This window comes from Hyla sarda, chromosome 2, assembly GCF_029499605.1.
Source record: "Hyla sarda isolate aHylSar1 chromosome 2, aHylSar1.hap1, whole genome shotgun sequence".
Taxonomy (NCBI): Eukaryota; Metazoa; Chordata; class Amphibia; order Anura; family Hylidae; genus Hyla; species Hyla sarda.
The window spans coordinates 269,700,018-269,761,776 of NC_079190.1; the positions used below are offsets into that span (position 1 = coordinate 269,700,018).

The 61,759-nt window shown below is 42.9% G+C and overlaps 1 protein-coding gene across 4 annotated transcripts; it reads left to right on the plus strand.

Annotated features, from left to right (window-relative positions):
• Positions 1-1,500: 1,500 nt before the first annotated feature.
• On the plus strand, positions 1,501-34,798 carry MEAF6 (MYST/Esa1 associated factor 6). Of its 4 annotated transcripts, none has more exons than XM_056557131.1 (9): positions 1,501-1,752; positions 6,023-6,138; positions 9,013-9,100; positions 11,054-11,099; positions 17,199-17,391; positions 29,427-29,456; positions 33,081-33,134; positions 33,462-33,495; positions 34,355-34,798. In XM_056557131.1, exons 1-7 carry the CDS (start codon positions 1,591-1,593, stop codon positions 33,109-33,111), a joined length of 666 nt encoding a protein of 221 aa, XP_056413106.1. In that variant the 5' UTR covers positions 1,501-1,590; the 3' UTR covers positions 33,112-33,134; positions 33,462-33,495; positions 34,355-34,798. The 4 variants fall into 4 exon arrangements, with proteins under 4 accessions (XP_056413106.1, XP_056413108.1, XP_056413107.1 ...); XM_056557134.1 differs by lacking the exon at positions 1,501-1,752 and adding an exon at positions 2,083-2,199; XM_056557133.1 differs by lacking the exon at positions 29,427-29,456 and having other exon boundaries at positions 1,502-1,752.
• Positions 34,799-61,759: the final 26,961 nt, after the last annotated feature.

A 61,759-nucleotide genomic window follows, 5' to 3' on the forward strand; every position in this document is an offset into this window, starting at 1 on the left:
GTATAACTACAACTCCCAGCATGCCTGGACAGACAAAGGGCATGCTGAAAGTTGTAGTTGTGTACCTCCAGCTGTTTCATAACTACAACTCCCAGTATGCTCTTCGGCTGTCTTGGCATGCTGGGAGTTGTAGTTATGCAAGAGCTAGAGCCTATGGGCGGGTTTACAGTGGGTTTCTCGCTACAAGTTTGAGTTGTGGAAAATATGTTGTGGTAAGCAGCCCCCACAGTTCTCAAATGCACACAGATCTCGGCAGTCTCGATCCTGCCGCTGTCCACTGCAAAAAATAAAAAATAAACACATTATATCCTACAAAAATAGAAATAAAAAGTGATTAAAAATTCACATATGCGCAAAAATGGTACTGATAAATGCTACACATCATGGTGCAAAAATAAGCCCTGATACAGCCAAGTACTGTATATGGCAAAATAAGAAAGTAATAGGGGTTCAGAAGAGGACAATTTTAAATATATTTTAACAAAATAAGCTTAAAGGAGTACTCCAGAATAGGAAAATTGTACTCCATACTGCCAGCAGTAAAAAAAAATAAAGATGTACATACCTTCCTTCGCTCCTCCGGCACCGGCAGCAGGTGTCGGGGAGGAAAACGTCACACTACCGCTCAGCCTATCGCCGGCCGAGTCGGGACTTCGCTGCGGCCGATGATTGGCTGAGCACAGTATGACTCACCGACCATCAGGAAGAGAATCGCGGCGGAGACCGGTGCGGGTTACCGGAGGAGCGAAGGAAGGTATGTACAGCTTTATTTTTTTTACTGCTGGTAGTATGGAGTCCAATTTTCCTATTCTGGAGTACTCCTTTTTTTTTGTTATGAACAGTACTACTAAAGCATATAGCCATGGGTATAATTTTACTTGTATTGACAAACAGAAAAAATAAAAAAATACATGTCAGTTTTACTGTAAAGTGCACTACTTGAAAATTAAAATCCCCCAAAATTCCAAATGTGCAGTATTCTTTTGATTTTTCTGTCACAAATAAAATCTATGGCACAACCAAAAAAAAAAAAAAAAAAAAAATATTATATATATATATATATATATATATATATTATGGTAAAATAATAAAGGTGTCATTACAAAGTTCAATTCGTTGTGCAAAAATAAAGCAAGCCCTCATATGGGTCTGAAGACTGAAAAAACTAAAATGAAACCTGCCTCAGGGATAAAATGGGCTGTTTTTTTTTAATCAAAACCTGTGTAGATGAAGAAGGGTGCAGTTGCCCATAGCAACCAGATTGCTTCTTTCACTTTACACTAAATGTAGCGTTTTATTTTTCAGCACCAACATGTGAACAAGCGGTGCAGGACAATGACCAGATGTGGCAGGCTGCCTAGTGCAGTGTTTCCCAACCAGGGCGCCTCCAGCTGTTGCAAAACTACAACTCCCAGCATGCCCGGACAGCCGTTGGCTGTCCGGGCATGCTGGGAGTTGTAGTTTTGCAACAGCTGGAGGCACACAGGTTAGGAAACACAGCCCTAGTGTTACTACTAAACTATACACGAGAACTAAAACCTCCCAGCACGTTAGTCCGGCTCCCACACCGTGCATACACCGCTAACGGCCATGAGCGGGCGGGTGGGCCAGGCTTATATATTCGCCGCCCACTCGTCCCGCCTTCCTTCCTCGCAGTCCATCATGGCGATGCATAACAAGGCCACAGCGCCTCAGATCCCAGATACGCGCCGGGAACTAGCTGAGCTTGTGAAGCGAAAACAGGAGCTAGCGGTAAATGCGACCATCTCTATCTCTCTGTATTACAAAGCACCGCTCATTACTATCTCTCCTTCATTTCTCATAATGTCCTGCGTTTTCCCCACCGAGTTACGCAAATAGCGTAACTTCAGATTCCTAATTTCCTATTGCGTATGTTGAGTGACGTATCCGTGTTGCGTGAATTGCTGTATGCATTATTGGATGAGACCATATGGGAGATTCTACGTCGTTCAGGTTTCCGCCCCTTTTGCGTAGTGAAGCGCATGCGTAGTATTTTGTACGTTACGTAATGGTGTTAGGAGCTATGTAGGAGGGCGGGAAATAGAAATGGGCTCTAGTTGCTTTACCCGGTTTCTAGTGTACTGTAGCTGAGCTGTGCCTTGGCTGGCAGGAGCTGGTAACATGGTAGCATTGGGTTACTGGGCAGAACATAAAGCTGAGCCCTTGGCAGCCATAACTGTGCGTGTCTTTTATTGTGGGGTAGTGTGAGAGCTGGTTATACAACTTGGTGTTATCCTTTTAAAAATCTCTCTCTGTCTCTGTGTCTCTCTCGCTCTCTTTTTTTCACTCGCTCTCTTTCTCTGTTGCGCGCTCTCTCTTTCTCTGTTGCGCGCTCTCTCTTTCTCTGTTGCGCGCTCTCTCTTTCTCTGTTGCGCGCTCTCTCTTTCTCTGTTGCGCGCTCTCTCTTTCTCTGTTGCGCGCTCTCGCTCTTTTTCTCTCTCTTTTTTTTTTCTCTACACATTTTTGTCCATTTTGTATATAAAATATATTATGTTTCTTCTGTGCTTTATGTAAAAGAAAAAAAGTGTACTATTATATGGATCAAAATCTACTGTGAGTGCAGCAAAAACTTGTCCCCTATCCACAGATAGGGGATAAGGGTCTGACCGCTGGGACCCCCGCTCGATCTCCGGAACAGGCATTGACCTCACTGTTCGACGGTATGCCCCCTCCCCATGCAGCTCTATGGGAGAGGCACGAATGCTGCATCCATGTCTCCCAGAGAGATACATGGAGGGGGCATGTGGCCGACACTCCTACTGCACGGGAGAGCCGGGGCCCGTGCAGATCAGACACTTATTCCCTATCCTGTGGATAGGGGATAAGTTGTTTTCGCTGAATATTTCCTTTAAATACAATGTACTTATTAATGTGAAAAATAAAAAAAAATCTGATTTGATCTTAACCCCTAGAGGGCGCAAGGTGTACAGGTATGTCCTGCACTTAGAAATGTGCTTGCGAGCTGAGCACGCTTCATACCTGTTGATCAACAAAAAGTTTATCACGGCATCTAAATGCAGGCAATAGTATTGCCGGTTAGCTCAGTGGGCTGTTCGGGACACTACGACTTTGTGGTGGTAGTCCCGAAGAGCTGAGAGGACGGTGGGAGGGCCTTAGCCTGCCGCCAATCGGCCATGGCAGGCTGGAGCAATGCAGCCCTATTTACACTTTTAAATGTTGTTCTATGGAGCTGCATTGGAGAGTATATGCAATCCATCCATTGTATGTAATAGTATGGGCACTAAAAAAGTGTTTAAAAAAAATGTGAATAAGCCGGATGGTGATTTAAGCAGCCCCAATCAAGTTCCAAATATATTCAAGCTTTCCTGCAGGCTCAGAGAGCATCAGTCTCAGTGCAAACTATCCATTGACATTTAAATGAAACGCTATGGCAGGAGACCTAGGAGGACCCCACTTTTGACACAGACATAAAAAAAAGCAAGACTACATTTTGCCAAAGTGAACTTGAGTAAGCCAAAATCCTTCTGGGAAAACATCTTGTGGACAGATGAGACCAAGATAGAGTTTTTTGGTAAAGCACATCATTCTACTGTTTACTAAAAACGGAATGAGGCCTACAAAGAAAAGAACACAGTACCTACAGTGAAATATGGTGGAGGTTCAATGATTTGCGGTTGTTTTGCTGCCTCTGGCACTGGGTGCCTTGAATGTGTGCAAGGCATCATGAAATCTGAGGATTACCAATGGATTTTGGGACAGCCCAGTGTCAGAAAGCAGGACAATGACCCTCAAACATACGTCAAAAAGCACCCAGAAATGGATTACAACAAAGCGCTGGAGAGTTCTGAAGTGGCCAGCAATGAGCCCAGATCTAAATCCCATTGAACACCTGTGGAGAGATCTTAAAATTGCTGTTGGGAAAAGGCGCCCTTCCAATAAGAGAGACCTGGAGCAGTTTGCAAAGGAAGAGTGGTCCAACATTCCGGCTGAGAGGTGTAAGAAGCTTATTGATGGTTATAGGAAGCGACTGATTTCAGTTATTTTCTTCAAAAGGGTGTGCAACCAAATATTAAGTGTAAGGGTGCGAATAATTTTGTCCAGCCCATTTTTGGAGTTTTGTGTGACATTATGTCCCGTTTGCTTTTCTTTTTTTTTTATTTTATTTTTTTCCCTCCCTTTTTTGGTTTAGTTCCAATACTCACAAAGGGAATAAAAATGTCTATAGCAAAACATGTTACTGCAATCCTTTTCTGTGAGAAATACTTCAATTTCAACAAAACATTTCAGGGGTGCCAACTGTTGAAATTGATCATAATGATTCTGATGACTGATCAATATATTAATACTTAGATTCCATTGCAATGCTGCAGAAATATATTTGTTACCTACCCTTAACCTATATATCAGCTTGCTATTTGCTTGTAACTAAGATGAGGACTAGAGGTGAATGAAGTTACAGTAATTCCATTTTGTCACGAACTTCTCGGTTCGGCAGTTGCTGACTTTAACCTGCATAAATTAGTTCAGCTTTCAGATGCTCCGGTGGGCTGGGAAAGGTGGATACAGTCCTAGAAGACTCTTTCCTAGGACTATATCCACCTTTTTCCAGCCCACCGGAGCACGTGAAAGATGAACTAATTTATGCAGGCTAAAGTCAGCAACTGCCGAGCTGAGAAGTTCATGACGAATCGAATTACTGTAACTTCGCTTATCTCTAATGAGGCCAGAAGAAAAGAGGATGTAAGTTGGGAGACAAAATATTTGAAGAAATATAGACTGTGCAAAAGGACAGATATATCCGGAATTTTCTGGTAGAATAGGCGGGAGGCAACATGAGCGTAGCATTGACCTCCAAAGGATAGGGGATAAGATGCCTGATCGTGGGAGTCCCGCAGCTGGGGACACCCGAGATCTTGCACGCGGCACCCCGTTTGTAATCAGTCCCCGGAGCGTGTTCGCTCCGGGTCTGATTACGGTCGACCGCAGGGCCTGCGGCATGTGACGTCACTCCTCCGCCCCTGTGTGACGTCACGCTCCGCCCCTCAATGCAAGCCTACGGGAGGGGGCGTGATAGCTATCACCTAACTAGCTAACTACCGGATCCTTGACAGACCCAATTCCGTGGCAGCTTACCTTTTCACCTTGGGGCAACCCTTGTAAAAATAAGTAAAAAAAAATGGTTTACCTCAGGACCCACCTACCAAAACAATAACTTAAAAGAAGCAATGCATGGTACCAATATATCTCTGTTAGCTATATAGTTTACAGCTCTGTAAGATCCAGTGATTCACAGGTGATATCTTCTCTGATCAGAGTTATTCACTTTACTTTTTCTTCTTAATCTGGCCTGGACCGCCATGATAAATTCTTTTACCAGCCACATCTCATCTCTGCAGAACCTGCTACACAATAATCTTAGGCTCTACACTTTTACAGCACGCTCCTTCCTTCCTTTTTCCCTACATATAGGGCCCCAAACAGTAATAATTCTGTTTGGTGGCCTGCACAGTAAAGTGGGTTGGTGGGTAGGTTGATCTGGGAGGAGTAAGTAGTTTCCATTTGTGTGTTTGTGTTCCCTTTTGAGTATTTTCCCTAGGATGAAGTTTCCTCTATCTTGTGGGTAGTCTGCCTTCTGTAGGTAGAACCAAACTCCCTTCTCGGCTACCCTGCATTCACTGCAGTATCCCCCTACTTCTAGGCCACAGGCCGTTTTTTTTCCTGCAGCCTGAGAGACCGGGAGCGTCTCTTCCTTTGGGGCATTCAAAATGACATAATTGTTAGGCTGTCATAACACGCCAGTATGCTACAGCTCCCTCGTTTGGAACCACTGGGCATTCAGTACAATGGTAGTATGTAGTCATTGTGGCTGAAATGTGTAATCGGGCCATAAGGATCTATCTGAATATTATGTGAAAAACTGCTTAAAACACAATTGCATTGCATAATAGACCCTTACTTCAAATAAATATATTTGTTTGTGAGCACAATGATCAGAGTAACTTTTTTTTGGAGTAAAATTACTATTTCTTTGTTTTTATAGGAAACTCTGGCAAATCTAGAACGACAGATCTATGCTTTCGAAGGAAGTTATCTGGAAGATACACAGATGTATGGAAATATCATCAGAGGTTGGGACCGTTACTTAACAAACCAAAAGTAGGTTGTCTTGTTACAGATAAATTTAAAGCATACCGGTCAGATCCCACAAAAAAATGTACATCTAATTGTTACGCCTGTTTCACTTATTTATGATAAAAATACCTATTTTCATTAGCTCTGTGTTAGAAATCCTCTCGGGTAAGGGGGGGTATCCCTCCCTTGTGGTGGGAGGTGATTGGTGTGTCTGCTCATGCAGCCTTGTCCATGAACCATTTCTTGTCCATGACTCATGGACAAGCATGATGATGATGATGATGCTGCTGTGAGACTGACTAGTGTCCCAGTAGGTATGGGGACCCCTAGTAGTTGGATTTTCCAGAGCTGTTTTCTTTATTAAATATTGAAAAAAATGTAAATAACCATATTACAAAAGGTCTTTTTAATTTTCATCATTAACAACATATAACAGCTTTTTGGATCTGACAGTACCCATTTAATCCCTTAGGTTACTGTTCTACCCAGCATCGGGTTGCTCGCAAGCGATATTGCAGTGCATGCTCTGCTTTATGGCGTTGCTTTGTACATGATCCAGTTAAGCGAACCTGCCATCAGAAAAAACTTGGATGTAAATAAGAAAATGGCTAGTTATCAGGATCAGCTAACAGAGCTGGGGCTTTTGAGCCTCATTTGCATTGAGTATTATGCCTTGCCACGAAGGAAAATTAAGATATTTCCCCCCCCCCCCAGAGGCCTTGATAACAGCAATCGTTTGATTGCTTATATAGATGAATGTAATGCATGTTTGTTACCATGATCTATTAGACTCTATTGGTGCAGGCTGTATTAATAGCAAAGTCATGGCAGCCACAAGGCCTAGTACAGGTATCTGACTGCCCTGATAACCAATTGGGTCACTAGATACAGGAATGAATGCCAAAATCTGTTTAAAGCGAAACCGTCACCTCCGTACAGGTACGGAGATGGTTACCATTGCATAGAGCAGAATGTGAAGTAAAAGCGGTCTGTAAAGGAAAATTCTTGCTTTACTCTGACGCCGGGCCACAGTCAGATGGGCCGTCTGACTCCTGCAGAGGCACGCCCTCTTCCCACCTCCTCTCCTAGCATGGAGCGCTGCATGTCAGTCATGCTGATCCTGCACCATTGACAAGCAGCGCTCCATGCTAGGAGCGGGAGAAAAAGCACCCTCTTTTACTTCATGTTCTGCTCTATGCAATGGCAATTGCACCTCTGTAACTGTACGGAGGTGACAGTTTTGCTTTAAAGGTAGTAGTTGCTTTTGATAGGCCTTTAAACAGTTAAACGACTTCCAAACCCCTGCCATGCTACCTTACTTGACCCATGCTGTAAGTTTAGTCATGGGTCGGAAAGGTGTTAAAGAAACACTCCAGAAATGTATGTATTTTTTCCTATATTGTGTAGCATAGGCTACAGCCCAAAATAAGGGGTATTACTTCTGTTATATCTAGGTCCCACAGAGATAGCAGCAGCAAACAGAGCTAGAAGGGGTGGGGTCTGGGCACTGCTAAGAGGGACCTGATAGGTGACGATGTCATTCTGTAGTTCACAGGAAGTCAGCTGACACATAAAGCCATGTAATTTTCTGGTGGTCTGAATGCTGGTCACATGACCCAGGTACAGTAATGAACACATGGATGCAGCTGTGCTGGAATAAAACAGATGTAGGACTAGTGATGGTGAGTGTGCATGATATTGGCAAAAAAAAAAAAAACCCGGAGTGTTTCTTTAATGTTTGGTTAGGGTATAACGTTCATGACTCCTGGCACTAAGCACATTGAAGAGGACAGGACATTCACAGGATAGTTCATCATTGTTAAAGTTTTGGTGAAACCCTTTCAGTTTATTATTTAAAAATTATGGACATCTTTGGGGAGGCACTATTTAACATTTATTTCGGGATTCAAATATGTTGTAGGCTTTTATTAAAATGTTAACCATTTGGTTTTTGCAGCTTCTCTGTACATGGCGAGCTGCCTGTTCACAGTAAAATCCATCAGAGACGTCATCTGACTGCTTTCACCTCGGCTCAATTAGATTCATATCAGTGTTGATCAACCTTGATGTGCTTACACCAGAGATTAGATGATCACTCAGAAGGTACAGAAGTGGTTGGATATGGGGCCATCAGACAAGGTCTATCAGATTTTACTGTGAACAGGATTCTGCTGCTTGCCATGTTAAGTTACACAAAGCTGAAGAAACCAACAGTTTAAACGTTTCTATAAAAACCTACTAGAAAAATATTGTTGTCACAAAATACCTTTATTTCCTAACAAAAACAAATATATCTTCCTCATTTTGTGCACTTTCATTGACTACAATGGAATACTATTGTAAGAAAATGGGACAATTTTTACCCTTTTGGTTAGTAAAATAAAACAAAATGAATGACATTACATGCTGAGCTCTGAAACCAACTAAGGGTTTTGACGTGGTGTGACAAAACATCTGAAGAGTCATGTACGTATACATACAACCTGGCAAACAAAAAAGGCTAAAAAATAAACATACTGGGTTAGATTTGTCAAAACCTGTGTAAAGGAAGAGTGGTGCAGTTGCCCATAGCAACCATTCAGATTGCTTCTTTTTTCACAGGTCAATTTAAATATAAAAGAAGCGCTCTTATTGTTGCCATGGGCAACTGCACCACTTTTCCTCTGCACATGTTTTGATGAATCTTCTCCTTATAGTTTGGAAAGTAAATCCTTCCCAAATTCAGATATGCAAACAGGAGAGTGATAATTTCATGGCCTAAAAATGCATTGTTTCACAGATATATTGAAATCCTCATATAGCACCAACATATTCTGCATTATTTTAAGGGGATACGGACAAAATCAACATTTACTATCAATAAATCTTAAGATAATGCTTACCTGTTTCTTTTTATAGGAACTCTAACAGTAAAAATGACAGAAGGAATCGAAAATTTAAAGAAGCAGAAAGACTATTTAGCAAATCTTCAGTCACCTCTGCAGCAGTAAGTACAGTATATGTGTCTGTTGTTCCACAGGTTGTCTTAATCTCCAACATTATGCATTAACCCCTTAAGGACGCAGGACGTAAATGTACGTCCTGGTGCGGTGGTACTTAACTCACCAGGACGTACATTTACGTCCTGTGCATAACCGCGGGCATCGGAGCGATGCCCGTGTCATGCGCGGCTGATCCCGGCTGCTGATCGCAGCCAGGGACCCGCCGGCAATGGCCGAAGCCCGCGATCTCGCAGGCGTCCGCCATTAACCCCTCAGGTGCCGGGATCAATACAGATCCCGGCATCTGCGGCAGTGCGCGATTTGAATGAATGATTGGATCGCCCGCAGCGCTGCTGCGGGGATCCGATCATTCATAACGCCGCACGGAGGTCCCCTCTCCTTCCTCCGTCCGGCTCCTGGCGTCTCCTGCTCTGGTCTGAGATCGAGCAGACCAGAGCAGAAGATCACCGAAAACACTGATCTGTTCTATGTCCTATACATAGAACAGATCAGTATTAGCAATCATGGTATTGCTATGAATAGTCCCCTATGGGGACTATTCAAGTGTAAAAAAAAAGTGAAAACTCCCCTCCCCCAATAAAAAAGTAAAATGTCCGTTTTTTCCTATTTTACCCCCAAAAAGCGTAAAAAACATTTTTTATAGACATATTTGGTATCGCCGCGTGCGTAAATGTCCGAACTATTAAAATAAAATGTTAATGATCCCGTACGGTGAACGGCGTGAACGAAAAAAAAAAGTCCCAAATTCCTACTTTTTTAATACATTTTATTAAAAAAAATGTATTAAGTTTTTTATATGCAAATGTGGTATCAAAAAAAAGTACAGATCATGGCGCAAAAAAATAGCCCCCATACCGCCACTTATACGGAAAAATAAAAAAGTTAGAGGTCATCAAAATAAAGGGATTATAAACGTGCTAATTTGGTTAAAAAGTTTGTGATTTTTTTTTTAAGCGCAACAATAATATAAAAGTATGTAATAATGGGTATCATTTTAATCGTATTGACCCTCAGAATAAAGAACACATGTCATTTTTACCATAAATTGTACGGCGTGAAAACAAAACCTTCCAAAATTAGCAAAATTGCGTTTTTCGTTTTAATTTCCCCACAAAAATAGTGTTTTTTGGTTGCGCCATACATTTTATGATATGAGTGATGTCATTACAAAGGACAACTGGTCGCGCAAAAAAACAAGCCCTCATACTAGTCTGTGGATGAAAATATAAGAGTTATGATTTTTAGAAGGCGAGGAGGAAAAAATGAAAACGTAGAAATTCAAATGAAAATTCCTGCAAAAATGAACATATTTGTTGAAATGCGCTTGAAAAAGCAATGTAGAGGGTGCATGTTCTAGCATCGACTGATACAGGTGAAAAAAAAATCTTCATTTTAAAAGAAAAAAAAGACTACCTTTTTAAAATTGTTATAGCAGATAAGAAGGGGCATTTATCAATTCTGCACTCCTTTCTATCCTATTTTAGTAATCCAAAAGTCGCCTTGTTTTTGAACTTCCCGCACCCAATTCATCAAATGTCGCATGCTGCTTGATGAATTTACTTGCTCCTATGCTCATGCTATCATTTAGACTGCTTTTCAGGGCTGTAGGAGTTTAGGCTTTTCACGGATGATGTTACTTGGCGTGAGTTTGTGTAAATCACGGCGCTGTAACTTTTTTAGCGACTTTCAGAGAAAAGTCACATATAATGAATCCATGCCCACTGCATAAAACTAGTCTAAAACACTGCAATTGATAGTTCAAGTTCAGATATGATCTATAGCAAAAGTCGCAGGGGACGTTACAGATTTTTTATTTTTGTTTTTTTAGTTTAGAATGTTTTTTTTTTTTATTTAAAAAAATATATAAAAAAATAAAAATACAAAACAGCTTGATGAATTCCCCTCAAGGTCTTTTACATTTTTCTTCTTCTTTTTAGGCAGTAAGTGCGTTGGCTGGAGTACAAGATCAAATGATTGATAAACGTGAGTTGATCTACATCTCTTACCTCTATCGTAAAGTGTTACTGTCAAGTAAGAACAAAAAATTGTCATGTCAAAAGTTTTGTTCAGATGGGGTCTGACTCAAAGACTAGAACAAGAAGTGCTCAGCTGAGTTTATTTCCTTACAGAAAAAATATTGCAGGAAAATGGGGTAAAATTATTCAAGAGGAAAGAGGCCATACTGTACTTACTGATTACTGATACAAGGGCAGGTTAAACACCTATTCCCACCATGCTGTAGACCAGCCACAATGCTGTATAGGAAGTCACACAGGTGCAAAATACTGATAAACAACCACTCACCTAATATTCATGAGGGGACATCTGCTTAGTCTTATGGTTGCACACAGTGGAATTACGCACAAATTACGTTCAGCAAAACTTTGGAATTTTGTTGGAATTCGAAGCCACGTTGACTTGGAATTCCGCAAAAATAAAGACAGGTCTTTAAACTTTACCGAATGCTAAATTTCTGCGGCGGAATTGTCGCTGTGTGAGTGGGGCAGCAGAATCCCATTGAAGTCAATGGGGAGTAAATTTTTGCAGAATTCTGCCGTGTAAACATAACCAGATAAGGTATACAAAGGGTGCCATTCCATGATGGGTTGTAAGCCAGCATGGTGTTGCCCATACTGTTTGATCAGGTGATCTTCCTAGCATCTTATATGTGCACCCCACAAGGCACTGACAACCCAATATATACTAGAAAAGGTATAAACATAAGGTATATTTTGGCCAAAATATGTAAGCTGGTAAGCAGCTTTAAGGGTCCTCCAGTCTCTTGTGAGTCACTTCACTAACATTACAAAAAAGATTTAAGATTTTTTAACATTCTGGAGCCAGTTGATATATAATTATTTTTTATTTTTTTTTCCTGGATAACCCCTTTAATTCCTTTTAAGGACGCAGGGCGTACCTGTACGCCCTGAGTCTGCTTCCTTTCTATAATGCGGGGCCACTATGACCAGTCATAGCGGGTCGGGCCCAGCCCCTAACAACGGCTGGGACCCTTGGCTAATATCGCGTGGCACTGATCACGGTGCTGCGCGCTATTAACCCTTTAGAGGCGGCGACCCGAACAGCTGGCAGACACAAGGAGGGTCCCTACCTGCCTACTGTGTCGCCAATCGCCGAATAACTGCTCAGTGGTTAAGATCTAGGCATGAGCAGTCAAGCGGCAGAATCATTGATCAATGGTTTCCTATGAGAAACCATTGATCAATGTAAAAGATCAGTGTGTGCAGTGTTATAGGTCCCTATGGGAGCTATAACACAGCAAACCAAAAAAAAGTGAAAAAAGAAAAGTTAATAAAGATGATTTAACCCCTTCTCTAATAAGTTTGAATCGCCCCCCCCCCCCTTTTCCCATTTAAAAAAAAAAGTATCGCCACATGCAGAAATGTCAGAATTATAAAAAAAAATTGTTAATTTACTGAAGAAATGTACTGCGTAGAAACAGAAGCCCCCAAAAGTTACAAAATGTTTTTCTTCAGATTTGTCGCAGATTTCTTCAGATTTTTTTTCTTTCCTTTCGCCGTAGATTTTTGGGTAAAATGACTGATTTAATTACAAAGTAGAATTGGTGCCAAAAATAAGCAATCGTATGGATTTTTTTAGGTGCAAAATTGAATGATGATTTTTTAAAAGTAAGGAGGAAAAAAACTAAAGTGGAAAAACCCTAGAGGTTAAGAGGTTAAATGGACGGGGGAAAAAAACTGTGGGAACTTTGCTGGTTGCTGACTTTGCCTTTTGTCTGTACAAACATGTAAATATCTTTTACACACCACAACTAGGTTGTGTGTGTTTTTTTTTTTTTTTTTTTTTTTTTTTTTTTTTTGTTTAATGGTCAGAGTTTTTCTTAAGTGACTTTAATAAGCTTTTTAATTTACTAAAAACTGCATGTATGAAAAGGCTGTTTTTGATGCAATTTTAAATGCACAAAGAGAACAAATCCTGTGTAAACTTTGCTTTAACCCCTTCAGGACCAAGCCCATTTTGGCCTTAAGGACCAGAGCGTTTTTTGCACATCTGACCACTGTCACTTTAAACATTAATAACTCTGGAATGCTTTTAGTTATCATTCTGATTCTGAGATTGTTTTTTCGTGACATATTCTACTTTAACATGGTGGTAAATTTTTGTGGTAACTTGCATCCTTTCCTTGTGAAAAATCCTAAAATTTGATGAAAAATTTGAAAATTTTGCATTTTTCTAACTTTGAAGCTCTCTGCTTGTAAGGAAAATGTATATTACAAATAAAAATTTTTTTTATTCACATATACAATATGTCTACTTTATGTCTGCATCATAAAAGTGACGAGTTTTTACTTTTGGAAGACACCAGAGGGCTTCAAAGTTCAGCAGCAATTTTCCAATTTTTCACAAAATTTTCAAACTCACTATTTTTCAGGGACCAGTTCAGGTTTGAAGTGGATTTGAAGGGTCTTCTTATTAGAAATACCCCACAAAAGACCCCATTATAAAAACTGCACCCCCAAAGTATTCAAAATGACATTCAGTCATCATTTTAACCCTTTAGGTGTTTCACAGGAATAGAAGCAAAGTGAAGGAGAAAATTCACAATCTTCATTTTTTACACTCGCATGTTCTTGTAGACCCAATTTTTAAATTTTTACAAGGGGTAAAAGGAGAAAATGTATACTTATATTTGTAGCCCAATTTCTCTCGAGTAAGCACATACCTCATATGTCTATGTAAAGTGTTCGGCGGGCGCAGTAGAGGGCTCAGAAGGGAAAGAGCGATAAGGGGATTTTGGAGAGTACGTTTTTCTGAAATGGTTTTTGGGGGCATGTTGCATTTAGGAAGCCCCTATGGTGCCAGAACAGCAAAAAACCCTCACATGGCATACCATTTTGGAAACTAGACCCCTTGAGGTACGTAACAAGGAATAAAGTGAGCCTTAATACCCCACAGGTGTTTCACGACTTTTGCATATGTAAAAAAAAAAAAAAAATTTTTCACTAAAATGTGTGTTTCCCCCCAAATTTCACATTTTTCCAAGGGTCAATAGCAGGAAATACCCCCCAATATTTGTAACCCCATCTCTTCTGAGTATGGAGGTACCCCATAAGTTGACCTGAAGTGCACTATGGGTGAACTACAATGCTCAGAAGAGAAGGAGTCATATTTGGCTTTTTGAGAGCAAATTTTGCTCGGGGGGCATGTCGCATTTAGGAAGCCCCTATGGTGCCAGAACAGCAAAAAATACCCACATGGCATACCATTTTGGAAACTAGACCCCTTGAGGAATGTAATAAGGAATAAAGTGAGCCTTATTACCCCACAGGTGTTTCATGACTTTTGCATATCTAAAAAAAAAAAAAAAAATTTCCACTAAAATGTGTTTCCCCCCTAATTTCACCTTTTTGCAAGGGTTAATAGCAGAAAATACCCCCCAAAATTTGTAACCCCATCTCTTCTGAGTATGGAGGTACCCCATAAGTTGACCTGAAGTGCACTATGGGCGAACTACAATGCTCAGAAGAGAAGGAGTCATATTTGGCTTTTTGAGAGCAAATTTTGCTCGGGGGGCATGTCGCATTTAGGAAGCCCCTAAGGTGCCAGAACAGCAAAAAAAAACACACATGGCATACCATTTTGGAAACTAGACCCCTTGAGGAACGTAACAAGGGGTACAGTGAGCATTTGCCCCCCACTGGTGTCTGACAGATCTTTGGAACAGTGGGCTGTACAAGTTTTCATTTTCATGGACCACTGTTCCAAAGATCCGTCAGACACCTGTGGGGGGTAAATTCTCACTGCACCCCTCATTACATTCCATGAGGGGTGTAGTTTCCGAAATGGGGTCACATGTGGGGTTTTGGTTTTTTTTGCGTTTGTCAAAACCGCTGTAACAATCAGCCACCCCTGTGCAAATCACCTCAAATGTACATGGTGCGCTCTCCCTTCTGGGCCTTGTTGTGCGCCCCCAGAGCACTTTGCGCTCACATATGGGGTATCTCTGTAGTCGGGAGAAATTGCGTTACAAATTTTGGGGGGCTTTTTTCCCTTTTACCTCTTGTGAAAATGTAAAGTATAGGGCAACATCAGCATGTTAGTGTAAAAAATAAAAACATTTTACACTAACATTCTGGTGTAGACCCCAACATTTCCTTTTCATGAAGGGTTAAAGAAAAAGCCCCCCAAACCTTGTAACGCAATTTCTCCCGAGTACAGCGATACCCCATATGTCGCCCTAAACTGTTGCCCTGAAATACGACAGGGCTCCAAAGTGAGAGCGCCATGTGCATTTGAGGCCTAAATTAGGGATTTGCATAGGGGTGGACATAGGGGTATTCTACGCCAGTGATTCCCAAACAGGGTGCCTCCAGCTGTTGCAAAACTCCCAGCATGCCTGGACAGTCAACGGCTGTCCGACAATACTGGGAGTTGTTGTTTTTCAACAGCTGGAGGCTCTGCTTTGGAAACAGTGGTGTACCGGACGTTCTTATTGGGGGAGGGGGGCTGTGTAAGGGTATGTGTATATGTAGTGTTTTTAACTTTTTATTTTATTTTGTGTTAGTGTAGTGTAGTGTAGTGTAGTGTTTTTAGGGTACAGTCACATGGGCGGGGGATTACAGCGAGTTTCCCAGCGCAAAATTTGCTGCATCTCAAGATGCGAGAAACCCACTGTAAAAGCCTCGCCCATGTGAATGTACCCTGTACATTCACGGGGGTGGCGTGGCGGGGGGGAGGGGGGGGGGGAGGCTTGCATCAGCTGTTGCAAAACCACAACTCCCAGCATGCATGGTTTGTTAGTGCATCCTGGGAGTTATAGTTTTGCAACAGCTGGAGGCACACAGGTTAGGAAACACTGAGTTAGAAACAGACAATGTTTCCCAACCAGTGTGTCTCCAGTTGTTGCAAAACTACAACTCCCAGCATGCCCAGACAGCTGAAGGGCATGCTGGGAGTTGTAGTTCGGCAACATCTGAAGGGCCAGATGTTGCTGAACTAAAACTCCCAGCATGCCTGGACAGTCAGTGCATACTGGGAGTTGTAGTTTTGCAACAGCTGGAAGAGCACAGATTGGAGACCATTATACAATGGTCTCCAAACTGGGGCCCTCCAGATGTTGCAAAACTACAACTCCCAGCATGCATGGTCTTTTAGTGCATGCTGGGAGTTATAGTTTTGCAACAGCTGGAGGCACACAGGTTAGGAAACACTGAGTTAGAAACAATGTTTCCCAACCAGTGTGTCTCCAGCTGTTGCAAAACTACAACTCCCAGCATGCCCAGACAGCTGAAGGGCATGCTGGGAGTTGTAGTTCGGCAACATCTGAAGGGCCAGATGTTGCTGAACTAAAACTCCCAGCATGCCTGGACAGTCAGTGCATGCTGGGAGTTGTAGTTTTGCAACAGCTGGAAGAGCACAGATTGGAGACCATTATACAATGGTCTCCAAACTGAGGCCATCCAGATGTTGCAAAACTACAACTCCCAGCATGCCCAGACAGCCAAAGGCTGTCTAGGCATGCTGGGAGTTGTAGTTTTCAGACTCCTAGAAGCAGCAGTGAAGATCTTCACTGCTGCCTCTGAGGACTACATACTTACCCGTCGCTGCTCGTCCACGTGGCCGGTCCCGCGCTGCTCCTCGGTCCCGCCGCTGGATCAGGTAAGTCCGCCGGTCCCCACGTATTCCCCCCGAATGCCGCAGGTCCCCGCGAGCCCCTGCAGCCTTCGTCCCCCGTTCTGCCCGACTTCCAGGGGCGGGCAGTGCGGGGGATCTGAACTTTCACCCCAGATCACTGTGATTGGTCCACAGGGACCAATCACAGTGATCGCTGACCAGGACCATCAATTGATGGTCCTGGGGGTGAAGCAGAAGTTGTCCCCTGCTGGAAACAGCGGGACTTCTGCCAGTTAACCCGTGCGATGCTGCGCATCGCCGGGTTAACTGAATGTCATTTATAAACGCCGGGATGCGCGAACGCACTGCACAACCCGGCGTTTATATATGACATTCTGCGGGAAGGGGTTAAATAAGCATATAGTTGATGGTTTTTCTAATAACCGGAATAAATAAATTAAGTTTTACACTTGCTGTTATGTATTGCAGGAGAACCAGGCAGTGGAACAGAGAGTGACAATTCCCCAGACTTTCAGAATCAAGAAAATGAACCCAGCCAAGATGATGCAGAAGATTTAGATGGCTCCCTGTCTGGTGTCAAGCCTCAAAAAGCAGCTTCATCTACTAACTCTGGCGGACATCACAGCAGTCATAAGAAACGCAAGAATAAAAATAGGCACAGGTTAGCCAAAGAATTGTTACTTTTATGTTAGTGTAAAAGAACTACTACTCTTATCTTTAGTGCAGTTTAACTCCTTGGGGATGGAGGGCCCTCCGTATTTCCAATCACTGCCGCTCGCCGGGCGGTGATCGGACCGGGATGCCTGCTGACATCTATCAGCAGGCATCCCGAGGCAATGCCTAGGGGGGTCCTGAGACCGCCCCCCCCCCCCCCCCCATGTCGGCGACCGCAGCAAATCGCAGGTCAATTCAGACCTGCGATTTGCCGCGATCCGGGGAAATCTGGTCACTGGTGACCCGATCTCCCGGCAAAATAAGCGCGATCGGAGCTGTCAGACAGTTCCGACCAGCCTAAAGCATAGGAGCGAGGTGGCAGTTTTGCCACCCCCTCCTATCCCCTGCCATTGGTCGGTCAGGCTGACCACCAATGGCAGGAGGGGGGTGGGGGGGTTAGAGTTAATTTCCCCCCACTCTGCCCAGCGATCGAAGTCGGTGTAGAGTGGGGGGAACACGGGCGGAGAGGGGGAGCATGGCCCGGCTTACCCGGACCTTCGGCGGCGCCATCAGGAACCAGCGGCTGCAGCAGGAGGAACGGCTGCCGGAAAGTGCGGCGTAGAAGGCTGCAGTGAAGATCGCGATAAGTGATCTTCACTGTGGCCTTCTAAAAGCTGCAAAACTACAACTCCCAGCATGCGCACACAGCTAAAGGCTGTATGGGCATGCTGGGAGTTGTAGTTTTGCAACATCTGGAGGGTCACAGTTTGGAGACCACTGTGTAGTGGTCTCTAAACTGTGGTCCTAAAGATGTTGCAAAACTACAATTTTCATCATGCACTGACTGTCTGGGCATGCTGGGAGTTGTAGTTTTGCAACATCTGAAGTGGCACAGTTTGGAGACCACTATATGGTGGTCTCCAAACTGTAGCCCTCCAGATGCAAAACTACAATTCCCAGCATGCCCAGACAGTCAGGGATGCTGGGCATGTAGTTCTGCAATATCTGGCCCTTCAGATGTTGCAGAACTACAACTCTCAGCATGCCTGGACAGTCTAGGCATGCTTGGAGTTACAGTTTTGCAACATCTGGAGGGCTACAGTTTGGAGGCCACTACTTAGCGGTCTCCAAACTGTTTTTCCCCAGTTGTTGCATAACTACAACTCCTAGCATGCCCTGACTGTCTGGCCGTGCTGGGAATTGTAGTTTTGCAACAACTGTAGGCACACTGGTTGGGAAACACTGAGCTAGAGTCTGTTTCCTAACTCAGTGATTCCAACCCGTGTGCCTCCAGCTGTTGCAAAACTACAACTCCCAGAGTGCACTGACAGACCGTACATTCTGGGAGTTGTAGTCTTGCAACAGCTGGAGGCACATGGGTTGGAATCACTGAGCTAGAGTCTGTTTTCTAACTCAGTGGTTCCCCACCAGTGTGCCTACAGCTGTTGTAAAACTACAACTCCCAGCATGTACGGTCGGTCTGGGAGTTGTCATTTTGCCACAGCTGAAGGTTTGGGGTGCCTCCCCCCCCCCCATGTGAATGTACAGGGTACATTCACACGGGCGGGTTTACAGTGGGTTTCCTTCAAGGAAACTTACTGTAAACCCCTGCCTGTGTGAATGTACCCTAAAAACACTACACTAACAAATAAAAAAAAGTAAAACACTATACATACACCCCCTTACACATCGCCCCCCCCCCCCAAATAAAAATGAAAAATGTCCCATACGGCAGTGTTTCCTAAACGGCGCCTCCAGCTGTTGCAAAACCACAACTCCCAGTGTTGCCATAGCCATAGACTGTCCTGGCAGGCTGGGAGTCTTGCAACAGCTGGAGGCACCCTGTGGGAGACACTGCTGTAGGGTTTTGGTGGAGACAAGCTCCATCCTTGTAACCGGGTCCACCCGTATTGCAAATTCCTAATTTGGGCCTCAAACGCGCGTGGCGCTCTCTCACTCCAGAGCCCTGTCGTATTTCAAGGCAACAGTTTTGGGCCACACATGGGGTATCTCCGTACTCGGGAGAAATTGCGTTACAAATTTTGGGGGGATTTTTCTCCCATTACCCTTTGTAGAAACAGTAAATTTGGGGGGGGGAAAAACTGCACTTTAGTGAAAAATGTTTTTGTTCTCATTTACACATCTGAATTTAACGAAAAGTCATCAAACACCTGTGGGGTGTTAAGGCTCACCGGACCCCTTGTTACGTGCCTTGAGGGGTGTAGTTTCCAAAATATTATGCCATTTTTTTTTTTTTTTTTTTTTTGCTGTTCTGGCACCATATGGGCTTCCTAAATGTGACATGCCCCCCAAAAACAATTTCAGCAAAACTCGCTCTCCAAAATCCCATTGTCGCTCCTTCCCTTCTGAGCCCTCTACTGCGCCCGCCGAACACTTGACATACACATATGAGGTATTTCCATACTCGAGAGAAATTGGGTTACAAATTTTGGGGAGCTTTTTCTCCTATTACCCCTTGTAAAATTTCAAAAATTGGGTCTACAAGAACATGCGAGTGTAAAAAATTAAGATTTAGAATTTTCTCCTTCACTTTGCTGCTATTCCTGTGAAACACCTAAAGGGTTAAAACGCTGACTGAATGTCATTTTAAATACTTTGGGGGGTGCAGTTTTTATAATGGAGTCATTTGTGGGGTATTTCTAATATGAAGACCCTTCAAATCCACTTCAAAACTGAACTGGTCCCTGAAATTCCGATTTTGAAAATTTTGTGAAAAATTGGAAAATTGCTGCTGAACTTTGAAGCCCTCTCGTGTCTTCCAAAAGTAAAAACATGTAAACTTTATGATGCAAACATAAAGTAGACATATTGTATTTGGGAATCAGTATATAATTTAATTGGAATATTCATTTTCCTTACAAGCAAAGAGATTTTGGAATTTTTCACCAAGAAATGATGCAAGTATCGACAAAAATTTACCACTAATATAAAGTAGAATATGTCACGAAAAAACTGTCTCTGAATCAGAATGAAAATTAAAATCATCCCAGAGTTATTAATGCTTAAAATGACAGTGGTCAGAATTGCAAAAAATGCTCCCGTCCTTAGGGTTATAATGGGCTCCGTCCCCAAGGAGTTAAACGGTGGAAAACGTTTTATTTTTTAAAAAAAAAATTTTATCAACCGGTGCCAGAAAGTTAAACAGATTTGGAAATTACTTCTATTTAAAAATCTTAATCCTTCCAGTACTTATCAGCTGCTGTATAATACAGAGGAAGTTCTTTTCTTTTTGAATTTCTTTTTTGTCTGTCCACGTACTCTCTGCTGACGCCTCTGTCCTGAGCAGGAGAAGTTTGCTATGGGGAGTTGTTCCTGCTCTGGATAGTTCCTGACATGAACAGAGGTGTCGGCATAGAGCCGTGGACAGACAGAAAATAAATTCAAAAAGAAATTACTGTCCACTGTATTATACAGCAGCTTATAAGTACTGGAAGGGTTAAGATTTTAAAATAGAAGTAATTTAATAATCTTAACTTTCTGGCACCAGTTGATTTAAAAAATAAAAATTTTCCACCTGAGTACCCCTTTTTAAAAGCAGGTCCTTCACATCCCAAGAAGGGAGAGTCAGCTGTTTTCAGCCCTCAAAACCGTCAGTAGCACTGTATAAAAGACTGTGAGAGCAGTGAAACAGCATCCTATGGATATGTAGCTTGCTCTGGGAACATAACATGAGGGATCTGCATTTCGGACACTTGCAGTAGCAGTTACCAGGACTTTTAGGGTCTATTCACATGTACAGTATCCTGCACAGATTTGATGCACAGGTTTTTATGCTTCAGAGTTCAATGTAAGCGAAATGACTGAGCACAGCTTCAAATCCTGCGCATGAAATCTGTGCCGGATACTGTTCGTGTGAATAGACCTTTTTGTAATGCAATCCAATGTATTTTTCTCTCCTCTCCCATCCACTGGAGAGTGAAGAGCATAAAACTGTTTAAAAGGAGATGTAGCTATTGCTCCCGGACAACATCTGTTGCTTTCCCATGTAGACCTTTAGGATATGCTATAAATGTCTGATACAAGTCCCACCCCTAGGACCTGCACCAATCCCGAGATCAGTTGCATTTTGCGTAACTTTCATTGACTTTGGAGTTATGTAAACTGCATAATGTCCAGGGGCATTGATCTCTGGAAAGGTGTGGGTTCCAGAGGTTGGGCTCACATCCATCAGACCTTTTTATGACCCCCCTCCCCCCTCCTTTTCCACACGCCCTTTACCCAAAACGGATTTGTACGCTTGATCATTACCCATGAGATAATTGGAGACCTTGCTAGATATTGGAACTGCCTGCAAGGGGCATGAGTAGACTCCCAGCATAGATAACAAAATTATAAGGAAATAATTTCTAATTCCCTGGGGAGGTGCATTAATACTTAACTTTTAATAGGGAAAAGTTAAAATATCACCAAATTATAGTGCTCAAATATAACCCAAAACAAAAGATTAAATATGCTGGTTGAGGCATATATCGCTCTCCAGCATATGATAAATACAATTTAGTAGGGTGTAGTTCTCATAGCTCTCAACGCGTTTCTGCCACCAGTAAGTGGCGTCTTCAGGAGAGGCAAAACTCAGATACCCTATAATAATTCTTTTCGGTATCGAGAGCACCCTATTAACAGATAGTAGGTGAAAGAATCTTAAAATCACGGCAAAACTGTATAAGACCACCTGTAATAGAACAGGACATCAGGAGTCCACTGTTCTGGTGACAGGGTCAAGCGTACAGTTTAGATGCGCCATATTTCTAAATTAGAGAGGAAATACTTCATATACACTGCTCAAAAAAAATAAAGGGAACACGAAGATAAAACATCCTAGATCTGAATGACTGAACTAATCGTATGAAATACTTTCATCTTTACATAGTTGAATTGACATCAAAATCACCCAAAAATTATCAATGGAAATCAAATTTATCAACCCAATGAGGTCTGGATATGGAGTCACACTCAAAATCAAAGTGGGAAAACCACACTACAGGCTGATCCAACTTTGATGTAATGTTCTTAAAACAAGTCAAAATGAGGCTCAGTAGTGTGTGTGGCCTCCACGTGCCCGTATGACCTCCCTACAATGCCTGGGCATGCTCCTGATGAGGTGGTGGATGGTCTCCTGAGGGATGTCCTCCCAGACCTGGACGAAAGCATCCGCCATCTCCTGGACAGTCTGGTGCAACGGGGCATTGGTGGATGGACCAAGACATGATGTCACAGATGTGCTCGATTGGATCCAATCCATATAATCAATGCCTTCCTCTTGCAGGAACTGCTGACACACTCCTGCCACATGAAGTCTAGCATTGTCTTGCATTAGGAGGAACCCAGGGCCAACCGCACCAGCATATGGTCTCACAAGGGGTCTGAAGATTTCATCTCAGTACCTAATGGCAGTCAGGCTACCTCTGGCAAGCACATGGAGGGCTGTGTGCCCCCCCCCCCCCAAAGAAATGCCACCCCACACCATTATTTACCCACTGCCAAACCGTTCATGCTGGAGGATGTTGCAGGCAGCAGAATGTTCTCCACGGCATCTCCAGACTCTGTCACATGCGCTCAGTGTGAACCTGCTTTTATCTGTGAAGAGCACAGGGTGCCAGTGACTAATTTGCCAATCTTGGTGTTCTCTGGCAAATGCCAAATGTCCTGCACGATGTTGGACTGTAAGCACAACCCCCAACTGTGAACGTCGGGCCCGCATACCACCCTCATGGAGTCTGTTTCTGACTGAGTGGACACATTCACAGTTGAGGCCTGCTGGAGGTCATTTTGCAGGGCTCTGGCAGTGCTCCTCCTTGCACAAAGGCGGAGGTAGCGGTCCTGCTGCTGGGTTGTTGCCCTCCTACGGCTGCCTCCACATCTCCTGATGTACTGGCCTGTCTCCTGGTAGCTCCTCCATGCTCTGGACACTACACTGACAGACACAGCAAACCTTCCTGCCACAGCTCGCATTGATGTGCCATCCTGGATGAGCTGCACTACCTGAGCCACTTGTGTGGGTTGTAGGCTCAGTCTCATGCTACCACTAGAGTGAAAGCACCGCCAACATTCAAAAGTAATCAAAACATCAGGAAGAAAGCATAGAAACTGAGAAGTGGTCTGTGGTCACCACCTGCAGAACCACTCCTTTATTGGGGGTGTCTTGCTAATTGCCTATAATTTCCACCTGTTGTCTGCTCCATTTGCACAACAGCATATGAAATTGATTGTCAATCAGTGTTGCTTCCTGAGTGGACAGTGATTTCACACAAGTGTGATTGACTTGGAGTTACATTATGTTAAGTGTTCCCTTTATTTTTTTGAGCTGTGTATTTGAAAAATGTTTAGTATTTTAGTTTTCCATTAACTCATGAGGTGATGGCTTATTGCTAGGTTTCATAAAAAAGGTTACACTGTGTCTGGCTACTGTGTAGGGAAACATTTTAAAGGGGACGAAGCACTACACCAGTACTACATCGCCTTTATTCTCATGTTTTTGGTACTGGCTTCAAAGGTTGATCCCCCAATAGATCATAAAGTGGCAGCATATCGTAGCGACATTCAATCACTTTGAGATGGAAATACTTTCTTAAAATGGTTGCCTCAAATGTTATTTAATGTATTTTTTAAATCCTTTTGAAAAGTGAGGCCTTTAAAACAAACAGCATTAGTTGCTTACAGTGGTATTCTCCTGGGGAAAAAAAAAATCTCAAATCAGCTGGGCCCAGAAAGTTAAACAGATTTGTAAATTACTTCTATTTAAAAAACTTAATCTTTCCAGTACTTATCAGCTGCTGTTTACTACAGAGGAAGCTGTGTAGTTCTTTCCAGTCAGGTGGAGACCGGACCGGGATGGCTGCTGGAATTGTTCAGCAGGCATCCCTTGACCCCAAAATGTCGACGATTGAGACTGGTGATTTCGGGTCTCCGGTGATCCGGAAAAAAGGGTGGTTAGGGTTGTCCGAGAGCCCCAATCACTCTTACCCAGCAGGAGTGAGGTGGCACAGCTGCCACCTCATGATCACTTGATTGATGGGTCTGGGCGACCAAACAATCACAGAGCCTGCTGGGTGGCGATCGCGGCAGTCGGGGGTCCCTTACCTGTCCATCGGGGCAGATGGGGGGGGGGGGGCTGGAAAAAGGGTCAGCGGAGGAGGCCCCTGGCAGTGGCGGCTGCAGCAGGGTCTTCACTGACGGCGGCAGGATACAGCAGGAGGTGAGTTGCTTGACTCCTGCTTTTGCAAAACTACAACTCCCAGCTTGCTGTCAATACATGCTGAGAGTTGTAGTTTTGTTGTAGAGTTGTGTTTCGCAACCAGTGTGCCTCCAGCTGTTGCAAAACTACAACTCTCAGCATGCACGGACAGCCAAAGGGCATGCTGGGAGTTGTAGTTTTGCAACAGCTGGAGGTTTGCCCCCTCCCCCACCCCATGTGAATGTATAGGCTACAGTCATACGGGCAGGTTTGCAGTGAGTTTCCCGCTGCAAGCTTTCCTCCACAGCTCGAATTCCCAGCAGGAAACTCTCTGTAAACCCCCGCCCATGTGAATGTACCCTAAAAATACTACACTACACCTACACAAAATAAAATGTAAAACACTACATGAGCGCACCATGTACATTTGAGGCGACTTGCGGGTGGCTGATCGTTACAGCGGTTCTGACATAAATGCAAAACCATGTGTGTTTACAAAGCCCCCATGGTGCCAGAACATTGTGCTTTTATCATCCACATATGGGGTATTTCCATACTCAGAAGAAATGGGGTTACAACTTTTGGGGGGCATTTCTCCTGTCACCTCAGGTAAAAATGTTAAATTTGGTTTAAAAAAAAAAAATACATTACCCCAAAAACCACTTCAGCAAAATTCACTCTCCAAAATCCCATTGTCGCTCCTTCTCCTCTGAGCACTCTAGTGCACCCACAGAACACTTCATACACACATATGAGGTATTTCCTTACTTGAGAGAAATTGGGTTACAAATTTTGGGGGGCCTTTTCTCCTATTATTCTATTGTAAAAAAAAAGTGCAAGAACATGAGTGTAAAAAAAAAAAATATATATATTTTTTTTATTTTCTCCTTCACTTTGCTGCTATTCCTGTGAAACCCCTAAAGGGTTAACACACTTACTGAATGTCATTTTGAGTACTTTGAGGGGTGCAGTTCTTATAATGGGGTAATTTATGGGGTATTTCTTATATGAAGGCCCTCAAATCCACTTCAAAACTGAACTGGTCCCTGAAAATTTCATATTTTGAAAATTTTGTGGAAAATTGCTGCTGAACTTTGAAGCCCTCTGATGTCTTCCAAAAGTAAAAACATGTCAGCTTTATGATGCCAACATAAAGTAGACATATTGGCCGACATTTATCATTGTCTTTACAATGTTTTTTGTGTCTAGAAAAGGTGCAGAAAAGGCGCAAGCAGGGTTTACTTGCACCTTTTTTTTTGTGCCTTTTAATTTGCACATTTCTGCTGATTTAGAGTTGCAATCCATTGATTTTTGGCAATACACATGATATGGAAGGGATTTGTGAACTGCACCTTTTTGTGTAAAGATGCAAAAAAGGCGCAAAGCCACTGAAAAGTCTCTAAAACTACACCAGCCCAGACTTAGCTTAGCTTTTTGGTGTATGTGAAGAGAGAAATTTCAGAAAATGTGACCTGCACAAAATGTATCAAATGTTCTGTGACCAGTCAATAAATTTGGTGCTTCTACACATTACCAGCACACACAAAAAAGTGTAGAAAAATGCTTCACTTATAACTACAATGATGAATGCTGGCCATTGTTTATGCAAATCAATATATCATTTATTTGGAATGCCTATTTCCCTTACAAGCAGGGAGCTTCAAAATTAGAAAAATGCTACATTTTTGAATTTTTCACCAAGAAATGATGTATTGATGAAAATGTTCCACTTTTAAAGTAGAATAAGTCACGAAAAAACTGTCTCTGTATCACATTCATAAGTTACAGCATCCCAGAGTTATTAATGCTTAAAGTGACAGTGGTCAGATGTGAAAAAAATGCTCTGGTCCTTAAGGGGTTAAAGGAGAACTGTAGTGCGATATAACTTAACTCCTATCCGAAGGACAAAGGATGTTATAGATTGCTGGGGGTCCGACTGCTGGAACCCAACCCCCCCTGTGTTCACCTTTTCGGGGGGCCTCGGCACCCTGGATGAAGTCCTGTGTTGTCACCTGCAGGAAGCCGCAGCAGACATGCCCCCTCCATGAATCTTTATGGAATACATGGAGGGAGCGTGTCGGCCGCCATGTCATGCAGGCACGGAACAGAGATTGCGGGGGGGGGGGGGTTCTGTTCCAGCGGCCTGAGCCCCCTCAATCTAAAACTTTTATCCTTTTTACCCTTCGGATAGGGGATAAGTTATATTGCACTACAGTTCTCCTTTTAAGATTTCTAAATAGAAGTCAGTTACAAATATGTTTTAACTTTATCACCAGTTGATTTGAAAACTTTTTTTCCACCTGAGTACCCCTTTAACTTTGAAGTGTACAATGAAGCTATAGAAGTGCATATCTTTTTTTGTGTAATAAATTTGTTCATATTGTTGGACATTTATCAACGGGTTTAGTCAGGTTTTCTTTACTATAACTGTCGCAACTGCCACTACGTGTGTTTTCGTGCGACAATTTGCATGAAGAACAAGAAAGGCAAGAAAATCCAAACTTTCTCACGTAGTAAATTTTTCAAAACGGATTTGCTTTAGTCGGGTATTTATCAACTGCAACTTCGCAAAAAAAAAGTCGCAACAAGGTTAAAAATTGACTAAATTTATTCCAGCTCAAACATGGAGCAGAAAAAGCTACTACCAAAGTAAAAAAGGAAAAATTGCTTATGTGAAAGAAAATTATCAACAGCCTGAAACCAGTTGATAAATAAGTCCCACATAAGCAAAAAAAAGTAAGGAAAAAGTTAAAAAAAAAAAAAAAAAAAAAAAGAATACATAAGCAAACATTGATAAATGTCCCTCATTGTAGTTGATTATTTTTACTTGTTGAAATTTAAAGGGAACATGTGATGCAACATACTTCACTACTCAAACTGCAGATGTGCTTTCTGTTTACTATGGTTTCTGCAGATTAAGGGATCACTGTCATTTCAACAAAATGTTTAATATGTCTGACAAATTTTTATTAGTTGGGGTCTAGGTGCTGAGACCTCCAGCATAGGAGTAAACAGCAGCACTCAGCTGCTTTCCCTCCTTTTTCTCACTGCTGCAGGCACATTTTATGGAGCCTATCTCCTGCCGTGGGGAGAACAAATACTTCTGACACATCCAAAGTCTAGTTTAATTTTCTGTCTCAAAGACAACTTATCAGGATTTACTGTACAGAAATATGGATACAATACTGGGATATGGCTGTATTTCAGACATACACCATTATGCTCATGTAAAACGGGCTAAAGGGGCCTCTATGGTGCAACTTAGAGCTGGGCGGTATGACCAAAAATGTGTATCCCGGTATTTTTGTAACTTATGGCAGTTCCACGGTATATAACAGTATTTCTTTCACACACCCCCAAATCATGTGACCCGCCAGCGCTGTTCTGCTCCCCCCCCCCCCCCCATAAATTATCAGCCCAGTGGGGTACTATTCACATATGTCACCCGCAAGCACTGCCCTCCTCCTCTTTGTTGAGGGCCACCGACACCGGAACTCTCTGTACGCTAGTGGTCTCCAACCTGCGGACCTCCGGATGTTGCAAAATTACAACTCCCAGCATGCCCGGACAGCCGTTGGCTGTCCGGGCATGCTGGGAGTTGTAGTTTTGCAACAGCTGGAGGTCCGCAGGTTTGAGACCACTGCTGTACACTGTATCCCTGTGCCCGGGCTTCAAAAGATAAAGAAAAAATAAACTTTAACTTACCAACGTCGGCCTTACGCTGGGGACTGGAACGTTGGAGAGCCGTCAGCCTATCACCGGCTGGAGCTATGTCCAGCCCCGGCCAGTGATAGGCTGAGCCCACTGTCATGTAAGGAGCCGGCTTCTTACATGACAATGGGCTCAGCCTATCACCTGCTGGGGCGGGACATAGCTCCGGCCGGTGATAGGCTGACGCCTCTCCAAAGTTCCAGTCATCAGCGTGAGGCTGACGTTGGTAAGTTAAAGTTTATTTTCTTTATCTTTTGAAGCCCGGGCATAGGGATACAGCATACAGCAGTGGTCTCAAACCTGTGGACCTCCAGCTGTTGCAGAACTACAACTCCCAGCATGCCCAGACAGCCAACGGCTGTCCGGGCATGCTGGGAGCTGTAATTTTGCAACATCCGGAGGCCGCAGGTTGGAGACCACTAGCGTACAGAGAGTTCCAGTGTCGGTGGCCCTCAACAAAGAGGAGGAGGGCAGTGCTTGCGGGTGACATGTGAGTAGTACCCCACTGGGCTGATAATTTATTGGGGGGGAGCAGAACAGCGCTGGCGGGTCGCATGATTTGGCGGGAGCAGAACAGCGCTGGCGGGTAACATGATTGGGGGGGGGGGGGGGGGCAGGTCACATATGATTAGTTCCCCGATGTGGGGACAGTGCAGCTGGCTGATCATTCATTCCCGAGGGGGAGGGGCCAAATCGGTATTGCGGTATGGGGAAAAATTGATATCGTGCAGCCTAAAAATGTCGGTATTCTGTATGAACCGGTATACCGCCCAGCATAAAACGGCCTTTGTCTTCCTATGGGTTACAGAAATGTCTTCTAACTACTGTGAAGAACGTATTCTGATAATATATTAGAGAATCAATACATAAATGAATAGATCAGAAAGGACTATATTGTATAATCGCTGTTTTCACTTACAAGCAATACTGCAGGGTTTGTATTGTCTTTAGGAAAATGACTGAGTCTTCAGCTGGGTTTGCTTTCAATGTTTCCACAGATTTTTGCTTTCTGTTCTGCTTCCTCTAATCCAGTCATGTTTCTTCAGATTAGCATTCTGTTTTGTGCTAATCACACAATTCCACTAATCGGTGCATTAATTCCTATTGCTTTCTTTTCTCCTTAATGCTTCCCCCAGTCCATCTGGCATGTATGATTATGACTTCGAGTAAGTGCGATTCTTTGGTCTGTACAACTGCTTTTGTTTAGATAATGCTAACTGTGTGTCTGTTTATTACTGTAGTTACTTGTACAGTCTTTAAATGCATGCAACATTTTTGCCTTACAATTAATCTTTGAAATACCTGATGTGTGTTTGGGGACCTTAATGTGGTTAGACTAGTGGTTTAGTACAACATAACAATTCAGGTTACACCTATAAATCCACATTTGGAAAGCTCTTCGATACGTGTAATAAGATCCCATTGGTGGACTAATCTTTATATCCCACTGATTTCCAATAAAGTGGCTTTTGAGACTACTTTAACCACTGATAACCAAGTTTCTTAAACTGATTTATGTATCCTAGAATGGAAAAGGCATAGGTCTAGATAGTAAATATGGTGTCCTTAGACTGCTGCTGCTACAGACTTCTTCCTATTTTGTATGCCCTTTCCACATTGTTAAAAGGCCATCCCTAAACATGTTCACAAATAAATATGAACCCCATAAATAGCCCCTGGAGGACAAGGCAACAGTCCTTAGGGTGTTTAATGTATAGTTTAGGTGCTTTCTTAATGCATATGGTAAATGCACATTACTGAATGCCGAGGAGATAAGATATAGGGGCACTGCTGCAGGATGCTTCTGGTACAGTTCCATGGTGGCATTACTGCAACTAGCCATTTTTTATGGGCATTGTTTTATATACTAGTCAGACTAAGGGTGACACTGCAGAAGAAGCTTTTGGAGCAAGATGGTAGACACTGTCTTGAGATCATTGTGGAATAGCAACGTTTGTGCCACAAGGCGGGTTTCTTATTTTTATGGATTTCTTTTGGAGGCAGGCACTCCTTAAATCCAGTGCTCTTGTTAGGCTGGGTTTACACCACATTTGGGGCATACAGCGGCTGGGGAATTTAAAAACTGCCTCCTGCTGGATCCTGTGCCATACCCCATTTATTTCAATGAGGTGACCAGAGTTAGCTAGTGACTACAAACAGCTAGTTTTTCCACCATATCCGTTTATTTATTTTTTAACTAGACTGAAAACCGTGGTCTACTGAACTTTTTAGTCTGGTTTAAAAAAAAAAATAATAATAATAATTTTTAAACTGATACAGTGGAAAAAATGAGCAGACCTGAAACACACTAGCTGACTCCTCACCTGGAGGCGGTCTTGAAATGTCCCTGCCAGATTCGGCTGTCGTATGTCGTAAACCTGGTTTGTATCCAGCCTCATTGATATTACTAGTGATGTGGTGATAGAAGACATCACTCCTGACTTCAAATATGCCTGTGTCAACTGGTACAAAGATAGATAGATTGCAGAGGCATCATATACTAATAGCCACAGACCATTTTAATGTTCAATGTTATGGTTGGTCAATGTTTTGGAGTTCATAGTTTTGAAATGTTTTTGACACAGCTTTTTTTTAAAAGCTGTGTCACAATGGCTTAAAATGGGGATGTGTCCTTTAAAAAAGAGAGACCCTCTTTGTAGTTGCTCTCTGTACTGGCTCATAAAGGGGAATTCTTAATTCCAGTGCTCTAACTGGGTTGTCTAATACAGACAGACCGTTAACACTATATAGAACCTCCTCATTCTGGAAATTACTGGAGAATGAAGATCAGACTTCACAAATGGGCTCATGCATGGATGTCCTAAATGAGATCATTGTAGTAATCAATGGGAAATGTAGTCCTATCATTTCTTTACATAAGCAAACTGGGTATTGAAAATATAGGCCCTCATTTACTATTCTAAACCCGACTTGTTTTGTCGGGTTTTTTTGTTGCATCTTTGTCTGCGCCATGTCGCAGAGATCGTGCGCCAGTCTGCGACACGATGCAACATTTTTTCCCGACGGACCCGATGTGAATTCTCCCAAACCCGAAAAAGGGGCGTAACCCTACATTTCTGAGCTTTCCCACGTATTTATAAAGGTTTCCAACCCGAATTTGTTGAATTGTTGTGGATTTTTTCCCGACAACTCAGAGGAGTTGGAAACCAAAACCTACAAAACCCACGTGCGACAAACAGGATGCGACATAATAATAAATACCAGGGGAAAAAAGCAGTCGGGTAAGAAAGCAACATAGACTTACAACCCGATTTTCTAAGTAAATGAGGGCCATTATGTTTCAGAATACAACCCCTAGGTCCAAAGCTAAATAATAGCATAGCTAAATACTGGAATCCATGTTAACTTCAGTGTTACTTATACTGAAGAGGCAGTGGAAAGTAGATCTAGGACCCTGTAGTAAATTGGAGGAGGCTAGAATTGGAAAATCTGGTAACAAGATTAAAGGGGTACTCTGCCCCTAGACATCTTATCCCCTATCCCGCTGCTGGGGACCCCCTGGATCTACCATGCAGCACCCACCTGTAGCGGCTTCCGGAACCGCTGGAGGTCCTCGGGCTGAGTCCATCTCGACCACCGGGATGGAAGATCGTGACGTCACGACTCCGCCCCCGTGTGACGTAACACCCCGCCCCTCAATGCAAGTCTATGGGAGGGGACGTGAAGCCGCTACAGGTGGGTGTTGCATGGTAGATCCAGGGGGTCCCCAGCAGCAGGACCCTGGCAATCTGACATCTTATCCCCTATCCCTTTGGATATGGGATAAGATGTCTGGGGGCAGAGTACCCCTTTAAGGCCTGGTCATTGGTCCTAGAATAGCCACGGCTAGTGGATCTCAAACTGCCAACCTTGTGGGCTTCCTCCTGCAATGGTATCAAGAGATTGAAGGAAGTGGTGTGATCAACGAAAAACATCAGCGAAAGGGAAACCTGGAAACATAAGTCTTGACAAACATTTCTTGGCACATTCTCTGTCCTCTCATACCTCTGAATGGATGTTTGGACAGTAGGGAATAGCTAAGCATTGTTGTTGACCAAGTTTATCTCTTCATGGCAGCTGTTAACCTGTGCCACATTCAGCAGGACAATTTACAATTCCGCAGGAGTCCTATAGTCTTGGGTTGGTTTAAGGAACATTCCAGTGATTTTATTTTCTTTCTTCCCTGGCCTTTAGTTCCTTATTCATATTAAGCATCTCAGGGATGAAGAAAATAGGCTGTCCACAGCATGTTAGTACCAGCAGTTGTGAAAAGCTGTTGTTTGTATGCATCAATTTGGCCAAAGGAAGTCACACACACACCTAGATTCACACCTAGATTCACACCTAGATTCACACCTAGATTCACACCTAGATTCACACCTAGATCAAGGTTTCAATGTAGTGTGCAATTGTACTATTAGCACCTTGTAATATGAAAATACATACATCAGATCCCTGTTGAAAATTTCCAACACTTTCTTCTGTTAGAGAATTGAATTAATGTCTATGAAGCTTTCTATAAACTGAAAACATGTATCAGAATGTAAGCAATTATGCCCCTAGCTACAGTGGCTTAAAATGAGGCCTAGATGGTACAATGTGTTAAAGATAAAAAGGAGCTTTAACAAATTTTCTTCAACAAAAAATAATGCTGCACATTTTTTTGATTTATCGTGGGACAATGTCACAAAAAATAACTTCAAGCATACTTGTTTCCCTGATGACACCTGTCAATATAACTTTCATTTTTATATTTGCTGTTTGTTGAAGACAATCTACTCTATTTTCAGTCTCAATATCTCCCGATCAAGCACAGAGTGACGCCTGCTCTTCCTTGCTCATGTGTAAGTGGCTTCATAGGGTCTCTAGAAGTAATGTGCAGACTTAGTGCCAGCTTATACTAAAAAATATTAAGTTATGTTTTTGTGACTGTCCCCTTGTAATAGTAAAATATTAAAATGCTACTTGTTTTTTGGTTTGTTTGTTTTTTTAAGTTTTTTTTATTTCCCATACAACTGCTCTTGCAATATTGCAAATGGCATCTTGATAAATAGTTACATTTGATGGGATATGTTAATGTTGCTTCAGAAGTTATTAGTTATATATTTTTTTACTTTATTATTTTTGTAAAGATTAGCCCCTCTTATCTATATATTTATTTTTTCTGGCAGGACTGACCTCAAGCTGAATAAGAAGCCAAGATCAGTAAGTATGCAGCATTAGCATCCATCTGTATGATTATATTTTTAAACGTGTGTGTGTGTGTGTGTGTGTGTGTGTGTATATATATGTATGTGTGTGTGTGTATATATGTATGTGTGTGTGTGTGTGTATATATATATGTATGTGTGTCTGTGTGTGTGTGTGTGTGTGTGTGTGTATATATATATATATATATATATATATATATATATATATATATATATATATATATATATATATATATATATATATATATATAATATATATATAATATATAACATTTTTATTTTTAAATATGATTAATATACTGTATATTTACATTTCCATGACACAGCTTACCAAGTAAAGTTTTGTGCTTCTCTGCCGATTATATTTATTGGCTTGATTTTTCATGAGATTAAAGCTTAAAACAATCCACAGGATAGGGGACAACTAACTGATTGTTGGTGGCCTGACTGATTGGACCCCCACCAATCACAAGAATGGGGACACTTTTCCTTTAATCAGTGGAGCAGCAAAATGCTGGCTCATTGGCCAAGCAAGCGAATTGTCACACGATTAACTTGGGGACAGAACAATTAAGGGTCCAGCAGTTAGTGCAGATCAATCTGCTCGTTACTCCCTATTTTATGACATCATGATTGTTCTCAATAGCTGGTGCCAATTTGAATGGGTTATTTTCTGTATCCTTATTTTACTCTTATGACAATAGTTTAATTTGTGACATTCACTGGCAGTACACACTAGTGTATGTATTCTGAATTCTCTGAATTATTATTTTTATTACAGTATTTTTCTAAGATTACTTTGTTGATAGAATTTACAAAATTGGATATTAATCAGATTTTTTTTTTCTTTTTAGGATTATTAATGTGGCTCCATCTTCAAAGTCAAGAAAAACTTCAACAGAAAGATGACTTTATTTAATCTAGAATAGCCATTAAGCATTTGACTCTGTCTCAAAAAATAAAATGCGTATGGTTTTAAACAGCTGTAAGAAAGATCTTCAGAAACCTGATGTCATTCAAAAGGTTATTGGTTGTATGAGGACTTAAGAACTGATATCTGCAAGTAGATAAAGTCCCACTCCTTTTATCACTAATAGGCTTAAAGGAATTTTCCAGGACTTTTACATTGATTGTTTAGCCATAGTGCATCCAAGACATTGGGCAGCACCAGCAAAAATAAGATCCATAAACCACATGTAAAACTCCTGTGATTGCAGCGTCAGGTGAGGGCTAGGTTACCCCTCACAGGTCCATGATATTAAAATAAAAAGCAGGTCACAGCACATCCTTCATGATAAGCTTGAAAAACACTTGTACAGAGTTGGAACGTCGCACTTTATCTGCTTGGTGCAATAACTGAAGTTTTGTCATGAAGGGTGTGCTGTGGCTGCTACTTTCTCTACACCAGCCTCGGTATAGGCAATCAGTAACTGATCATGAGCTTCCGACACCTGGCACTCCGCTGATCTGCTGTTTGCCAGAGCAGTGTTATGCCTGTAAACACAGTGGATGGGACTGGAAGACAATTCTGTATATGGTAAAGTAGCTACAGCAGCTCCTATTCCCAGTGAAGTAAATCAGCTTGACCACTGCTCACTGTATGCGGTTATCTGCTTACAGTTCTGTTCCCACATACAAACAGCTAATCGGCAGGTGTGCCTGGTGTCCAACCCCCACCACTTGGTTATTGATGAGGATAGGCAATCAATGAAAAATCCCAGAATGCCAATTTAAGTTGAAGACTAAGTATTTTTTTTGTCTGTTAGCCTAAAAATGTCACTGTTGATCTATAAAGGTTATGTGCACTCTTGTGTTATGTACCTTGCCTGTGCTCACCCAAAAAGGTGGACCGGTCAGATGTTTGGTTAATATAGTAGTCCTCCAGAAGTGTTTTTACTGTCTGGCTACAGATTGTCTGTCTGTTTTCTGCCCTCTATATGGACAAGAGAAGAAATAACCCCTCCCCCCCCCCCCCCCTCCTTAATATATGGTCTTGCATTTCCATTTGTTTTTGTTTTCTCACTGTTAGGGTTTGTTCACACATACAGGATCCTGTGCAGATTTGATGCACAGGATTTGTAACTGCAGATTAGAACTGTGTTCAGTCATTTAGTTTACATTGAAATCTGCAGCAGAAAATCCTGTTCATCAAATCCTGTGCAGAGAATTTGCTTACATGTGAACATACCCTTATAAACTATTCTCAGAGTTTAATACATTACAGAGTCCTCTTTACTGAGACCCTGGGTATTTTAGTATGATTCTACAAAATGAGACTGGTACTTTTGTCACATACAGTTGTATTTAGCTGGAACATTAGTAAATGCAGTAGGGGTGTCTTTTCCTTTTAAAAACAAAAAAACATTGTGAATGTGTACATAGTTTTTATTTTTTATTATTTTTAACTGTTCATGTAGACCAAAATTCTGTTTGCAATTGTAATACTACAGTGAATGAATTTTACACAAATAATCATAATCAATAGTGTTGCCTGAGGTAATAAGCATTTTTTTCCCAAGGATCCTTAGAGTAGCACATGCTTGTATTCCCCATGACATGACCGTTCTGGAACATGCCTTTGTATAGCTGTCTTAATCTGTTACAAGAAATGTATGACTTAATAGCCAATTGGGAGTTAACAATTGAGGTGGTGTCTTTACACTGTCTGGCATATTACCTTTTTTTTTTGGCTAGTATGATGATGTTGGAACACCCCCCCAACTGGTAACTCCAGTTGGCTATTTACTATACATTTCTAGTTAGAATAACAATGGAACGTCACAAAACAGAGCTATAAGAAAAGCTGTTCCTGAATTGTCATGAAAATAAGAAATATTTTCTACGGGTAGGGTCATACATAACTGATCCACAGCATATTTTACGCTGCGGATCCGCCAGTGACCCCACCCATAGTGTGCCTCCTGCTGTTGACACCCTCCCCGGACCTTGGCCTGCTCTGTAATATCTGAGTACACTGCGAGTTCACTCGGCAACTCAGGCCCCTGTGTGGCTGCTTGGAGTGGCAGATTGCCCTATCAATCTAAGAAGCCTATGTTAACGTTGCACATCAAGGTGCTCCTAAGAGTTAGTGCTGTCTCAGCATCTTGTATCGGCGAATAGTTCCATTCCCCCCTGCTGATAGATGTGATATTTTCTTTTTTTTTAAGACTTATTTTGGAATTTTTGTCCATTCACTGTGGATCTACTAAATAAACATACTATTTGCTAATCCCTTGTGTTTGTGTGTGTGTGTATGTGTGTGTTAAACAATGGTTATGCCCATTTTATGTACCAATAATACCTAACCTGTTCATGTTTATTACGCTAACATGCTCTCTGGCAGTAACAGAGCAGATGTTATGTGAATGTTCACACATTTTCTGCCACATACTCTAATGCATATTGCACATTGAAATATGTGTTTGAAAATACATTACCATTTCATTTTTTTTTATCTATTTTTTTATATTTTTGAGGATACATGCCATTATTCACACAGTACATTTGCTGCACACTTCATATATGCTTGAAGTGTTATGCCACCACTCATTTCAAACCTACTAGCCATTTCAAACCTACTAGTAGAGATGTGCAAACTTAGTGATTTAATTTGTCACAAACTGCTCGGTTCGGCAGTTGTTTACTTTAGCCTGCATAAATTAGTTCAGCTTTCAGGTGCTCGGTGGGCTGGAAAAGGTGGATACAGTCCTAGGTGGATCTGTGGAGACGTGCTTTAAATTTTATATGGCACAAACATATTTTTTAATCACTTAAGGACTCAGCGTTTTTCCGTTTTTGCATTTTCATTTTTTCCTCATCACCTTCTAAAAATCAAAACGCTTTCAATTTTGCACCTAAAAATCCATATGATGGCGTATTTTTTGCGCCACCAATTCTACTTTGCAGTGACCTTAGTCATTTTACCAAAAAATCCACGGCAAAACGGAAAAAAAATTCATTTGAAGAAAAAATTTCATTTTGTAACTTTTGGGGGCTTCAGTTTCTACGCAGTGCATTTTTTGGTCAAAATGACACCTTATCTTTATTCTGTTGGTCCATACAGTTAAAATGATACCCTACTTATATAGGTTTGATTTTGTCACACTTCTGAAAAAAATCATAATTACATGCAGGAAAATTTATACGTTTAAAATTGTCATCTTCTGACCCCTATAACTTTTATTTTTACGCGTACGGGCCGGTATGAGGGCTCATTTTTTGTGCCGTGTTCTGAAGTTTTTATCGGTACCATTTTTGTGTTAATCAGACTTTGATCGCTTTTTATTCTTTTTTTTTATGATGTAAAAAGTTAACAAAAATATGCTATTTTGTACTTTGGAATTTTTTTGCGCATACGCCATTGACCGTGCAGTTTAATTAATTATATAATTTTATAGTTCGGACATTTACACACGCAGCGATACCACATATGTTTATTTTTATTTACACAGTTTTGTTTTTGTTTTTTTAATTTTTTATGGGAAAAGGAGGGTGATTCAAATTTGTTTTAGGGATTTTAAAATCACCATACATATTACTTCGATAGTATTCAGGATTTGGAGGTGCTCAACCCCAAATGTGGTTGTGCATATATACTGGGGGAGCAGATCCTGCCCTGTTAGTCCGTTGCTAGGGGCGATCCCCAGCATAAAAATGCATACAATGGAGGATGCCCGCAACGGACTACAAGTGCCACCTATATCAGCCAACTTGGGTGGGGCTTGTAGCCTCTCTCCCCCCTTCCATTGTATGTGTGCTCAGTCACGCTGGAGGGAACTGGGAGCAGGCTGCATGTCGACCTAGTGCTGCTGTAATTGCCCACTGGCCCCTGGTTTTTGCTTTTTACGCACAGGTAGGTTAGCGTTGGGTCCCGTGCCATCTGAGAAACCTTGGCGTTGGTGTGTCCTTAATATAAGGATACACTGGCGAATGTCTCAATTTTAACATCAGTGTTGAGGGATTAGCCAATGTCATTGTATACATCTACCACAGTAGTGCACCTAAATTTCTGTATTGTATTATTCAGGATTTGGTCAGTAATATTGAGACCAATATTACCAATAATGTCAGTATACGGTACATAGAACAAATTATAGCAGCACAAAGACTGGATAATACCACCTTACTGAGTAAAAACCAATATATACAGACTAACAATACCAATAATACTAGAATATAAACAATACCAGGACCAAATAATACCGCCTCATCAGGAACACACTTTACATCACACAGTGACTGACTAATGCATCATACTGTTACTGAATAAAACCACTATATACAGACCTGTATTTCACTGTACAGTGACCATAAAGAAGTAGATACCAGCTGTACACAGAATCTGTATACAGAAAAGCAGTAGAAGACAGCACTGAATAATTCATTGTCCATGTAGTTATCCTGATAGCAAATCCGGATACCAAGCATGCAACAAAGTCCAAGACCACAGCACCAAAGATGTTAAACTCCGGATATGTGCAAAAGAGCTATCATTTATTGGTTTCTCAAAAAAAGCTTTTGGGGAACCAATAAATTAAGGCTCCTTTGCACATATCTGGAGTTTTCCCATTTTTGGTGCTATGGTCTTTGACCTTGTTGCAGGACCTGTACCATAGAAGTGATTGTATACAGGACCATATAAAGGTAGATACCCGCTGTACACAAGATCTGTATATCATATAAGTGATTATAGTTACATCTAGGGACCTACAGGTAATGTCTTTTCTGATCAGCGATGTCCTCTTTCCTTTCCTTCTGCATCTGGAACAGACCAACATGTCGACTTCCTCCAACCAAAAAAACATCTCTTTAGCATCCGCAGGAAAAAAAAGTTACACACCGCATTTTTCCAGTGCACTGCCCTCCCATAATTAGGATAATAGATACCCCATTAAGTAGGCCTGTGTCCCACCGTAGACCCCCCCCCCCCAGTAGGTAAATGTCAGAAAGTTGGTAGGTTGTTAGCTAGAAAGGTAGGTAGGTATGTTCCTAGCTAAGCTGGTTGTTACAAACAAGGGTAAGTTGGCCAGCACACACTGGTACCAAACTACTGCATGGACCTAGCATACAGGTGCACGCTGCTAGGCTAAATATACATAGACAGGAGAATACAGCAGCACACTGCTAGCACAAAGATACAGGTAAAACATGAACTGCCATATTGCTACAATGCAAAAAATGGAGGTACTTTGCTCACCATTTTGCCAAATAGTTTGGATCATATCACCACGATAAGGTGACCTCATTGGGACGGACCCTACACTGTGAATGTGCCTCTGTGCATTGTTAGCAGCCTTGCAAGGTCTGAAACATCCAGCACCTTACAAAATGGGTGAGGGGCAGGAGCCAATATGGAGGTAGCCACTCCCCCCATATGTATAACACAAACAAGGATAAGTTGGCCAGCACACACTGGTTGTGTGTCTAAGCTGGTTGTTAGCTAGATAGGCAAGTAGGTGGATAGCTTGGTAGGTTGTTAGCTTACTAAGTAGATAGCCATAAAGGTTGCTAGGTAGGTAGCTAGGTTGGTTGTTAGCAAGATAGGTGGGTAGCCAGGTAGGTAGTTAGGTTGCTAGGTAGGTAGATAGATAGTGAGGTAGGTAGCTAGGTAGGTATCAGGGTTGCTAGATAGCCAGGTAGGTAGCTAGGTAGGTAGAAAGCCAAGTAAGTAGCTAGGTAGCCAGGCAGCTAGCTTGCTACGTAGGTAGCCAGGTAGTTCTATAGCCAGGGAAGTAGGTAACCAGGTAGGTAGCTTGGTAGGTAGGTATTAACACTTATCAGGTTAAAATAGTGGGTGTCCCAGTATATTAATAACATAGACACTGATTTAAATAGGGACCATCCATACGATAAAATATACCTTTTATTACTTTCCAATAAAATATTGACTTACACTACAAAATATTCAGGCCGCCACTGGACACCTATGGTTTAGCACACATTTATCTTATTGCACTTGAGTATACAAGTTCAGGATAAACTCCATAAAAAGTGCAAAAACAGTGTATAAAAACAAACAAGCTATATACACAAAAAATTTCCAACAGGAGGTATGGTCCAGGTTTATCTTCTGTTCTCAGTAAAAGTTTAGTTTTTTTTGTTACATGACATAAATTCCTTTTTTTGTATCAATATGTTCTCATTTATGCCACTGGTTCCCATGTAAGTCTATTTATTCACAGTATCTGACTACATGTATTCTAGGGATGGTAACTAGCATTCATGTGTAGCAGTTATTTCTTCATGCCACTGTTCACACATATGTAAGTTTTTTTAGTTTTTGTGGATATTCTATTGCAAACAAACAAACAATTACTCTCATTTGTCACTCTGGTTAGTCTGATCTGTTAGCAGTCACCATGTGAGTTACCTTAAAGAACAATATAAATACTGGAATATCGGACCAACCACAGTGACTAAGGAGAGTGTAATTGTTTGCAATAGAATATCCACAGACTAAAAACGTACATATGTGTGAACAGTGGCATGGAGAATGAACTGCTATATGTGAATGCTAGTTACCAACTCCAGAATGAATGTAGTCAGATACAGTGAATAAACAGACTTGCATGTGAACAGTGGCATAAATAAAAACATATTGATACATAAAGGAATTTATGTCCTTTAACGAAAAAACTCTGACCAATAGTGAAAACAGAATATCAGATAAACCTGGACCACACCCCCTGTTGGAATTCTTTGTGTATATATCTTGTGTGTTTTTATACACTGTTTTTGCACTTGTATATGGAGTTTATCCTGATAGACTATGTATGCTCAAGTGCAATATGATAAATGTGTGCTAAATCATAAATGACCGGTGGCAGCCTGTATATTTTGTAGTGTAAGACAATATTTTATTGGAACTTAATAAAAGGTATATTTTATCGTATGACAGGTCCCTATTCAAATCAGTGTCTATAAGGTAGGTAGGTTGGTTTTTAATTAGCTAGGTAAGTTGGTAGCTAGGTGGATTGATAGATGGTAGCTAGTTAGATAGCATGTAGGTAAAGTCAGATAGGTTAGGTAGCTAGGTAATTTACCAGTTTGAAAGGTAAGGTATCTAGGTAGGTAGAAATTTTGTCGATACTTGCATCATTTCTAGGTGAAAAATTCCAAAATTTGAAGCTCTCTGCTAATAAGGAAAATTAATATTCCAAATAAATTATATATTGATTCACATATACAATATGTCTACTTTATGTTTCCATCATATAGTTGACATGTTTTTACTTTTGGAAGACACCAGAGGGCTTCAAAGTTCAGCAGCAATTTTCCAATTTTTCACAAAATTTTCAAAATCGAAATTTTTCAGGGACCAGTTCAGTTTTTAAGTGGATTTGAAGGGCTTTCATATTAGAAATACCCCATTATAAAAACTGCACCCCTCAAAGTATTCAAAATGACATTCAAAAGGTTTGTTAACCCTTTAGGTGTTTCACAGGAATAGCAGCAAATTGAAGGAGAAAATTCAAAATCTTCATTTTTTACACTGGCATGTTCTTGTAGACCCAGTTATTGGATTTTTACAAGGGGTAAAAGGAGAGAAATCTTCCTAAAATGTGTAACCCAATTTCTCTCGAGTAGGAAAATATCTCATATGTGTATGTCAAGTGTTCGGCGGGCGCAGTAGAGGGCTCAGAAGGGAAGGAGCGACAGTGGGATTTTGGAGAGTGAGTTTTTCTGAAATGGTTTTTGGGGGGCATGTCACATTTAGGAAGCCCCTATGGTGCCAGAACAGGAAAAAAAAAACACATGGCATACTATTTTGGAAACTACACCCCTCAAGGCACGTAACAAGGGGTCCAGTGAGCCTTAACACCCCACAGGTGTTTGACGACTTTTCGTTAAAGTTGTATGTGTAAATGATTTTTTTTTCCACTAAAATGCTGGTTTTCCCTCAAATTTTAATTTTTTACAAGGGATAATACAAAATGCCCCCCAAAATTTGTAACCCCATCTCTTCTGAGTATGGAAATACCCCATGTGTTGACGTCAAGTGCTCTGCTGGCGCACTACAATGCTCAGAAGAGGAGGGGTCACATTTGGCTTTTGAAAAGCACATTTTGCTGAAATGGTTTTTGGGGGGCATGTCGCATTTAGGAAGCCCCTATGCTGCCAGAACAGCAAAAAAATACCACATGGTATACTATTTTGGAAACTACACCCCTCAAGGAACGCAATATAGGGTCCAGTGAGCCTTAACACCGACAAGTGTTTGACGACTTTTTGTTAAAGTTGGATGTGTAAATGAAAAAAAAAATTTTTTTTCACTAAAATGCTGGTTTTTCCCCAAATTTTTCATTTTTACAAGGGGTATAGGAGAAAATGACCCCCAAAATGTGTAACCCTATTTCTTCTGAATATGGAAATACCCAATGGTCAGAAGAGGAGGAGCGCCATTGAGCTTTTGGAGACAGAATTTGGTTGGAATAGAAGTCGGGGGCCATGTGCATTTACAAAGCCCCCTGTGCTGCCAGAACAGTGGACCCCCCCACATGTGACCCCATTTTGGAAACTACACCCCTCACAGAATTTAATAAGGGGTGCAGTGAGTATTTACACCCCACTGGCGTTTGACAGATCTTTGGAACAGTGGGCTGAGCAAATGAAAAATTACATTTTTCATTTTCATGGACCACTGTTCCAAAAATCTGTCAGACACCTGTGGGGTGTAAATGCCCACTGTACCCATTATTACATTAAATAAGGGGTTATTAATACAGGTTCTAGCATATAACGTGTGTGATCACCCCTTGCCTCTATGGCATACAGTCGGGGGCACACTAATTCCTGCATAGATACAAGAGAACTCATAATAACATGTACACAAAAAGAAAATCGAGTTCAAACAACTCCTTGATTAAAATCATGATTTTATTGAAGCAATTTAAAAAACAATGTAAACAGACGCCAATAATTGGAGATGGGATTAAGGTTAGATTCCAGTACAAAAGAATAGGGCTACTGCCAGCTGCAATGGGCTAACATGTAATATGGTGTAAAAAGTAATCAATATGGTATCTCAGTCTCTAGGAGAACTGCACTGCACATAAATTATTACTACTAAAGTGCTCTATATACGGTATTTATACTATACACTGACCACAATTGTGGGTATTATTGAATATAAATTAGTACAAACAAGTGCCAAAGTAAGTTGCAACCCAAATGTGCATATACATACAAAGATAAAATATTGCGTAATAATAGTATGACAATCTAATAGTAGCACAAGCACTTATCTATGGATCCATGCAGACTGCAGAGAGACACAGAGACTGGTAAAATAAAGTGCATATAGTAAACTTACCCATATTAAGCTGCAGAGCCCTGACCCCTACGATCGTTTCGGTTTCCCTTTATCAAGAGGTACTCAGGTACTCTTGATAAAGGGAAACCGAAACGATCGTAGGGGTCAGGGCTCTGCAGCTTAATATGGGTAAGTTTACTATATGCACTTTATTTTACCAGTCTCTGTGTCTCTCTGCAGTCTGCATGGATCCATAGATAAGTGCTTGTGCTACTACTAGATTGCCATACTATTATTACGCAATATTTTATCTTTGTATGTATATGCACATTTGGGTTGTAACTTACTTTGGCACTTGTTTGTACTAATTTATATTCAATAATACCCACAATTGTGGTCAGTGTATAGTATAAATACCGTATATAGAGCACTTTGGTAGTAATAATTTATGTGCAGTGCAGTTCTCCTAGAGACTGAGATACCATATTGATTACTTTTTACACCATATTACATGTTAGCCCATTGCAGCTGGCAGTAGCCCTATTCTTTTTTTAATGGAATCTAACCTTAATCCCATCTCCAATTATTGGCGTCTGTTTACATTGTTTTTTAAATTGCTTCAATAAAATCATGATTTTAATCAAGAAGTTGTTTGAGCTCGATTTTCTTTTTGTGTACATTAAATGAGGGGTGTAGTTTCCAAAATGGGGTCACATGTGGGGGGGGGGTCCATTGTTTTGTAAACACACATGGCCTTCAATTCCGGACCAATTTTCTCTTCAAAATCCCAATGGCGATCCCTCTCTTCTGAGCACTGTAGTGCGCCAGCAGAGCACTTTACATCGACATATGGGGTATGTTCTTACTCAGAGGAAATGGGGTTCCAAATTTTGGGGGGCTTTTTTTTACTATTTTTCCCTTGTGAAAATTAAAAATTTAGGGTAACACCAGCATTTTAGTGAAAAAAAAATGTTTTTTTCATTTTTCCATCCAACTTTGAAGAATTTTCATTAAACACCTGTGGGGTGTTAAGGCTCACTATACCCTTTGTTACGTTCTGTGAGGGGTGTAGTTTACGAAATGGAGTCACATGTGGGTATTTCTTTTTTTGCGTTTATGTCAGAACGGCTGTAAAATCAGCCACCGCTGTGCAAATCATCATTTAGGCCTGTACATAGTGCGCTCTCACTCCTGGGCCTTGTTGTGCATCCGCAGAGCATTTTATGCCCACATATGGGGTATTTCCGTACTCAGGAGAAATTGCGTTACAAATTTTCGTGGTCTTTTTTCCCTTTTAACACTTGTGAAAATAAAAAGTATGGGGCAACACCAGCATGTTAGTGTAAAATTAATTTTTTTTACACTAACAGGCTGGTGTAGCCCCCAACTTTTCCTTTTCATAAGGGGTAAAAGGAGAAAAAGCCCCCCAAAATTTGTAGTGCAACTTCTCCCGAGTACGGAAATACCCCATATGTGGCCCTAAACTGTTTCCTTGAAATACGACAGGGCTTCAAATTGAGAGAGCTCCATGTGCATTTGAGGACTAAATTAGGGATTGCATAGGGGTATTCTACGCCAGTGATTCCCAAACAGGGTGCCTCCAGCTGTTGCTAAACTCGTTGTTGGGAGTTGTTGTTTTGCAACAGCTGGAGGCTCCGTTTTGGAAACACTGCCGTCCAATACATTTTTCATTTTTATTGGGGAGGACAGTGTAAGGGGGTGTATATGTAGTGTTTTACCCTTTATTATGTGTTAGTGTTGTGTAGTGTAGTGTTTTTAGGGTACATTCGCACTGGCAGAGGATTACAGTGAGCTTCCGCTAGAAATTTGCACCACGGCGAAAAATTTGCCGCAGCTCATACTTGAAGCAGGAAACTTACTGTAAACCTGCCTGTGTGAATGTACCCTGTACATTCACATGGGGGGGCAAACCTCTAGCTGTTTCAAAACTACAACTCCCAGCATGTACTGACAGACCGTGCATGCTGGGAGTTGTACTTTTGCAACAGCTGGAGGCACACTGGTTGGAAAACCTTCAGTTAGGTTCTGTTACCTAACTCAGTATTTTCCAACCAGTGTGCCTCCAACTGTTGCAAAACTACAACTCCCAGCATGTACTGATGCTGGGAGATGTCATTATGCAACATCTGGAGGTACGCAACTACAACTCCCAGCATGCCGAGACAGCTGTTTGCTGTTTGGGCATGCTGGGATTTGCAGTTTTGCAACATCTGGAGGGCTACAGTTAGAGATCACTGTGCAATGGTCTCTTACATGTGCTGAGTGTGAACCTGCTTTCCTCTGTGAAGAGCACAGGGAGCCAGTAGCGAATTTGCCAAACTTGGTGTTCTCTGGCAAATGGGAAATGTCCTGCACGGTGTTGGGCTGTAAGCACAACCCCCACCTGTGTACTTTGGGCCCTCATACCACCCTCATGGAGTCTGTTTCTGATCGTTTGAGTGGACACATGCACATTTGTGGCCTACTGGAGGTCATTTTGCAGGGCTTTGGTAGTGCTCCTCCTGCTCCTCTTTGCACAAAAGCGGAGGTAGCGGTCCTGCTGCTGGGTTGTTGACCTCCTCCATGTCTCCTGATGTACTGGCCTGTCTTCTGGTACACAGCAAACCTTCTTGCCACAGCTCGCATTGATGTGCCATCCTGGATGAGCTGCACTACCTGAACCACTTGTGTGGGTTATAGACTCCATCTCATGCTACCACTAGATTGAAAGCACTGCCAGAACCACTCCTTTATTGGGGTGTCTTGCTAATTGCCTATCATTTCCACCTGTCGTCTGTTCCGTTTGCACAACAGCATGTGAAATTGATTGTCAATCAGTGTTGCTTCCTGAGTGGACAGTGAGATTTCACAGAAGTGTGATTGACGTGGAGTTACATTGTGTTGTTTAAGTGTTCCCTTTATTTTTTTGAGTAGTGTACAAGTGTACATACAACCGATGGACAAGAGTGATGCTCTGTTTTTTTTTTGTGGGGGGGGGGGGCAGTAGTTGAATGGAATCAACAGGGTAAAGGAGGAGAGCATATTTAAAAGAAGAAAAACTACCACAAGAAGACATAGTGTTAAATTAGAGGGGCAAAGGTTTATGCAGTAATATCAGGAAGTATTACTTTACTGAGAGAGTAGTGGATGCATGGAATAGCCTTCCTGCAGAAGTGGTCGCTGCAAATACGGTGAAGGAGTTTAAACATGCATTGGATAAGCATAAGGCTATCCTTCATATAAGATAGGGCCAGGGACTATTCATAGTATTCAGATTATTGGTCAGACTAGATGGGCCAAATGGTTCTTATCTGCCGACACATTCTATGTTTCTATGTTTCTAGTTTTCTAATCCTAGACAATCCCTTTAATAAAGCCCTACGGAGAATTTTTCTTGTTTTTTGCTTTTCAAAGTGGTCCATGTGACCACTGTAGTGAAAAAAGAAAACAAAATAGATAAAAGGTCATTGAAGTGCTCAGATTAGAACTTACTGGATCAGATAATCACTGGCTTTATCAATGTCCTGTCTTGTCCAGTGATTGGCTGGACGGTCAAGTCCTGCAGCAAGCACTTGTCACTGCAGTAGGAAGAAGACAGAAGATTGGCTCGCGATGGAGACAAATGGAAGCTGCGAGTCACTGGGACATATCATACTTTTTTTTTTTTTTTCATCCAGCCCCACCAACATATAACATTTTGAAAAATATTGTATAACCCTTTTTAACCCCTTTGTGACCCACCACTGTCGTAATATGTAATTGTGTCGCTAAGGGTGTATGGAGTGGGCTGTCACCAATTGTGGACTTTGGAGTAAAACATGGCAGAATGTGGAGTAAGGTACTGGAAGTCCCATATACTTGCATGGGACTTGAAACAAAAACCCATTTTTTTATGTAAGGGTGTAGGTAAGGGTTAATTTAACTATCATATCTTTTTATTTGACATATAAGTAATATGTGTACCAGGTATTATTGAAATATCTCCAGCCGTGCGGAAGTTATGTGGGAACATACCATTCCCATAGATTTGCATGGGACTTTAAACAAAAACCCTGACCCTGGCAAATGGGGGTAAGTAAGGATTAAATCACCTATCCTATGTTTGTTGTTGACATATAAGTAACATGTGTGCCAAGTTTCATGTTAATATATTTAGCCATTTGGACGTGATGCTGGAACATACACACATATTGAGTTTTATATATATAGACTAGCTGAGTACCCAGTGTTGCCTGTTTTTTCCTTCCTAATCCTTGTTGGTGAGGAAAATCAACATCCCATATATTGTTGTCATATTCCAACCCCATATCCCGTCCTCATATCTCGACCTCATATCCCGACCTCATATCCCGACCTCCTATCCCGTCTTCATATCCCACCCTCATATCTCGACCTCATATCCCGACCTCCTATCCCGTCCTCATATCCCATCCTCATATCCCGTCCTCCTATCCCGACCTCATATCCCGACCTCCTATCCTGTCCTCATATCTCAACCTCCTATCCCGTCCTCATATGCCATCCTCATATCTCGACCTTAAATCCCGACCTACTATCCCGTCCTGATATCTCAACCTCATATCCCATCCTCATATTCGACCTCATATCTCGACCTAATATCCCGTCCTCATATCCCGACCTCATATTCCGTCATCATATCCCGGCCTCCTATCCTGTCCTCCTATCTCAACCTCATATCCTGTCCTCATATCCCGTCCTCACATCCCGATCTCCTATCCCGACCTCCTATCCTGTCCTCATATCCTAACCTCCTATCCCGTCCTCCTATCTTGACCTCATATCCCGATCTCATATTCCATCCTCATAGCTCGACCTCCTATCCCGACCTCCTCTCTTTGTGAGATGGGGTGTGGCTTGCAAGCCAGATTGACACATTCACCAGGAGATGCAGAGCGGAGATTGTGGAGTAAGGTACTCGAAGTCCCATATACTCGCATGGGACTTGAAACAAAAACCCATCTTTTATGTAAGGGTGTAAGTAAAGGTTAATTTAACTATCATATATTTTTATTTGACATATAAGTAATATGTGTACCAAGTATTATTGAAATCTCTCCAACCGTACGGAAGTTATGTGGGAACATACATTTCCCATTGATTTGCATGGGACTTTAAATAAAAACCCTGACCCTCACAAATGGGGGTAGTTAAGGGTTAAATTAACTATCCTATATTTTAGGTGGACATATAAGTAACATGTGATCGAGTATTATCGAAATATCTCCAGCCGTTTGGAGGTTATGCAATAATATATATTTCCCAATGACTTGTATGGGACTTTAAACAAAAACCCTGACCCTGGCAAATGGGGGTGAATAAGGGTTAAATCACCTATCCTATGTTTATTGTTGACATATAAGTAACGTGTGCCAAGTTTCATGTAAATATCTTCAGTCGTTTGGATGTGATGCTGGAGCATACACACACACATTAAGTTTTATACATATATATATATATATATATATATATATATATATATATATATATACTAGCGGAGTACCCAGCGTTGCCCGGTTTTTCCTTCCTAATCCTTGTTGGGGAGGAAAATAAACAAAGAAGGAAGCTTTTGACTTCATAACCCGTCCTCATATATTGTTGTCATATCCCAACCCCATATCCCGTCCTCATATTCTGACCTCCTATCCTGACCTCCTATCCCATCATCATATCTCGACCTCATATCCCATCCTCATATCCCGTCCTCATATCCCGACCTCCTATCCTTACCTCCTATCCTGACCTCCTATCCCAACCTCCTATCCTGACCTCCTATCCCGACCTCCTATCCCGACCTCCTATCCCCACCTTCTATCCCCACCTCCTATCCCGACCTCCTATCCCGTCCTCCTATCTCGACTTCCTATCTCGACCTTCTATCCCGACCTTCTATCTGGACCTCCTATACCGACCTCCTATCTCGTCCTCTTATCCAGTCCATCTATCCCAACCTCCTATCTCGACCTCCTATCCCAACCTCCTATCCTGTCCTCCTATCCCGTCCTCCTATAACGTCCTCCTATTCCTTCCTCCTATCCAATCCTCCCCGATGTCGACCTCCTATCTCGTCCTCCTATCCAGTCCATCTATCCCAACCTCCTATCTTGTATGGGGAGAAAAAAAGAGAGACCAGAGAGGGCGCCTCGTGTGATACCGTTGGGTGGTTGAGGGAAAAGGAAGGGAAGTAGGTGCGGGGCTTGCAGGCCCCTTAGGTAGTAACTGCTCACCTTAGAGCAAGTATTAAACTAGCATATCAACCCAATGCACGGGTTACAAAATAGCCGGAGCCGCTGCTGAGCCTGAGGTTACAGGTGAGGTAAAAACCGTCTCCTGGAGAAAGTAGGTGATCATAAAAGAGCAAAAAAGACCTCGCAAATGGCGCTGCTGGTTCCGTGGAGATGTAGGAATAAACCAAAATCCAAGTTGGAATATTGTAAAAGCTTGTGGGTTTTATTGCAAATGAATAAAACCAATAAAAGCAATAGCAATAAAAGAGTGATACAAGTTAAGATTACGCGTTTCGGGGGAGCCACCCCCTTCTTCAGATCAGTATGCAGACTATACAAACAGAGATTCTATAAATACTGGAAAAAAGGGCGCCAGGTACATTAGGGGGTGGAGTTATGCAAATTACATACATGTGAAACAATAGGAAAAATTAGGAAAAACCACAGAAACCGAATGTAATCAAAGAATGTACATCTTATATAGGTAACAGTGGGGACCAAATGTTATTAAGACAGGGAATTCAGTGTGTGGCTCAAAGATGAGGCTGCCGATGTCTGGCAGTATCAGGCCACACATCCGGACCTCAGATGAAAACATCCAGGGTCCAGATGTGAGCCAGAACAGCTCTGACGGCGGCCGTGATGTGTAATGCGAGGGCGCGCGTCAGGGGGGAGTTGCCACGGACGCGTTGCTAAGGTGCGTGCGACACGTGGCTAGTGCGGCCAATCAGGAAGCAGTGATCCCGGAGAGCTGTCAGTGGTATGCTGACAGCTCCGTGCGCTGCATCTAACAGTGTGTAGCTCTGTGTAAGCTGGCGAGAACTGCAGGGGGATGGAACAGGATATCCAGAAATGATTAAATTGATTTAAATAAGAATGAAGTGTGTTATTTAGGGGAGAGTGATGCATGATACAGGGGGATGGGGGGATACGGAGCATGAGAGGACTAAGAAAGAAAATAGGAGAGTGTGATGACAAATATTGGGAAGATGGGCTAGTAGTCATACCTGGGTACTGTGGACATGGGGTGGAGGTACATGGCATGTACATAATGGGTGACAGCTAATGGAGTGGGGGTCCTAGTTCAGGTAGCATAAATAAATATATATATATATATATATACATATATATATATATATATATATATATATACATACATATATATATATATATATATATATATATATATACATATACACACATATACATACACATACACATACATTGGGGGGGGCACGAGATCCAGCCGAGGAGATGTAGAGTGGGTAAGGAATTATATGTGTATATTAGTGTTGCTCGCGAATATTCGCAATTCGAATATTATTCGCGAATATCGCATATTCGCGAATTCGCTAATTTCGCGAATATAGCGCTATATATTCGTAATTACGAATATTACGAAAATAAAGTGAGGGTATAACGAATATGCGAATATTCGCGAATATATGACGAATATTCGTCCATATATTCGCGAATATTCGCGAATTCGAATATGGCCTATGCCGCTCAACACTAGTGTATATACATGAGCATACGGGTAGTAATGCACATGTGTCACGAAAGACATGTGTGAGCATATGTTTGGCAGCCATATAGCAGGACAGCTGTACTTAATAGTTGTATAATAACACATATGAGTGACAATGCACATGCATCGCAAGAGATGCATGTGAGCATATGCATATGTGTAGAGCTGGACCAATGTACTACTGTGCATGTATGTGAGTGAAACCATACACATTTGAGTAGCAGTGTACATGTGAGAGTGTGTTCATGTGCATAAGGGTGATAATGCACATTTACCACAACATGCATGTGAATATGTAGAATAGAATGAAATGAATGGCATATTGGGGTTTGTGTAGAATTTTTGGTGGATGGGGTGATTAAAGTAAAATTAGTGGTAAATACAGGCGGATCAGGGTTGATTAATCTGATGGATGCGTTCGAGGGTTAAAGGTTACATTCAATCATTTCATTGAGACCCCCTGGTGAGATGGTGCCCAGGGTATGAATCCAAAAGTTCTCACGTCTTCTGAGGGTGTTGTATCGTTGGTTGACATCCTTATTGATGTGTTCTATGGGGGTAGCATTAATATTGCTGAAATCACCCTGGTGGTGCTCAGTGAGGTGACGCGAAACACTGTGGAGTAGGAAGCCGCGTGTGGTGTTGCTGCGGTGCTTATTCAGGCGTTCCCTAAAGCACCTTATGGTCCTACCCACGTATTGCTGTTTGCAGGAGCACTGTAAGAGGTAAATGACATAACGGGAGCCACAGTTGAGGAATGATTTGATGTTAAAGGTTTCTTTGGTAACGGAGGAGGAAAATGATTGGCAGTTGTGTGCAATGTGTGAACAGCACTTGCATCGTGGAAGACCACACTTGAAGCTTCCTGTTGACGTGGGAAAAATGGAAGGGTTATTGCGCAGTATTGTGGTTTTGAGTTTACTGGGAGCGATGATATTCCGTAGTGTCCGGGCTCTACGGAAGGTAAGCGGAGGTTTGGATGGAAGATTGCTTCTTAGGTAGGGATCCTGCAGTAGGACTGGCCAGTGTTTGGTGAGGATTTTCCTGATAGCATAATGTTCTTGGCTGTATGTGGTGATAAAGTTGGAAGTACGTTCCGTGGTAGTATTTATTGGTTCAGGTTTGGGGAGTAAGCAGGAATTTTGACTGAGGGAGAGAGCCCTATTATAGGAGGACTGCACCAACGATCTGGGATAGCCCTTTGCCTTGAACCGGGCCTTTAGAATGTTACTTTGTGATATAAAGTCACTGTCTTTTGTGCAGTTCCTTCTGATCCTCTTAAACTGTCCATATGGTACATTAGTGAGCCATTTCTTAAAATGGCCACTATCAAAGCCAAGATAGCTGTTGCTATCTACTGGTTTGAAGAAGGTCTTGGTGTAAAGTGAATGACCATCGTGGGAAACCAGTACATCCAGGAATTCTGCATTATTGCTGTAAACGGATTGGGTGAAGTGGAGTGACCAGTCATTGGAATTTAGATGAGTGATGAAGTTGTTTAGACTAGATCTGTCTCCTTTCCAGATAATAAAAATATCGTCTATGTAGCGCCTATAAAAGATGCAATTAGAGAAAAGATGATGAGGGTACACAAAGATTTCCTCGAAGAGTCCCTTTTTCTTTCTTAGTCCTCTCATGCTCCGTATCCCCCCATCCCCCTGTATCATGCATCACTCTCCCCTAAATAACACACTTCATATTTATTTAAATCAATTTAATCATTTCTGGATATCCTCTTCCATCCCCCTGCAGTTCTCGCCAGTTTACACAGAGCTACACACTGTTAGATGCAGCACACGGAGCTGTCAGCATACCACTGACAGCTCTCCGGGATCACTGCTTCCTGATTGGCCGCACTAGCCACGTGTCGCACGCACCTTAGCAACGCGTCCGTGGCAACTCCCCCCTGACGCGCGCCCTCGAATTACACATCACGGCCGCCGTCAGAGCTGTTCTGGCTCACATCTGGACCCTGGATGTTTTCATCTGAGGTCCGGATGTGTGGCCTGATACTGCCAGACATCGGCAGCCTCATCTTTGAGCCACACACTGAATTCCCTGTCTTAATAACATTTGGTCCCCACTGTTACCTATATAAGATGTACATTCTTTGATTACATTCGGTTTCTGTGGTTTTTCCTAATTTTTCCTATTGTTTCACATGTATGTAATTTGCATAACTCCGCCCCCTAATGTACCTGGCGCCCTTTTTTCCAGTATTTATAGAATCTCTGTTTGTATAGTCTGCATACTGATCTGAAGAAGGGGGTGGCTCCCCCGAAACGCGTAATCTTAACTTGTATCACTCTTTTATTGCTATTGCTTTTATTGGTTTTATTCATTTGCAATAAAATCCACAAGCTTTTACAATATTCCAACTTGGATTTTGGTTTATTCCTACATCTCCACGGAACCAGCAGCGCCATTTGCGAGGTCTTTTTTGCTCTTTTATGATCACCTAACCTCCTATCTTGACCTCCTATCTCGAGCCGTTTGGAAGTTATGCAGTAACATATATTTCCCATTGACTTGCATGGGACTTTAAACATAAACCCCGCCCCTGGCAAATGGGGGTGAGTAACGGTTAAATCACCTACCCTATGTTTGTTGTTGACATATAAGTAACATGTGTGCCAAGTTTTATGTTAATATCTTTAGCAGTTTGGACGTGATGCTGGAACATACACACATACATACACACATACACACACACATTGAGTTTTATATATATATATATATATATATATATATATATATATATATATATATAGATAGATTGGTACACATTAAAAGTAGTTTTAGGCTCCTCCCCCTGGTACCACCTAAAAAAGTAGGGTATACAGTTATATATTAAACATATCATATCAGCGTACATGTCAGGGTCCGGATTAGCGGCTGATGAGGACACTGGTGGTGGATCCTCTGTGCCAGAGAGGCGATGTCGTGGGTCATACTGGGGAATCAGTTCTAAGCAGTTACTGGTGTTCACCAGAGCCCGCCGCAAAGCGGGATGGACTTGCTGGGGCGGTAACTACCAGGTCGTGTTCCCCAGTAGCGACTCGACCTCTCTGGCAGCCGAGACTGGTGCGGTACACAAGGACAAGACAGAGGCGAGGTCAGACATAGCAGAAGGTCAGGGCAGGCAGCGAGGTTCGTAGTCAGGGGCAACAGCAGAAGGTCTGGGTACACAGGCTTGGAAACACACTATAATGCTTTCACTGGGCACAAGGCAACAAGATCCGGCAAGGAGAGGAAGGGGAAGTGGGTTTTTATAGGAATGGGAGTGACAGGGAGTGATTGGGCCAGGCACCAATTAGTGGTGCACTGGCCCTTTAAATTTTAGCAAGCCGGCGCGCGCGCCCTAGGGAGCGGGGCCGCGCGTGCCGGGAGGAAGCAGACGGAGGCGTGAGGTGAGTGACACGACCCGTGCCTCGGATCGCGTCTCCTCCAGAGACAAGGGAGCAGCGCTCGCGGTCATATCCTACAAAAAGGTACGGGATATGGGGTCGGGATATGAGGATGGGATATGAGGTTGAGATAGGAGGACGGGATATGGAGACGGGGACATGAAGTCAGGATAGGAGGTCCGGATATGAGGACAAGCTATGATGACGGGATAGGAGGTCGGGATAGGAGGTCGGGATATGGGGACTTGATATGGGGTTGAGATATAACAACAATATATGAGGATAGCATATGAAGTCAAAAGCTTCCTCCTTTGTTTATTTTCCTCCCCAACAAGGATTATGAAGGAAAAACCGGGCAACGCCGGGTACTCAGCTAGTACGGCTAAGTTTCCACTTGGTTCTTTTTCTGTCAATTTTTGGAATACTGTCACTGCAGTTTTTTAACCAAAGCCAGAAGTGTATTCAAAAGGAATAGGACATATAAAGGAAGGACTTACACTTCTCCTCCCTTATGGATCCACTTCTGACTTTGGCTCAAAAACTGCAGTGGCTGTTTTCCAAAAACTGCCAGAAAAAAAAACAAGTGGAAACTTAGCCTAAAAGATATAAATCACACACAACAAAAAAGGTGAGTATTAAAATGTAGTAAACCATGAGATGCAAGTCGCTGTCTCTGCTTATGCTGGATATATACAACAAAGATTAATCAGGGTCTCAAGTGATAATATGTAAATTATGATAGAATACTCTCTTTGTATTTGGTATTTCTGCCAGTATAAACCACGTCCTTAGGGGAAACCGGAGTCCAATGCTTTGTTTAGAAAGTAACCCTAGACAATTACATAGGTAGACACATGTTGATAGCAATATAAGGGGCAAAAAGTTGTTAACAATAAGCTGTTGCTAAGTCCCCAAAGCACTACATCACCAATGCTGCGTAATGTACAGAGACTGCCAGTAGCCGGATACCTAGGAAGAAGAGAGATATGCATACTAATCAAATACCATATCCCATAAGAAAGGAGCGCCTGGGCGAGTACAAATTGTGCCACGTACTCTCGTCCATCCACTGGTATGCGGTGTGACCTGCAAATAAGACAAAATTACCCCAATGAAGAAAAATGAAGAAAAATACTGCCGCTCAGTGGGTCTGCATGGTCTCAGTGTCCAGCATGGAAATACAAACCACTTACCTGCTGTTTGCAGGGAGCCCCATGTACTGGCTTCTCTGTGCTAATAGACTGGCATCTGATGTAATATTCTGTACCATTAGCATTATTTAGACGTCTGACATCTCACTAGATTCCGGACAATGTAAACTAATATCGCTCACTCCACCAATACAAAACTTCTTCATTAAAGCTAAGTTTCCACTTGTTTTTTTCTCTGGCAGATTTTGGAATACTGCCGCTGCAGTTTTTGAGCCAAAACCAGAAGTGTATTCAAAAGGAATAGGACATATAAAGGAAGAACTTACACTTCTCCTCCCTTATGGATCCACTTCTGACTTTGGCTCAGTTTTTGTCCACTGGCATTGGTTAGCGATATGATACTGTAGTGCTATCAGACTGCGCCCACTTGTTGCATCAGACAGGGCCGCTGTCTGATAGCACTAGCGCATCGCTAACCAATGCCAGCAGACAAAAACTAAAGGGATTTTCATCACTTAAAGCGGTACTCCGGTGGAAAACAAAGTTTTAAATCAACTGGTGCCAGAAAGTTAAACAGATTTTTAATTACTTCTATTAAAAAAAATCTTTACCCGTCCAGTACTCATTAGCTGCTATATACTACAGAGGAAATTCTTTTCTTTTGGAATTTCTTTTTTGTCTTGTTCACAGTACTCTCTGCTGACACCTGATGGCAGTATGTAACGCTGAGTGCCCCGGTCCCTGCTCCTGGACCGGAGCGCTCACTGCGTTTGCCCCCGCAGAGTGCCCCGGTCAGACGCACTGACCAGGGACACTTCTGTTCTGTCTCCGGCGGGGACGCGGTCCGCGCTGCGGGATGTCCCCGCGCGAGTCCCGTGTCCCATCTTCACTTACCTGCGCCCGCTCCGGCTGTCTCAACTTCTCCCCTGACATGTGGTCCCTGCACTATAGGGCGCGTGCGCACCGGCTGTGTAAACTTTAAAGGGCCAGTGCACCATTGATTGGTGCCTGGTCCAATCCAATAATAAAGCAGTTCCTATAAATGCACCCTGCCCCTTCCTGCCCTTGCCGGATCTTTGTTGCCCTAGTGCCCAAGAGAAAGCGTATATTGTGTAATCCCTGCCTGTTGCCGATCCCGTTGCTAACGACTACCACCTGAGAACCTTTGCTGCCTGCCCTGACCTTTTGCTACGTCTGACTTCGCCTCTGCCTTACCCTCTGTACCACGCCAGTCTCAGCTGCCATAGAGGTTGAGTCGCTACCGGAGGATACGACCTGGGAGTTACTGCCACAGCAAGTCCATCCCGCTTTGCGGCGGGCTCTGGTGAAAACCAGTAATGCCTTAGAACCGATCCTCCGGTACGGCCCACGCCATCGCCTCTCTGGCACAGAGGATCCACCTCCTGTACCTGCTTCCTGCTACCAGTCCGGATCCTTACAGTAAGATCCAGCCATGGATCCCGCTGAGGTGCCTTTACCTAGTGTCGCTGACTTTACTACGATTGTGGCTCAGCAGTCGCAGCAGATCGCCCAGCAAGGTCAACAGCTGGCGCAGTTGACCGCCATGTTGCAGCAACTTCTACCAGCTCTGCAGCAACCCCCACCTCCGCCTGCACCTGCTTCACCACCACAGCCAGCGGCCGCTTCCTGTTCCAGAGTCCGTTTGTCCATGCCGGCCAAATACGACGGTGATCCCAAGTTGTTACCACGGATTCCTATCTCAATGCTCTCTTCATCTTGAGATGTTGGCCGAGCAGTTCCCCGCTGAGCGAGCCAAGGTGGCGTTTGTTATTAGCCTGCTTTCTGGGAAGGCTCTGGCCTGGGCTACACTGCTTTGGGACCGCAACGATCCAGCCACTGCAAGTGTCCTGAGTTTCTTCCAGGAATTCCGGAGTGTCTTTGAGGAGCCAGCCCGGGCTTCCTCTGCTGAGACTGCTTTACTGAACTTGTCCCAGGGGAGTTCATCTGTAGGCGATTACGCCATCCGTTTCCGTACCCTGGCTTCAGAACTCTCCTGGAATAATGAGGCGCTCTGTGCTACGTTCAAGAAAGGCTTGTCCGGCGCTATAAAGGATTTTCTGGCCGCACGAGAAGTACCTTCCAACCTGAGTGACCTCATCCACTTGGCCACAAGGATTGATCTGCGTTTTGCTGAGAGAAGTGAGGAACTTCTTCTGGAAAAAGGAAGTGCTCGTCCCAGACACTTTTCTCGTTTGGCTCCTATCTTCCAGCATCCACCGCAACCCTCAACTGGCCTCCCGCCGAGGAAGCCATGCAGGTGGATCGGTCTCGCCTGACCACTCAAGAAAAGAACCATCGCAGAAACGAGAACCTCTGTTTGTACTGTGCTAGTGCTGAGCACTTCCTAAAAGACTGTCCTCTCCGTCTACCGCGCCAGGGAAACGCGCACACCTAGTCAGCGTTGGAGAGGCGTTGCTAGGTGTGAATACCTCCTCTCCACGTACTACTGTATCCGTGCGGATTTCGGTACCCGCCAGGACATCCTTTGCTGCCACCGCTTTTCTGGATTCCGGCTCTGCCGGTAACTTCATAGACGCCTCGCTGGTAAACAAGTTCAGCATCCCTGTGGTTCGTTTGCAGAAGTCCTTCTTCATCTCCACAGTCAACGGAGAGAGACTCAACGGCACTGTGCAGTTCCGTACGGAACCCCTCCAGATGGATATCGGAGTCCTCCATTCTGAGAAATTGGAGTTCTTTGTGTTACCCCACTGCACCTCTTAACTCCTTTTGGGACTGCCCTGGCTCCAGCGCCACTGTCCTGTTCTGGATTGGACCTCCGGAGAGGTCCGAAGTTGGGGTTCTTCTTGTTTTGGCAGATGCCTCAAGCCAAGTCTGCACCCGTAGTCTCTCCTCCTCCTGGCCTGCCTGAACCATATGTTGATTTTGCAGACTTTTTTGCAAGAGACAAGCAAAGGTGTTGCCTCCACACAGTCCGTATGACTGCCCCATAGACTTGCAGCCAGGTACCTCACCACCTAGAGGAAGGATCTACCCTCTTTCTCCTCCAGAGACTCTCGCCATGTCGGAGTACATCCGAGAGAATTTGCAGACAGGGTTTATCAGGAAATCCTCATCCCCTGCCGGAGCTGGTTTCTTTTTCGTCTCTAAGAAGGAAGGTACTCTTCGGCCGTGCATTGACTATCGGGGACTCAACAACATCACTATTAAGAACCTTTACCCTCTTCCCCTGATTGCAGAACTCGTTGACCGTTTTCAAGGCGCCAAGTACTTTACCAAGCTAGATCTCAGGGGGGCCTACAATCTTATTCGGATTCGAGAGGGTGATGAGTGGAAGACGGCTTTTAATACCCGAGATGGTCATTTTGAGTATTTAGTCATGCCCTTTGGACTCTGCAACGCTCCAAGAGTTCGCTAACGACATCTTCAGAGACCTGCTCTATACCTGTGTGGTAGTTTACCTGGATGATATCCTCATTTTCTCTTCAAATTTGGATCAACATCGTGCGCATGTCCGCCTTGTACTATCCCGTCTTAGGAAGAACCGTCTCTATGCTAAATTCGAAAAGTGCCTGTTTGACCGCACCAGTCTTCCCTTCCTGGGCTACATCATTTCCGCCAAAGGACTACAAATGGACCCTGCCAAGCTTTCTGCAGTCTTGGATTGACCTCGTCCCTCTGGCCTTAAGGCCATACAGCGATTTCTCGGATTAGCTAACTACTACAGACAGTTCATCCCGCATTACTCTACCCTTGTGGCACCTATCGTGGCCTTGACCAAGAAGGGGGCCAATCCGAAGTCTTGGCCTCCTCAGGCCGAGGAGGCCTTCTGCGCTCTCAAGTCTGCCTTTGCCTCCGCTCCAGTCCTGTCCAGGCCCGATCCTACTAAACCTTTCTAACTGGAGGTAGGCGCCTCCTCCGTGGGTGCTGGTGCCATGCTCACGCAAAAGTCTCTGAAAGGCAAGTCGGTTACCTGTGGGTTTTTCTCGAAGACTTTCTCTCCCGCAGAGAGAAATTATTCCATAGGAGATAGAGAACTACTCGCCATCAAGTTGGCTCTGGAGGAGTGGAGACACTTACTCGAAGGATCTGTACACCCCGTGAACATCTATACAGATCATAAAAACCTATTATACCTCCAGTCTGCTCAGAGACTAAACCCCTGCCAAGCTCGTTGGTCTCTATTCTTTGCCAGATTAAATTTCCTGATCCACTTTCGTCCAGCGAGTAAGAACATCAGAGCCGATGCTCTTTCCCGCTCTTCTGATGTTTCAGGAAATGAAGTCAAGCCACAGCACATTGTAACTCCTCAACATTTGGTCACTGTGGCTCCTGTTGACTTGCGTAATCTTCCTCCAGGGAAGACCTTTGTTTCTCCCCGTCAACGCCTGAAAGTTCTTAAGTGGGGGCATTCTTCTTTACTCGCAGGACATCCTGGTGTCCGGAAAACGGTAGAACTGATCTCCAGAAGATATTGGTGGCCATCCTTTGAAAAGGACATCTCTGAATTTGTTACGGACTTGCCACCATCTCACGGCAAAATGGTAATTTGAGTCGTCGTGGACCGCTTTTCTAAGATGGCGCACTTTATCCCATTGCCTGCCTCACCATCTGCGCCACAGTTGGCTAAGCATTTCTTATGGCACATCTTCCGTTTGCATGGTCTACCCTCGCATATTGTCTCCGACAGAGGGGTACAATTTGTGTCCAAATTCTGGAGGGCCCTCTGTGGACAGCTTAAAATCAAGTTGTATTTCTCCTCGTCATGTCATCCCCAAACCAACGGCCAAGTGGAGCGAATAAATCAAATTTTGGGCAATTATCTTCGTCACTTCATCTCCACCCGCCATGATGACTGGGTCGACCTACTCCCGTGGGCGGAATTCTCAGATAACCACAAGGACTCTTCTGCCACCAACAAGTCTCCCTTCTTCGTGGTTTACGGACGTCATCCTCTGCCACCTCTGCCATTGTCCTCCTCCTCCGGTATACCTGCAGTGGATGACCTTGTGCAGGATTTTTCTTCCATCTGGCGTGAAACGCGCCTTTCCCTACAACAGGCTTCTTCCCGCATGAAGGCCCAAGCGGACAAGAAGCGTTGGTCTCCTCCTGTCCTGGTTCCCGGGACAGAGTTTGGCTTTCCTCGAGGTACATCCGCTTCAGGGTCCCTAGTTATAAGCTAGGTCCTCGCTACTTGGGACCCTACAGAGTCAAGAAGAGGATCAACCCAGTGTGCTACCAGCTCCCCCTCCCTTCCTCTCTTAGAATCCCTAACTGTTTTCATGTCTCCCTCCTCAAGCCTGCAGTGTTCAATCGCTTCTCCCCCAAGAATCTTCCTCCCACACCTGTATCCGGTACCTCGGATGTCTTCTCCGTTTGTGAGATTTTGGCCTCTAAGTTGGTCAGGGGGAGAAGATTTTTTCTAGTCGACTGGGAGGGTTGCAGTCCTGAGGAGAGATCATGGGAGCCTGGGGAAAACATCTTGGACCGCAATCTCATCCTCAGGTTTCAGGGTACCAAGAGGAGGGGGAGACCAAAGGGGGGGGGGTACTGTAACGCTGAGCGCCCCGGTCCCTGCTCCTGGACTGGAGCGCTCACTGTGTTTGCCCCCGCAGAGTGCCCCGGTCAGATGCACTGACCGGGGACACTTCTGTTCTGCCTCCGGCGGGGACGCGGTCCGCGGTGTGGCATGTCCCC

Coding starts and splice junctions, on each gene's coding strand:
- MEAF6 (XM_056557131.1), top strand. CDS start 1,591: ATGAGCGGGCGGGTGGGCCAGGCTTATATATTCGCCGCCCACTCGTCC. Junction 9,101..11,053: donor CTTCAGTCACCTCTGCAGCA/GTAAGTACAGTA, acceptor TCTTCTTTTTAG/GCAGTAAGTGCGTTGGCTGG. Junction 11,100..17,198: donor AGATCAAATGATTGATAAAC/GTGAGTTGATCT, acceptor TATGTATTGCAG/GAGAACCAGGCAGTGGAACA.